Source organism: Nicotiana tomentosiformis, chromosome 10 (assembly GCF_000390325.3).
Source record: "Nicotiana tomentosiformis chromosome 10, ASM39032v3, whole genome shotgun sequence".
Lineage (NCBI taxonomy): Eukaryota > Viridiplantae > Streptophyta > Magnoliopsida > Solanales > Solanaceae > Nicotiana > Nicotiana tomentosiformis.
Window position 1 is genome coordinate 21,345,979 of NC_090821.1, and position 72,089 is coordinate 21,418,067.

Genomic DNA, 72,089 nt, shown 5'->3' on the forward strand with positions numbered 1-72,089 from the left:
AAAGGCGATGATAAAAATATTTCAGTCCATCCTCCACTCATCAATTTCTTATATTGATGCTATTTTACTATTCTGTGATACTTAGGAGGAGCACATCAATTTGCTCAATCATTTTGCATCTTTAATGCGAAAAACTGGCATCATGCTTTCAGCTAAAAAATGGATTTTGCAAAAAAAAAAAGAAATTGATTTTTTGGGCATGCATTTTCCCCATGGAGAATACACCCCATGTCCACAAATTTCTCAGGAACTTCTCGAGTTCCCCAATATTGGGTTCATAACGAAGAAAATCCAACGGTTTTTGGAATAATAAATTATGTGAGAAATTTTATTGCTAATATTTCCACATATATTTCAACTCTCACAAATATTTTGAAGAAAAATACCCAGTCATGGGGCAAGGAACAAAATAAGGCAGTGAAAAAAATAAAAGAGATGTACAAAAGTGTCATATCCTTGCACATTGCCTCCAATGGAAAGAAAATATTGCAGACAGATGCTAGTAATGAATATTAGAGTACAATTTTGTTTGAAGAAGAAAATGGTCAGAAAAAAATATGTGGTTACACTAGTGGAAGATTCAAAGATGCTGAATAATACTATCATTCCACTTTCGAGGAGATTCTTGCTCAAACTATTGAAGAACCCGAATTTGACATTGCAAAGTTAGTTTGGGAAAGAAAAGATGCACTTGTAGCCAGAGACACCTGAAAAAGAAGAGAGAGGTAGGAGAAAGAGCAAACAATGCTAACTATAAGAACCTCATGATATCTACCCTCCAAACCCCAAGCCTCTATGTTGACCAACCCAAGAGTGATTCAGGGGAGGAAATATCTCAAGGGTCTGATACTCATCAAACAGAGGAGCTTACTGATGATTCAATCCAAGAATTTCCACAGAGGACAGTTCTGAGGTTAGTACTGATTCCTCCCAAGATTCTTCAAAGGGAAGAATTTCCTCTCATTTTCATGAATCACCCCAGGGAGCCAAAGGTCTCTGAAGTTAACGATAATCGAGATGGGATGACTGATGAGCCCATTCCGGAAAGGAGATATGATTCTGCCACATCTAAACAGGTAGGTATTGGTTTCCATACCTCTACCTTAGATGATATAAAAGTCTCAAGATGGCCTCAAAGAATCCAAGATCTCTTCACTTGGATGGTGACCAAGAATTTGGCAGAGCGAGAAAAGTACATAATTCTATCAGAACTCACTTCTCGCCTCTTAGGTATTCTTTGAGACTGGTGGAATTCACTTGGGTTGCAGGACAAGAATGTTTTCCTTAATTTCCAAGATTTTGCTTTTAACACCAGAATCTTGGATGAAGTTTTTTGTGGAAATGCTGGCCAAAGGCATGAAAATAGAAAAAATCTTTTTTGAGCTAGGTGGGGATATTAATCTAAAACAAGAATTTGTTTCATCCCTTCCAAAGATGTTGGCTGGTCAAACCATGACCATCATAGAAGATAAATAATAGTTAATAACTACTGTGAATATTGGTTACATTAGGCAAGCCTTATGCTCTTGATGATATCTGGGCAAAAAGATCTGCTCTGAAACTGATAATGAAGAATGGTCCATCACTTGAAAGAGCTTGTCGCAGGTCAGACTTAATCACATGAAAGAAAGATTGCTCATGCTAGGTGCCAAGGAAGAGGTTCAAAATCTTCAGGTTGCCAAATTTCTCATGCGATAGGTCCAGGTATAGAAGAAAAACAAAATACTTCAGAATGAGAAGGCCGCGAGATGCAAGGAGAAATAGAGCCTATTTATTTATAATTAAATAGGACATTTGGCGATGAAATGCCCACAGTCCAATGCGTCTATTAGACTTCTCTCTGAAATTACATATTTTCTGAAATTGCCGATCGTTTGGAGTATTGCAATCCCGCTTCCCCCTTTATTGCTCAAATTGTACTTTACAGTTGTTGTATGAATTTCCGGGGTAAATGGTTCGGGTCCGGTGAGGTTTTGGAATGAATTGGAACACTTAGTTTCAAGGTTTAAAGCTTAAGTTAAAATAGAGACCGGATGTCGACTTATGCATAAACGACCTCGGCATAGAGTTTTAATGATTCCAATATCTCAGTATCGTGATTTTTGACTTAGGAGCGTGTCCGAAAAATTATTTGGAGTTCCGTAGGGGAATTAGGCTTGAAATGCCGAAAGTTGAATTTTTGGTAGTTTGACCGGGGGGTTGACTTTTTGATATCAAGGTCGGAATCCAATTCTAGAAATTGGAATATGTCCATAATGTGAAATGTGACTTGTGTGCAAAATTTGAAGTCATTCCGCATTGATTTGATGTGTTTCGGCACAAGATGTAGAATTTGAAAGTACAAAGTTCATTGATCTTGAATTGAGGTGTAATTCGTCATTTTGATGTTGTTAGGTATGATTTGAGGTCTCAAGTAGGTCCGTGTTATGTTATGGGACTTGTTGGTATATTCGGATGGGGTCCCGAGGGGCTCGGGCGAGTTTCGGATGGCTAATGGATCAATTCGGACTTAGGAGAAAAAGCTGAAGTTTCTGTCATCTAATACAATCGCACTAGCAGAAATTCCATCGCAGGTGCGAGCTCGCAGAAGCGAGCCTGGCAAGCACAGATGCGGGCAGGGGTGTGAGGCATTGGTCGCATGTACGAGGGAAATTCCACACCTGCGTGAGCACAGATGCGGAAGATTGCGCGCAGAAGAGAGATTGCTGGAAGCTGAGGATTTTTGCATCTGCGATGTCTTTCCCGCAGATGCGGCCTCGGAAATACGATGGTTTCCTCATAGATGCGCAAACTGGGCAGGCAAGTGAAGTCCGTACATGCAACATTTTGCTCGCACAAGCGGAGGCGCAGGTGTGCAAATCTTGTCCGCAGGTGCGGATCGACTGGGCAGAATCCTTAATGTTCGAGGGTTCGACATTTTCACCCTTTTTCGGATTTTGGAGCACGGTTGAGGCAATTTTGGAGAGAAATTTTTCCACACAACTTGGGGTAAGTGTTCTTGACTTCCTTGTGATTATATTTTATGAATTAATCTTCATTTTTGGTGTAAGATTATTGAATCTTCAAGAGAAATAGAAGGGAATTTCTATAATGTCACAAAATGAATTTTTCGAGTTTGAATACCGATTCGAAGTCGGAATATAGTGAAATTAGTATGGTTGAACTTGTAATTGGATGGGTTATCGTATTTTGTGAGTTTCGTCAGATTTCAAGACGTGAGCCCCACGGGTAATTTTTGGGGCGTAATTTCGGATGTTTTTGGAAAATATTAGTATTTTGATATGGTATAAATTCCTATAATTTTTGGGGGTTGAATCAAATTAATTGTGACTAGATTCGAGCCGTTTAGAAGTTGATACATGCAGAATGGGATTTCTGGAGCATTGTTTAGCTTGCTCGGCATTGAATTTGGCTTGTTCGAGGTAAGTAACTCTTCTAATCTTGGAGCTGAGGGTATGAACCCTGAATATATGTATTATGTGAATTGTTGGGAAGTGAAGCACGTGCTAGGTGACGGGCGTGTGGGCGTGCACTATAGAAATTGTGACATAATTGTTTCTATGAAATTTTGTAGTTAAATAATCTTGGCATTCTCCATGTGGTTTTATGTGTCAAAGGAATTGAGCTGAAAAGCATATTAAAAATTATGTTGAGGCTATGTGCCAATATTTTAGGACCCACATAGGTCATATTGCTGTGAATTATTTGTTTTAAATTGAAAATTCATACTCTGTCATATTCATTTCTTTATATATCATATCTCAGTCTCTGTTGTTATTCATTGATACATCATATCATCATTTTTGGGCTATTCTCATGATATTGTGAGCCCACGAGAGAGAGAGAGACTGGAGAGATTGATGACTGAGAGAGGTCGAGGGCCTGATTGTGAGGATATTTTTGGCATCGGACTGCACGCCGCCGCAGGACATGTTGGCTTTATATATATTATTACTATTATATGGATCGGGGTTGCCCGCTTGCAGCAGGCCTTATTGGCTTATTATGGCACGTGAGATGTCTGTGCGGATTCTGATATGATATTATAGCACGTGAGTTATCCATGCAGCACGTGAGTTGTCCGTACAGATTATAGCGCTTGGGATGTAGGAGCCCCTCCTGAGTCTGTACACATCCCAGTGAGTGCAGGTACCTACTGAGTATGAGTGCCGAGTGATGAGTGCTGAGTGACTGGGAGGCATGAGTGATTGTGAGGTATGCCCAAGGGGCTATTTACGAGTGATTGTGAGGTATGCCTGAGGGGCTGTTTACGAGTGATTGTGAGGTATGCCCGAGGGGCTGTTCACGAGTGATTGTGAAGTAAGCCCAAGGGGCTGTATACGAGTGATTGTGAGGTCTGCCCGAGGGCTGTTTATGATTTTATCACTGAGTTGCATCGCATTGGCATGCAGACATGACATATAGGCATAGATATATATTTTTCTCGTGTTGTACATCATCACATCATTCATGATTTCCCACACATTTTGACAGATGGGCATAGTGATGCATTTGTTTTTACACGGGTTATCTGGATGGAAATGAAATATCTCAATTATTATTAAAAGAATTTTTGGAAAACATTATTATTTTCAAACTTATTCATATTTTCGGCAACTTCGGTAAACGATTTGGGTTTTTCACTGATGTACTTGAAAGGAAGAAGTATTTTTGAATTCATGATTTAGCTGAGCACTTTATCTCTGAGTTACTTCTGGTATTATTTGCTTTATGTTGTTATGGGCTGTTGTGGACTATTGGTTTTAGACCCGACCTTGGTAGAAGCTCATCACTACTTTCAACCTAAGGCTAGGTTTGTTACTTACTCAGTACATGGGGTCGGTTGTACTGATACTACACTTTTGCACATTGCGTGTAGATATTGGTTGTTGTTATTGTTGTGCTCGATGGTTGTGGGATTTGAAGATGTACCTACGTTCCTATTGTAGCTGCCTCTTGTTCATGGTAGCCTTAGATTTATAAAAGCTCTGTTTATGTACTATTCAAATAGACTATGTATTTATTTCATTTCCGCTTTGTAAACTCTATTCTTTGAAGCTCATGATTTGTACTACCAGTTCTTGGGGATTGTATAAGATTAAGACCTTTATTCACTTAAATGGCTTTAATAATTATTATTGGAATTGGATAGTTGGTAATTGGCTTACCTAACGGGTCAGGTTAGGTGCCATCACGACTAGTTGGATTTTGGGTCGTGACAGTTCATTTCAGTGAGGATGACGATCTTGAATCAATTTTCTCTCTTGAAGATGAGCCCACATGAGAGACTCTTTTCCCTAGATGTTTATGAGGAATATGGTGATGATCATTACCGTATTTCAGAACCAAATCCAAAGGTGAAGAAGATATCCACAGTATCACGGTGATCCCGCAAGCAGAAATCAAAGTCTATGCATCCAAGTGGGACTAAACCAATACATGTAATAGCTTTCTTTGATATGGGAGCATCCTTCCCACTCATTAATCCTGTGGTCTTTCTAGATGAGTATTAGGTGACATACTTTAAGAATTTCAACACTGCCTCAAATGGAATTATGACCACATCTGTCATTACCAAGCACCCGATACCCATTGAGTTCTTCCCATGACTGAATTATAGGACCAAATTGATTGGGTCGGATGTCCCACGTAAGGATTTAGTAATTGATTTTTACATTTGCAAGATTTTGCAGGACAAACTCCATATCAAAGCCAATGGGATAGCATTCAAGCCATATTGTGTAGTCCCGAGATTGTTCCAGCTCACAGAAGAAGATAAAGTCAGGGAAATTAAAGCAAAAATTACACAACACTCCTGTGCAGAATCTCACACTGAATTCTTAACTAAATGTGACAATTATTTATGGAGAAATGAAGAGTTCTTCATTAAGTTGCCTTTCAAGAAAAAGGAGAATATCAATCCTACAAAGGCAAGTCACTCTGGTATGAATCCCGACCACCTTGAGCTTGCAAAAAATGAGTGTCATGAGCTAGTGGATTTTAATCTCATTGAGCCATCAATTTCACAATGGGCGTGTAAAGCATTTTATGTCAACAAAAGAGCCGAGCAAATAAGAGGTAAATTGAGATTGGTAATTAATTACCAACCACTCAATCATTTTCTTTTGGATGACAAGTTTTTCATCTCAAATAAGCTCACCCTTTCCTCCTAACTTGCCAAAGCAAAATATTTTTCTGAGTTTGATCTCAAATCAAACTTTTGGCAATTAGTAATCTACTCGGATGATGGGAAAAAACTAGTTTTTGCATTCCCGGTCGTCATTTTCAGTGAAAAGTCATGCCTTTCAGTTCAAAAACTGCTCCATCATTGTTTCAAAAGGCCATGATAAAAATATACCAGCCTGTCCTCCACACATCACTTGTTTACATTGATGATATTTTATTGTTCAGTGATACTTGGGATGAATACATAAATTTGCTCAATCATTTTGCATCTTTAGTGCGAAAAAATGGTATAATGCTTTTAGCCCAAAGAAATAATTTTTGCAGAACAAGAAATTAATTTTTTGGGCATGCATTTTTCCCGTGGAGGTTTTGGGAATAATAATGGGTTCCCTGATACTGGGTTCACAATGAAGCAAATCCAGCAGGTTTTGGGAATAATAAATTATGTGAGAGATTTTATTCCTAATATTTCTACATATATTTCTCCTATCACAAAACTGTTGAAGAAAAATGCTCATCCATAGGGCAAGGAACAAAATAATTCAGTTAGAAAAATAAAAGAGGTGTCCCAAAGTGTCAAATCTTTGCATATTCCCTCCAATGGAAAGAAAATATTACAGACAGATGCCAACAATGAATATTGGAGCGTAGTTGTCTTTGAAGAAGAAAAAGGTCAGAGAAAAATGTGTGGTTATGCCAGTGGAAGATTCAAGGATGCTGAACAACACTATTATTCCATTTTCAAAGAGATTTTTGCAGTGAAAAATGTGATTAAAAGTTTAATTTATTCCTAACTTACTCAGATTTTCTTATTGAGATGGATATGAAGGTATTTCCGAGGATGATCCAGTTGAATACAAAGGTCATTTCGAATCCGCAAATTCTCATATAAGCTCAATGGCTCTCTCCATACAAGTTTCAAGTCAAGCACTTGAAAGGGAAAGATAATGTTCTTGCTGATTTCCTTTCAAGGCCAGGTGAATTTTTTCAAAGGTTTATGCAACAAAAAGCACAGGAAGAAGAATAAATTTGCGGTTCAAATGTTCATGTTCTCACATGTGCCACGGCCAGGTTCTTCATCATTACGTCACTCGCGCGAGTTGTTTCATTTTTTGGATCCTCTTGATTCGTTCATCTTCTTAGGGTGGAGGGTTTTGTATGAATTCCAGGTTTTTTGAAACTACGGAGGTTCTATACTAGCACCTTTTTGTATTAATATGGAATATCCATTTTCCAGGTGTTCATAGCGCAAGCCAAGAAATTTCTACAGGAGCACTTATGGTTCTTATGTTATCTCTGCCATCAATACCATATTCACATGGAATTCAAGTGCCGTGATTTACGAGATTCACAAGACCCATATGAAATTAATCCAACGGTAATTGTTAAGATTATTTTAAATAGGGAAAATAACACTTCGTCGCAGAGGTAAAAGAGCAAGAGTTATGGAAGAAGATCATCTGCACATAGAGAGATATTTCACAAGAGCTGAAAAGAGAAGGCTAGAAGGGTTAAAGACAAGCATAACGTGTAATCATGAGGTAGGAAATAATTTGGATAAATTTTTTAAACCTTTTTTGCCAACTTCCCTTCCATAATTCCCCTTTTTCCTAAACTAAAAAACTGCACAAGTTTTTCAAACCATTTTAATCTCTCAACCCCCTAGGTAAGTACCTATTTGAAGAAATAAAAGTATGCACACCTTCTTTGTCCATTTTACCACTCTACCCCATAAAAAATCTGCATAAGGTTTTCACCTTTTAGTCATTTTAACCACCTAAAGTTACCATAAAAACCCAAAAATATATCAATAAAGTTAACTAACCATGTCTTGCCATAAAGCTCCTAAAGTTCTATGCCATGCAAGTACTATTCAAGGGTCCCTCATGTCATCAAAGAAAAGTCATACATGTCAAGCCAAAAATTTACCCAAACCCACTGCCATGCAAATACTATTCATGGGTCCCTTTTTCCATCAGCCATATCTTGTCCAAACCATAACCAAAACCCCAAGGCCTTGCAATTCTTTTTCTAGGTCATGATTATGCTTTTATGCTTTGTATGTTAGCCAAATAAGTATCTTACATTGTAAGACTTTTATGTTTGTCGTACTTGATTTATGCCACTTGTACTAAGTAATTAAATAAGGGTAGTATATATACTAGCTTTCCATCTCCTATAAATAGGAGCTTTTGTTGTAGTTGGATGACATCTTAATTCCAAACTAGTTCTATTGTAAAAACTCTTTTGTAATAAAAACTTTTCTTCTAGCTAAGTGTCTTATAATTTCTTCCTCTAAAATATGGGGATATGGCTGGTTTATATTTGAGTGTAGAGTCTCAAAATACTTTAGTAGTTGAAGAAGATTTCTCTAGTAGTTGAGGAAGATTACACTAGTAGTTGGGAAAGATTGCTTTAGTAGTTGAGAAAGATTGCTTTAGTAGTTGTTGCATTAGGAGTGCAAAAGTTTTCCGAGTTCGCTATTGACGGCCTAGTTGCGGCAGGGAACGCCTTTTGTGAGCCTCCGGCACCCCACTTGTAGGAAGACTTATGTGTGAGTAATTCAACCACTGCTAAGGTGATTCAATCTCTACTAAGGTTATCCAATCTCTACGAAGGTAATCCAATTTCTATTCTATTAATTCAATCTTTACTCTAGTATTTTTTTGACTTCTACGATTCTCGTTACTAAACTCACACTCTGCGGTATCAAAAAATTTCATCTACCTATTTGCCACTCATAAATCCTTATTCCTCTTTTGCTAAAAAAAACAATTGTCTCTATGGTCTCAAATCCGCTCTTTGATCCAACAAAGGCCCAAAAGTGTTAGAGAATATGTTGCTGCTTCTAATCTTGACCAGCATCCCATTTATGCAACACAAGGAGAGCAATTCATATCTTTGCAGATTCCTGAAGAGTTTCTAAAGCAATGGAAGAGTCACGGTTTCACTCACATATACTATGGAGCAGTCCGGATAACATTAACTTATCATGGACGAAAAAGGCAACTAGTTGTTGCGAGGATTTTTCTCCTTGATACCAGGTATATTGAATACTGACAGGCTAATCTTGGCACAACTGAAGTCACTCTGAATGCAGGAATAGTCTTTGTAACAGTGTTCTCGAATTTCAATATGTCTCTATATGATTCATATCTCACAGAGGCATTGAATATTCAAGTTCAGATCTTAGGAGCCCTGCTTGACAAGGATGTCATTCAAGCAACTCTTCACTATCAAATTGCATGGAGAGTTTAGAATCATGCCATGGATCTCTCTCTCTCTCTCTATGTGTCTCTCTCTCTCTCTCCCCCTCTCCGGTGACGGTGATGCTTTGCAATCAATGTTGATGCCACAAAAGGTACTACCCAATGCACCTAGATCCCCAGACAGATTTCGAAAGAAAAACTTGTAAAACTTCTTCTAGATTCATGGGTGAAAAATTAGAAAAAATTACGAGAGCCCTCATAACCCCTCACATCCAATGAATCAACCACTGTGAGAAAAAATGATCAAAGTGTCTTGATAAGTTTTGACCACTCTCACCTTAAAAAGCCAAACAATGCCACTTTTTCTTTCCATATGATACAGCCCATGTAGCACTCTCTCTTTGGATATGATCTAGACTATTTCTCTGAACTGATAGATAGAATCATGTCTGGCTAAGACTAGACTGTGCACTTTGACATAGAAGGTAGAACTGTGTGGTGGTTCAAAGATCCTTTCACAGGTCCCTGCCCATGGGATATTGAATATTCATGCCAAGAATTCCTTGAGGATCCAGCAAAATACTACCGGGTGGCCATAAAGAAAAATAAGAAGGACAGGAAGAAAAAGTTCAAATCATCTACAGGATGCCTTTGAGAAAGTTATGAAAATGGCGACCCATTAGTTCGCTCGCTCAGCCACCCAGGTAAATATGAATACCTTGTCAGCTATAACCCTCATGAATGGCAAAAATTTCCAGAGATAAATGCCAGGCCAATCACCCTTGGGAAGTTTACGAGGCAACAACTTTTCCCAACAATCCTGAAATACTAATGTATAGACCTGTTAGCGCTAGCTATACCCATAATTTTTCACCTATCAAACATTTCAGTAAAGATGATGCAGATCATGCCCGCACGATCCCCAAAAAGAATATTGTTCTTACCTCATGAGAAAAGCCACCATCTAGTGACATTGAAGCAACAATCAATTGGCAGTCCGAAAATTTTATTTCTCAAAATAGTTCTTGAACAACATTGATATCGCTGTTAAAAATATTGCACACACTTAGAATAAATGCTTAGCAGTATGGAAAATATTGAGAAGAAGGTGGAACAGGTTGTAGAGAAGTCTTTTCAGCATGCACTACTCATCAAAGCCTTGGAGCATAGGTTAGCAAGCTTGTAGTACATTCTCATTTCCATTTCGTCCAGCAGTAGTAGAAAGAGATGGTGTCTCTAAGAGAACAAATACACCTCTCAAAAAGTGATAACTGTATGCCCCAGAAACCCAGAAGTCCTCAAGTCACTTCTCTTCCTCCCACAAGTACATTCTCATCCCAAAGATATTCCCCTCCTCAGCTAGATTATCATTTTTCTAGCTTTTCCTCTCCCCAAAGATAAAGCCATATAATTGCTAACCCATTTACTCAAACTATTGAAGAGCCCTGATTTGACATTGCAAAGTTAGTTTTTGAAAGAAAAGATGCACTTGCAGCCCAGAGACACCCGAAAAAGAAGAGAGAGAGGTAGGAGAAAGCTCAAAAATACCAACTATGAGAGCTTCATGATCTATACCCTCCAAACCCCAAGCCTATGTTTCCCAACCACATAGTGATTTAGAGAAGGTAACATCTCAAGGATCCAATACCCAGCAAACAGAGGAGCTTACTGATCATTTTATCCAAGAAGTTCCAACAGAGGATAGTTACGATACCCAGCAAACAGGGCCTGTTTTTTTTATAATAAAATAGGATATTTTGCACAGAACTGCCCATAATTCAAGTATTCTATTAGACTTCTCTATGAAATTACAGATTACACAGGCGTTCATTTTAGTGAGGATGATGATCTTGAATCCGTTTTCTCACTTGAAGATGAGCCCACATGAGAGACACTTTTCCCTTGATATTTATGAGGAATATGGTAATGATTATTACCGAATTTCATAACCAAGCCAAAGGTGAAAGAAGAGATCAACATCATCACGGTGATCCCGCAAGAAGAAATCAAAGTCTATGCATCCAAGTGGGACAAACCAACACATGTAATACTTTCTATGACACGAGAGCAGCCTCCTCAGTCATTAATCATGTCGTCTTTCTAGATGAATATTGGGTGTGGTACTTCAAAAATTTCAACATCGCCTCAAATGGAATTCGGACCACAACTATCATCACAAAGCACCCAATCACCATTGAATTCTTCCCTGGAATGAAGTATAAGACCAAATTGATTGGGTCAGATATCCCAGGTAAAGATTTGATAATAATACTTATGACATTTATAAGGTTTTGCAGGATGAACTCCAGATCAAAGCCCATGGGATAGCATTCAAAAAGCAATTCAAGTCATATTGTACAGTCCCGAGATTGTTCCAACTCACAAAAGAAGATCAAGTCAGGGAAATTGAAGCACAAATCACACAACACTCTTGTACAGAATCTCACACTGAATTCTTAACCAAATGTAACAAGCCTTTATTGAAAAATGAAGAGTTCTTCATCAAGTTGCCCAAGAAAAATAAGAATATTAACCCAACAAAGACAAGTCACTCTAGTATGAATCTCAACCACCTTCAGCTTGCAAAATATGAGTATCAGGAGCTAGTGGATTTTGATCTCATTGAGCTATCAAATTCGCAATGGGCATGCGAAGCATTTTATGCCAATAAAAGAGCCGAGAAAACAAGAGGTAAATTAAGATTGAAAACTAATTACCAAGCACTCAATCATTTTCTTTTGGATGACAAATTTTCCATCCTAAATAAGCTCACCCTTTTCTCCCAAATTGCCAAAACAAAATATTTTTCTAAGTTTGATCTCAAATCAGACTTTTGGCAATTAGGAATCCACCCAGATGATAGAGAAAAAATTAGTTTTTGCATTCCCGAAATCACCATTTTCAGTGGGAAGTCATGCCTTTCGGTTTAAAAACTACTCCATCTTTATTTCAAAGGCCATGATAAAAATATTTCAGCCCATCCTCCACACATCAATTGTGTATATTGATAATATTTTACTATTTTGTTATACTTAGGAGGAGCACATAAATTTGCTCAATCATTTTGCATCTTTAATGCGAAAAAATGGCATCATGCTTTCAGCCAAAAAATGGATTTTGCAAAAAAAAAAATTAATTTTTTGGGCATGCATTTTTCCCATGGAGAATACACCACATGTCTTCATATTTCTCAGGAACTTCTCAAGTTCCCCGATATCGGGTTCATAACGAAGCAAATCCAGCAGTTTTTGGAATAATATATTATGTGAGAGATTTTATTCCTAATATTTTTACATATATTTCTCCTCTCACAAAAAATATGAAGAAAAATACCCTGCCATGGGGCAAGGAACAAAATGATGCAGTGAAAAAAATAAAAAAAATATCCCAAAGTATCAAATCATTGCACATTGCCTCCAATGGAAAGAAAATATTACAGACATATGCCAGTAATGAATATTGGAGTGCAATTTTGTTTGAGGAAGAAATTGGTTAGAAACAAATATGTGGTTACACTAGTGGAAGATTCAAGGATGCTGAACAATACTATCATTCTACTTTAAAGGAGATTCTTGTAGTGGAAAATGGGATTAAAATGTTAAATCTTATCTTAATTTACTCAGGGTTTCTTATTGAGATAGATATGAAGGCTTTTCCGAGGATGATCCAGCTGAATCCAAAGCTCATTCAGAATCTGCAAATTCTTAGATGGGCTCAGTGGTTCTCTCCCTATAAGTTTCAGGTCAAGCACTTGAAAGGAAAATATAATTTCCTTGCTGATTTCCTTTCAAGGCCATGTGAATTTTTCAAAAGGTTTCAAAAAGGTTCCACCCCTTGTAGTATCATGCATAGGAAGAATAGGCCAACATGTCAAATGTTCATGCTGTCGGAGGCCCCATGGCTAAGTTCCTCATCAATGTCATCACATCACCCGTCGGAGCTATTAGAATTTTAGGATCCGTTCATCTTGCTAGGAAGCATAAATTTTTATGAACTCTAAGTTTTCAGGGCAGGCATTATCCATGGGGTATCCATATTACTAGATTTTCATAGCACATGCTAGGAATTTTCAACACGAGCTCTTATGGTTCTTTTATCTATGTCATCAGTATTACATTCTTATGGAATTTAAACGTGGTAATTTTCGAGATTTGAAAAATCATGAACCCTACCTAAAAATCAAACCTCAAAAATATTGGGTTCATCTTTTTAATTCTAGTGCAGTCAAAATATTTTTGTTCCGCAGGCCATTTGACATTGTCCAGAGCACCATTCATGTGATCCCTACAGTTTCTCTTTGCTATCATTATCCAGTCACAATTCAAGCTAGGGAAGAAAAGTCCGCTAAAGCTCAGGAGATAATTTTCCAACAGAACAGACACATTCCAAAGGGGATATGGCTAGGAGAAGAAAGAACTACAATTATTCTTCCACCTATCCTCTTTAGGAAGATGTTAAAGCAGAGCTCAAAGAATACATGGCATTGCTTGACGACTCACAAGACCCATATGAAATTAATTCAGCAAAAATTGCTAAGATTAATTTAAATGGGGAAAACAACATTTCATTGCAGAAGAGGACAGGTAAAAGAACAAGAGTTATGGAAGAAAATCATCTGCACATAAAGGGATATTTCACAAGAGATGAAAAGAGAAGGCTAGAAGGGTTACAGACAAGCAAAATGCATAATCATGAGCAAGAAAATAATTTGCATAGGTCTTCTAAACCGTTTTAGCCAACTTTCCTTCCATAATTCCCCTTTTTCCTAAACAAACAAAAATTGCACAAGTGTCTTAAATCATTTTCACCTCTTAATACTTGAAAAAATAAAAGTATGCACACCTTCTATAACATTTTCACCACCCTTCCCCACAACAAATTACAATGGAAAAATAAAGAAATCTGCACATTTTTCACCTTTTAGCCACTTTAACCCACAAACGTTACCATAAAATCCAAAATTATACTAATATTGCCTACCCATGTCTTGATATACAATTTCCAAAGTTCTATGCCATACAAATACTATTCAAGGGTCTCTCATGTTATCAAAGAAAAGCCATTCATGTCAAACCATACATTTTTTTAAGTTCTATGACATGCAAATACTATTCAAGGGACCCTCATGTCATTAAAGAAAAGTCATCCATGTCAACCCATAAATTTACCCAAACTCAATGCCATGCAAACACTATTCATAGGTCCATTTGCCATCATCTATGTCTTGTCCAATCCAATACCAAAATTATAACACCCCGGAAAATTTTGAAGAACTTAAGTATAAAGCCCGATAAAATTTACAAAGAAAATAATATTTCATGGTGTTGGACTAGGATTACGTGTTTGAGGATTGTAAAAATTCTTCGCAGCGAGCTTGCGAGCCGCGGCTCGGACCTTTTGGGTTGAACAATGTACGGAAAAGTAAAGGAAAATATTTGGCGAAAAAGTGCATTTCTGCGGTCCATTATACGACCGCAGTATCACTCTACGGACCGCATAATGGCCGCAGAGTGAGGCAGCTAATTGGGTTAGTCGGAAGCAATTATGTGATCGACTATGCGACCGCATAATCGTTATATTGTGTACTATGCGACCGCAGAACAGTTATGTAGACCACATAGTGACCGCAGACTCAGGCAGATTTCTGGCCATTTTGGACACCAATTATGCGATCGATATGCGGTCCTCATAACCATTATGCGGTCGCATATGCGACCGCAGAACCTGTTCCGGAGCTTCATTTTTAGGTTTTTAAAACCCGACTCTATTTCGTTAAATACACTCTTTGGGTCATTTTTGAGGTATAATCTGATATTTTAGAGTGAGAGAGAGTGCCCTAGAGTGAGAAGATGTTCCTCAATAATTGATTCTTCAATTCTTGCTCAAGTTTTGGAAGATTAAGGAGGGAAACTCACTAGATCTTCATCCTAGTGGTATGATTCTACACCCTAACCCTCAATTTCGAATTTTTGTCTAGAAATGGGTAATAAGCAAGATAATTTCTGGGCAAGAGGGTTGTTTATTTTACATGCATGTGTTATCAAAGGGTGTAAAAAGATTGTTGAGCTAAAAATGGTAAAGATTGGGTTGTGGGATGATGGAATCCTCCATAAAAGGACCTTAAACCTTAATCCACGCTTAGTGTTTGATAAAATGCTCAAATGAGCTGAGACCATGAATATCTTCCTAATTATCGTTCAATTTTGTTATGTCTCAAATAGATTGGGATTGCTAGAATTTTTGGAACATTGTAGTAATTTAAGAAAAGCTCAATTGAGGTATGTTGGCTAAACTTTCTCTCTTGGAATTGAATTCCATAATGTTTCAGTGAGTTTCAAAGTATGGGTTGCGTATTAAAATGTGGTGGCTTGAATCGTATTTCAAATGAAAGCTAGTATGCCAAATTGTGTGAGAAAATCTCAATATTCTTAAGACTCTTAATTGCTCATATGTGTACCTAAAGTTTTGATTGGGAATGTCTTATTATTGATAACCTATAAAGATGATTGGAAGTGAAATCAGTAAATTGGGAATATAAAGTGTGGCCGACGTGCCAATAGTGAAAGTTATACTTGTGACCAATGGTGCCAATGAAATGAAATAATGTGAGAAAGATTATGAAATGAGCTTTCACTCAACTATTCCAAAATTGACTTCGACAATATAATCGGCTAAAAGTTTATGAACTCAAGTGATGCCCATATGTAGCTGTTTTAGCTAATGCTATGCTTTGTAAGTAATTTTCAATGTGTTTTGCGTTCTTACATATTCGTGAGTGGAAATTGTGTAAGATTTTAACTTGTACTTCGATTGCCAATCATTTTACTCCATTTATTGAAAAGAAATCGATTGTGTTTAAAGCCTTCATTACTAATGAATTTAAAGTTGTGATTTCTGGAATATTCTACTTATTGATAATTATGATGATGATCTATGTAAGGGAAGAAATGAAAGTGTGAAACATGAAATACGGTCATGGCGCCATGAATAAAGAATCATATGTATGGCCAAGAGAGCCAATGAAATAATAATGTTGTAAGTGGTTAAAAGTACGGATTAGGTGATATGTGGTGTGAAAGGTTATGAGATGTACGTATTTGTACTTTTGTTTTCAATGTGTTATGAAACCCAATGGACAGTCTATGAAACGCATAGGTATATTGTGTTATGAAACCCTATGGACGGTTTATGAAATGCATAGGTATATTGTGTTATGAAATCCTGTGGATGGTCTATGAAATGCATAGGTACATTGTGTTATGAAGTACATTGTGTTATGAAATCCTGTGGACAGTCTATGAAACGCATAGGTACATTGTGTTATGAAATCCTGTGGACGGTCTATGAACGCATATGTATATTGTGTTATGAAATCTTGTGGAAGGTCTATGAACGCATAGGTACATTGGGATATGAAATCCTGTGGACGGTCTATGAAACGCATAGGTACATTGGGTTATGAAATCCTATGGACGGTCTATGAACGCATAGTACATTGTGTTATGAAATCCTGTGGACGGTCTATGAATGCATAGGTACATTGCGATATGAAATCCTGTGGACGGTCTATGAACGCATAGGTACATTGTGTTATAAAATCCATTTGTGATATGAAATCCTGTGGATGGTCTATGAAATGCATAGGTGCATTATGTATAAGAGGTATAGATGTACGGTATGAATAAACACTATGGACGGTCTATGAAACGTATAAGTGTATAATATGATATGTGAACACTAAGGACGATCTAATGAGACACATTATTAATGCAGACAATAGGTGCCCCTTTTGTTGTCCTAGTTTGTACAGGTTGTTTCAATTGCATTATATTATGTGTTCCACGTATAGATCATATGGGCATTCTATTTTGAAAGAGAATTTCTAGCTATACATATTAGTGCTATTCGACAGTACTAACGTCCCTTTTGCCGGAGGCGCTGCATCTTTAATGGATGTAGGTGGTTCTACAGCAGGTGGCATTGATCAGTGATAGCAGTACACTCCTTTCAGCCGATTTGGTTAGCCCCACTTCATTTCGGGGTCATGTATCTTTTGTTTCTCATGTACTTTGTGGTTGAGGTATAGCCGGGGCCTTGTTGCCGGCATTTCTATGTTACTCTTCACTTGTACTTAGAGGCTCTGTAGACAGGTTGTGGGTGGTATTTGATGTTGGGAATTGGATTAGAATTGTTGGTATTTGGCAACATGTTTTTCATTAAATCTATAAACTCGTACTATCTTGGAATGAAATGGAAGCGGTTAATGAAATCTCTTCAGTATTTGATTAACGGAGTACATCTCCTCTTTATTCACAAATGAATTTTGGTAGAATGAAATCTAACAGACTTGCTCAGTCGGGTTCACTCGGTTGAGCGTCGGTCGCGCTCCTCGATTTTGGGGCGTGACAAAAATCCAAGGCCATAGTTCATGATCATGTTTTTATTTTTTGTCTAATAGCCAAATAAGTGTCGGCAAAGGGCTAAATATACCCCTGTACTTTCGAAAATGGTCTAAGAATACCCTTTGTTATACTATTGGGCTATATATATCCCTCCTGTCATACTTTGGAACAAATATACCCTTATTTTGGATGGAGTGCCACGTGTCAGCACCAGATGAAAATGACTCATTTTATTTTTTTACCCGATCCGTTTTTAAAAATCCACCACCCGACCCGTTTTAAAATTCAGTTTTTTTAAAGCATATATTTTTGTAAAAACTGAAATTTGTTTTGTAAAAACTGGAAAAAAAAAAGGAATTTGCAAAATATATATTTTTCAGTTTTTTAAAGTATTTTTTTGTAAAAATTTAAAAAAATGATTTTGCTAAATATTTTCATTTTTTAAAAAGTAATACATATGTAGTCCACTGCTTTAGGAGTCTTTTTTTTAGTTTTTAAAAAAAATATATTTTTTTTTCAGTTTTTACAAAAACAATACTTTAAAAACACTGAAAAGACTTAAAAATATATATTTTGCAAATTTCTTTTTTTCCAATTTTTACAGAATATATATGTTTTAGTTTTTAAAGTATTTTTAAAAAAAAAAATCAGTTTTTTCAAAAACAATACTATAATAAAACTAAAAAGACTTAAAAATATATATTTTGCAAATTTCTTTTTTTTTTTGTTTTTAAGTTTTTTCAAAAACAAATCAGTTTTTTTAAAGCATATATTTTTGTAAAAACTGGAAAAAAAAAAAGAAATTTGCAAAATATATATTTTTAAGTATTTTCTGTTTTTTTTAAGTATTGTTTTTTAAAAACTGAAAAAAAAATATTTTTTTTAAAAATGCTTTAAAAACTGAAAAATATATATTCTGTAAAAACTGGAAAAAAATAATAAAGGAATTTGCAAAATATATATTTTTCCGTTTTTTAAAGTATTGTTTTTGTAAAAATTTAAAAAAAATAATTTTGCAAAATATATATTTTTTTTAAAAGTAATGCATATGTAGTCGACTGCTTTAGGAGAGTCTTTTTTTTCAGTTTTTAAAAAAAATATTATTTTTTCAGTTTTTACAAAAAAAAATACTTTAAAAAAACTGAAAAGACTTAAAAATATATTTTGCAAATTCCTTTTTTTCCAGTTTTTACAGAATATATATGTTTTAGTTTTTAAAGCATTTGTTTTTAAAAAAAATCAGTTTTTACAACAAAAAAAAAATACTTTAATAAAACTAAAAAGACTTAAACATATATATTTTGCAAATTTCTTTTTTTTTCTTTTTTTTTCAGTTTTTACAAAAAACAATTCGAGTTTTTACAAAATATATACTTTAAAAAAACTAAATTTTAAAACGGGTCGGGTGGTGGGTTTTTTAAAATGGATCGGGTAAAAAAATGAAATGGGTCGTTTTCATCTGGTGCTGACACGTGGTACTCCATCAAAAATAAGGTATATTTGTTCCAAAGAATGACGGGAAGGGTATATATAGCCCAATAGTATAACGAGGGGTATTTTTAGACTATTTTCGAAAGTACAGGGGTATATTTGGCCCTTTGCCGAATAAGTGTCTTACATTGTAAGACTTTTATGTTTGTTGTACTTTTTTTATGCCACTTGTATTATGTAATTAAATAAGGATAGTACATGTACTAGCTTTTCATCTCATATAAATAGGAGTGTTTGTAATAGTTGGAGATCATTTTATTTCCAACCTTGTTCTCTTGTAAAAATTCTTGTATAATAAAATGTCTTCTCTAGCTAAGTCTCTTATAGTTTCTTCCTCCAAAATATGGGGATATGACTGGTTTATATTTGAATGTAGAGTCTCAAAATACTTTAGTAGTTGAAGAAGAATGTTCTAGTAGTTAAGAAAGATTATTCTAGAAGGTTAAAAGAATATTTTATTAGTTGAGAAAGATTGCTTTAGTAGTTGTTGCATTAGGAGTGCAAAAGTTTTCCGAGTTCACTGATGACGGCCTACTTGGAGCGAAGGACGCCTTTTGTGAACTTCCAGCACCCCTCTTGTAGGAAGACTTTTGTGTGAATAATTCAACCACTGCAAAGGTGATTCAATCTCTACTAAGATAATCCAATCTTGACGAAGGTAATCCAATCCCTATTCTAGTAATTCAATCTCTACTCTAGTATTTTATTAATCTCAACGATTCCCGGTACCAAACTTATTTATAATGCCTTATGGATATTTGATAGAACCCATTTGTCTTGGAAGACAAATAATTGCCCAAAATATGTAATGACCTGACCGATCGTTTTGAGTTTTGGCATTCTATTTGGTGGTTTGAGATCAAGAATAGCTTTATATTATGTATTACGACTTTTGTGAATGGTTGGTTTTGATTTTCAAGAAGTTCGGGATTGATTCAGAAGAGTAATTCTCAATTTGGAAGCTTTAAGTTGGAAGAGTTGACCAAGGTTTGACTTTATAGTAAATGACCTTGGATTTGTGTTTTGATGGTTCAAATAGGTTTGTACGGTCACTTTGACTTAGATGTATGTCTAGATTCCGATTTTGAGGTTCCAAGGACGATTTTGCTCTTATTGTCGAAAATTTGCAATTTGGATCTTTAAAAATTTAACAACTTTGACCACGAGTTGACTTTGAAGTTATCAGATTCGAACTGTTATTCCGAGACTTGGAATAGGTACGGTTTGTTATTTGTGACTTGTGTGCAAATTTTGGTTTCATTCCAATTTGATTTAGTATGAATCAGACGCTTGGTTGTGAATATTTAAAGTTCCTTAATTTGAAGATTGCATGATGAGTTTGATATTTTATTCTAGGTGTTATTGATGATGTTTTGAGTCTTTGGATAAGTTTAGATAATGTATTTGGACTTGTTGATATATTTAGACGGGTCCCGTGGGGCTTGGGTATATTTTGGATTATTGGTTGAGAGACTAGTTAAGTTAAGGATTTAGAGTTTAACCATGATCAACATCGGGTCAAGACAACTTATTTCAGTGTTCTGAGGGCGCGAGCAGGTTCATAGCGTGTTTTATGATTGAAATGCATATATGGTTTATGTTCGGGAGGTTCCGAATGAGGTGATTTCGGATCTTTTTGGTGGAGTTTTGGATTTCTGGTGCTGATACTTCGCAATTGCGAACTTTTTGTTGCATTTGCGAACTTTGCATTTGTGAACTTCTTGTCACAATTGTGAATATGTGGTCGCAATTGCGAACGTCCGCAATTGCGAATATTTTATCGTAAATGTGACATTTGCAGCTGGGTTAAGAGTTGGAATTTCGGGATTTTAGCTCATTCTTTCATATTTTGAACCCTAGACTTGGTGAGGAGCAATTGTTCATGGGGATATTATACAAGGCAAGAGGGTAAGTGATTTCTAGCTGTTTGTGATTATGCTTCAAGAATCTACATGGATTTCTACACCAAAAACGTAAAATTTTAATGTTAAATTTGGGGTTTTTGACTACAATTTAAGAAAGTGTATTTTGAGGATTTGAGTACCTATTTGGAATCGATTTTTGGATCTAATCATATATTTGGAATCAATAAGTTATGGGTCATTAGATTTTGATGTTGGTTATGAGTTTCGGGCACGCGGGCATGGAGTTGACTTTTTATGACTTTTGAAAAATTCTTTATGATTGGGATTACTTCCTATGGCATTGGTTGACTTCCTTGATGGGTGATTGGCAAGATTCGAACCGGTTAAAGGTGATATCGAAGAAACGCGGTGGGGTAAGTATCTTTCCTAGCTTTATTGAGTGAACTTTTCCTAATAGATGATATTATTTGCTACATGCGTGGTTGATGCATATGCTAGGTGACGAGCGCATATGCATGTTCTAGGGTTATCCACGCTCGAGGTATATTATATGTTTTCTTATGCCTTATTGAACTTTGTGATTTTCTTGACTTATGTCTTACTTGATTTCTATGATAACATGAGTACAAATATCCATGCTAGAGACCATGTTTTTTTTGCTTATTACAACTTAATTGAAAAATATGGACTATTTTTGAGATTGTTGATGTACTAAATTCGGTCGTAGGAATACATATACCATAAACACATATCCATATTCGTTATTCTTGAGATACTTGGATTTCATATTTATGCTACAGATCATGTTTAAGTTTTGTTGAGATACTTGAATACTGTGATTCTTGAAATATTGGCTCGCCTATTGGTGCAAAAGTTATGTTTATCTCTTGCATGGAGTATTATGCTTAATCACTCTTCTTGATATTATTTATGCTTCCTACCTTGCTTGGTACTGTTATATATATATATATATATATATATATATATATATATATATATATATATATATATATATATATATATATATATATATATATATATGCTTGGTAAGGAAGAGTGTATTGCACGAAGAGTATTTCCGTGCTTGTGAGGAAGAGCAATTTATACACGAAGGGTGTTTCCGTGCTTCTTGATATTATTATTATTTTTGCACGAAGGGTTTTTCCGTACTTGGTTAAGAAGAGCAACATGATATTGGCACTAAGGGTATTTCCGTGCAAGTGAGGATGAGAGTTCATGGCATAAAGGGTATTTTTGTGCAAGTGAGGACGAGAGACATGCATTATATTGTGCTATCGTTCCCTCACGTATACATTTATGCTTTTTTTCAGGTGTTGTTATTGTTGCACCTATGCTTTTATCTTTGTTTGTTGTTGTTACGTCTATGTCTTCTACCACATTTGCTATTACTCCATCTATGCCTTCTATTTTGTGTTGTCATATATACGCTTTCTTCCTTGGCTCATTGTTGTTACCTTCTCTCTTACTTGTTATTTTCATCTACATGCCTCTACCTTGTTTGTTACTATTATCCACATGCATTCTATCTTGCATGTTATTATTATGTTAGCGTCTACTGCCTTGTTTGTTGTTGTTATATCTATGCCTTCTAGCTTATTATTACTGTTAGCTATATGTCTTCTACATGCTTTAGTGTTGTTATATATGTTACTGGTGAGAAGAGAGATAAATGCACTAAGGTTGTTGTCGTGCCATTTGATTTGACATACATACATATGCTGGGTAAGGATGAGATAAATGCACGAAAGGTGTTGTCGTACCATTTGATTTGATGTCTTGCACATACCCTTTTTATTATACGGGTTGCAGTTATTGCTCATATTGGTTCATATATTGTTCCTTCCTCGCATACTTGATTTAGTGGAGAGGTTAGGTTGTTATGTTTGTGGAACATTCTCAGTATTTATTTTATTCAATCATTCATTATTAATTGTCTTCCTCCTTGTTATTTTCTTGCTTATGAATTGCACATGTTATATTAAGTGGGTATATTTGACTTAAAAATATCGCCACTACTTCACTGAGGTTAGTCAAGATACTTATTGATTACATGGGGTCGTTTGTATTCATACTATACTTCTGCACCTTGCGTGCAAATTCAGGAGCTGGGTAGCTGAGGAAGACGAAGCCCTGCATTGGAGACGTACCGGCATTCCTGGTTCAAGCTACCTCTTGTTCATGGTAGTTTAGGACTTCATTTTGTTTATGTATAATTCAAATATATGTTGTATATATTCTTCATACCAGCCTTATAAATTTATATCATAATGGCTCGCGACTTGTACTTCCATTCGTTGGGATAGTTTTGTTTAAAAAATTTCTTACAGTCTTTATTATTAAAGTTATTGACTTCTCATTATAGCTGTAACTTGTATTGTTGGCTTACCTAGCGGGTTGGATTAAGTGCAATCACGACTTGGTGGGAATTTGGGTCGTGAAAAAAATAATAGGTCCCTCCCTTACTTTTTCTCCTTTTATCCAACCCCTTTATGAACAAAAAATTAATAAAATTACTACTCCCTTTTCCTCCTTTTAACTAGAAGATAACGACTCTAGCTAATTGTTTTGATAAAGTTGATAGGACACGGAGGATTTGACTAGATTTAGGTCCACGTTTAAAGAATAAATTCGTCCAGCTTCCATGTGCTTAATAAACTGTGTTATAAATTAAAAGATAATAATTTAACTAGAACTTATGGCTTGTAGTGTTTATTTCAAAATGCCAATGACTACAACAATATTGTAGTAATTTTTATTTTATGTTTAAAGGACAATAAATTGATCGAAAATTTTAATATTTGAAAATAGGATAATTATCAATAAATTATTGTGAAATTTAATAAAATGCACCAAAAATGATGTATTATCTAATTTCAATATTCATATATTTTATAAAAACATGGATAATTATCAATAAATTACATTAATGTTAAAAATGTGAAAAAATGCTATATTTTATCATTAATGTCTAGGAAGCCTGCATGAGTTAATTTTTAAATACGGAAGGTCAAAATTGAATGTCAACATGGGTCGCATTGACACTGCTTCTGCGGTACCACGCTGGCATATACGAGCCTCGCTAAAGTTACCAACCTTCCGCATTTGCGGCCTATGCGTCGCTTTTGCGACTCCAGAGGTGTGGCCAATCCCGCAGGTGTGCACCTCTTCCAGGCCTACCAAACGTCATAGGTGCGCCTGTGGCCCCCCTCTCTGTAGAAGCGGAAAACCTACCAGAAGGCCTCAACTTTGCAGATGTGACTGACCAGTCGCACCTGCAACCTCACACATGCACCCATACTTCTGCAGGTGCGTTGCACCATAACTAGAACTGCCTAAACCATTCCCAATGGTCAAAAACCAATTTGAAACACACTAGATCCTTCACGACCCCATCTAACAATACTAATAAGTCAAAAAACATATTCCAAACTTATCCAAAGACCTGAACCATAACGAATAACATCAAATCTACGAATCGAAGACTAAAATCCATCTATTAACTTCCAAACCTTCCAACTTCGCCAAACACTTCTGAATCATGCCTAAACATTCCATATTCTAACCAAACATCGCACTCAAGTTCCAAACCAATATACAAACCTATTCCAAGTCCCGAACAATAATCAATATCATCAAAGTCATCCTTTAGTCAGACCTATAAACTCTCCAAACCTTCTGTCATGACCTCATCCCACCATAAGGGTCGTGATGGTACCTAATCTCTAAGACTAGGTAAACCAATTTCTAACATTGTTAAATCAACAAAAAATGATATAATAAGACAGAATTTAAAATAACAGCTGAAGTAATGATAACATAAGTCCAGGAATAGCCAAAACACAGTACAACTTCCCAAAACTAGGTAGTATAGAGTCATGAGCTCTAACTAAATACATAAGGATGTCTAAAAATATAATATTCTCGGATATGAAAATGATAGTATATGTAAGGACGGGACTCCAAGAGACTCTGACAGTCTTGAACCCCTACCTTGAATCCTCGCGGTTAATGTAAGCTCTCACTACCTAGGTTCGCTGCCTCCAACGCCTGCATTTGCACAAAAATATGTAGAAGTGTAGTTTGAGTACACCACAATCGATCCCTGTCACGACCCAAAATCCTGCCTTAGGCGTCGTGTGGCACCTAGTCTCTAAGACTAGGCAAGCCGATTACTTATAACAATTAGTTGTACTGGCATGGTTTGGTTATGATTTGTGATTTAGTTGTACTGGTATGGGAAGTTTGTTACGTGCTGTGCTTTCTTTTCGCGGAATTGAGTTAGTGGAAGGTTTTGGTTGGTATGATGTATATTCTACTTGTGATTCAGAGCTGAGGATGGGATCCTCGCATTTTCGTGTGGTTTGATATGTTTGAACCGGGCTACGTGCCGCGATAAAGTTATATTAGGATGAGATCCTTGTGATTAGTTCATATGTTTTGATTCTCCCTTATGGAATGGAATCGTGATATGGTACTGATAGGGAGTTGTCCCTGTCGGACTTGTTTGATAGTTCTCTCATGTGTTTCTCTTTGCATATTCAGTCATATTCGCGTTCTGCTTATCAGGTTTAGCTTGCGAGGTATATGCCCAGGTGTAGTTGGGTGTGACTTGTTGATTTGGGTGAGTGGTGATGAGATCTTCATGTTTCTTGCATCGTTGTCAACATTTTGAAGGTTTGGAACAAGGTTCTAGCTGATATGAGGCTATTTACCGGTACCGGGTTTTATAATGGAAATTTATAGCTGTCAGAGCTATTGTTACGAGTATATAGGCGACGTATTACGTCGGGTGGTCATACCTTGTGGGTGTATGCATGAGCTGTGAAAGCTAATTGAGGTTGATACAATGTGTTTATGGGGGAATCAGGTCTTTGGGAAATGATCGGATGGTGAAAAATTTGGTTCTAAGGCTTATAGGTGTGGATGGAAGGAATAATCTTCAGTTGAGAGGGTGTTGTCGGGCTTATATGGATTGGGGTGTCGTGGGATCACCCTCGAGTGTATGTATGGCGAGTTCATTCAGTGATTTCATGGCTACGGACCGGTTCTTGGCACGTTCAAGGACACGTTTGTCTAAGAGGCGGAGAATGTAACGACCCAACCGGTCATTTTGAGAATTAGCATCCCGTTCGGTGGCTTAAGGTCTAGAGTAGCTTTGTATTATGTATTATGACTTGCGTTTGTGGTCGGGTTCGGTTTTCGGATGATTCGAGATTGACTTGGAAGGATGATTCTTGTTTTAGAAGCTTAAGCGGTAAGAGTTGACCGGAGTTTGAATTTTATGTAGACGACTCCGAAATGGTGCTTTGATGATTCCAATAGCTTAATATGGTTATTTTGAACTTAGGTGTATGTCTGGATTTTGATTTGGAAGTTCATAGGTTGATTCGATGCATTTTGGCGAAAGTTGAAAATTTGAAGGTTGGAATGTTCATAAGTTTGACTAGGAGTTGGCTTCGAGGTTATCGGGTTCGGATGTTTATTCTGAGAGTTGGAATAGGTTTGATATGTCATTTGGAACTTGTATGCAAAATTTGGATTCATTCCGGATTGGTTAGGCTTGAATTGGACGCTTGGTTTGAAGTTTGAAGTTTAGATACTTAAGATATTGATCTTGATCGACGATTCATGATTTTGATGTTATTATGTGTGATTTGAGGCCTCGAGTACGTCCGTAATATGTTTTGGGACATGTTGATATGTTCGGTCGGGGTTCCAAGGGGTTCGGGTGAGTTTCAGAGTGGTTTTGGACCATTTCTAGGCCATTTTTAGTTGCTAGTTTTTTGCCATAGGGGTGTGCAACGTGATCGTGGACTTTGTGTCGCGTTCGCGAAGAGCAAATTGTTGTTTGGGCATTGTGAATCAGAAGTCACATCAAAACCTACCATAATGAGTAATAGAAAATTCATTCTAGTCTCATGACTCTCAATGGTGAACAGAACAAAACGATAGACACGGGCTACCACTATAGAATCTTCCAACAGGGATAAACACATAAGCAAAGTACAAGAATCACTAAACTCACCCATATATGAAGCAAGATAGGAGGACTCACTCCGATAAGCAAAATCGAATAAAAATAAGAGTTATGCTCCAGTATGACAAACTGAAACTATACCAGTAGTGACACCATCTAGTACAGCGGCCTCAGCCCTACCATGGAAAGCATATCAACGGGTCGGGCCTCCCCCTCTAGGGTGTCCTCTACCAGCTTGTCCTCCACACCCAGCTGGTTGTGCAGGTGGAGTAGCAACCGGAATAGGGACCATAGCCTGAGTGCTCTGATGGAATCCACCTCTCCCGGGTCTGGGACAATCTCTCATTATGTGTGTAGTATTGCCATACTCACAACAACCCTTCTACGGGCGTGGCTGTTGGGATTGAGTCTATGCCGGGTAACTGGAATAACCGTAGTAGGAACACCGTGTAGGTGGTGCACTAAAATATGACTGGCTCATATGATTGCCTTGAGGTCCCTGACTAACTAGAGCACCACGAGTAGTCTGAAGAGCATACTGGACTAGCCGACTTCCTGAGCCTCCACCGTGATGGGTCATAGCTGAAGAGTAGAATCCACTGAATCCTCCAGAACCTCGAGACCTCTTGGCCTCCTTATCCTCCCTCTCCTCACCCCGAATACGCTTTAACCTTTTGGCAATCTCCACAACTTGTTGAAATGGATTATTAGTTTCTAACTCCCAAGCCATGCTGAATCTAAGATCATAACTGAGCCCCTCGATAAATTTGCGGACTCACTCTCTGATTGTAGGAACCAAAGTAGGTGCATGACGGGATAACTCACTGAACCTGATGTCATACTTTGAACAAACTCCCTCAAAAACATCTCTAAAAACTGAGTCCAAGTAAGTGGTGTTGCATCAGTTGGCCTACCCTCCTTATAAACCTGTCACCACTGCTACGCTGCTCCCAACAGCTGAAATATAGTAAAACCAACTCCGCTCACCTCCACAATACCCATGGTGCAGAGAATACGGTGACACATCTCTAGAAAACCATGTGCATCGTCGGTAGCTGTGCCACTGAAAGTAGGTGGACCATACCTCTTGAACCTCTCAAGCCTCTTCTGCTCCTCCTCTGATGCTCATGGCCTGACCTCAGGCCGAATCGGAATAACAGGCTATACCGGCACCACGCCCAGAGTATGACCAACATGAGCCTGCTACTCTGAAGTATGGGCAGTGGGAGTCTGAACTCCTCCCCAATCTATGAAGTAGCTGGTGCAACAGAGATCAATCCCGCTTGAGCCAATGTACCAAAAATGCTGAGGAACTGCGATAATATCTCCTGAAGTCCGCGGGTAAAAACAAGCACCTCCGGTGCTTGTCCCCCAACCAGAGCTACTGGCAGCTCCTCAATTGCTGCTCTGGCAGGTCCTCTAGTTGCGGCATGTGCCTCTCCTCTTCCTCTATCTCGGCCCCCGACTCTCGTGGCTCTAGCAGGGGAGAGAGTATCTGCTCAGCTGATCCGGTAGTGCGTGTCCTCACCATTTGTGAGAGAATAGAGATATAAAGGCTCAAACTTTGAAATCAACAAATCCGCATGACAGGAATGAAAGAAGTGGAATTTTCTTAATAGTTTTGTAGCCTCTCGAAGATAAGTACAGACGTCTCCGTACCAATCCGCAAGACTCTACTAATATTGCTCGTTACTCATAGAACCTATGAATCTAGAGCTCTGATACCAAGTTGTCACGACCTTAAATCTGACCTTAGGCGTCGTAATGGCACCTAGTCTTTAAGACTAAGTAATCCGATTACTTACAGCAATTAAGCCAATTTAACCATGATATTTTAAATTAGAGATTTATATAAATACTGACATAAATGTGAAATAAGCCTACGGAGAAATAATCACTACAACCTCCAAAGACTAGGTAATACAGAGTCACGAACTCTAGCTGAATACATGGAAAGATCTCAAAAATTGAAATACAATACTATTCGGATATCAAGCTAACAGTACAATAAAAGGTAAGGACTCCAAGGGACTGCGACGACCAAGCAGCTCTGCGTTGAATCCTCGGGACCGATAAGCTAACTCCACCTGAGTCCGATATCACCAATACATGAATCTGCACACAAAAATGTGCAGAAGTGTAGTATGAGTACACCACAGTTGGTACCCAGTAAGTATGAAGACTAACCTCGGTGGAGTACTGGCGAGGTACAAGTCAGGACACCTACTAGTCAAAATAACTTGTGCAGTATAAAAGTATAAAGCTAATAATGAAAGAAGTAATTAGTAAATGGAAACAAGAATCAACATATGATATAAATAGTAAAGTAATAAGAATGTCGTTAAAGTACCAGCGAGAACATATAAGGGAACAAATGGCAATCAACTAATCAAGCCGTTTTAACACAAGTCTCACAACAAATTACTCTGAGATACCTTATCTCATAATCACAAGTCATGAGTCTCAAACCATAATCATATGCTCACGGCACCTTGTGCCCACATTTCTAATCACCACTGCACGGATAACTCACGTGCCAATATCTCAATCCGCCCGGCATGATCACAAGCTCACAATCAGCATCATGAAAGTAGATAATACAAGAATACATGGGCATGATCAATAAATGTCAAGTTTCATACTCCTAAACCAGTAAAAGATGTATGCTACGGTGTATGCTTGTGCGAGTATACTATTATAGTCCACGTCAATAAGTAATGTCAAAGACATCGAGTATCTCATTGAAGCAACACAACAAGTCACGTAAGGTGTATAACATACACAAGGAAAATCATACCATCACACGAATATCATCAACGTAATGCCCCAGGCCTTCACACATCATCCCTAACATTGCCACCCTTATCTCTCTGATAGCCACCCATATCACTCTGCCCTAGAAATATCATTAGCCACTCGTATTACTCTGATATACACCCGTATCACTCTGCATAATAGCCACCCTTATCGCTCCGATCGGACAATAATACAATAGCCACCCATATCACTCCGCACAATCAACAACACTGAGATGCCACGCTTATGCTCTGTATAACAACAACCAATCCATATCACAAGAACATGATATATCAACTCGTACCACAAGTACCCATAGGCCACAACCTTTCCAAAATAACGATACAAATATCACCATATCACATAGCCTACGGCTCAAACACAATGTGTATAGAATCTCAATATCAACAAAATCAACGAGAAAGTAACACAACAATGATCTACACTCCCTTTAAACACAACTTCAATTAAAATAGATTAATGACTTTTTATAACTTCAACTCCAATTAATTGCTTAAGAAGAAACTCAATAATGAAGGTATTTCCATGAAATGGCAAACTTCCAAATTCTAGTGTGTGAAATAAGCTAACAAAAGAGTTGGCATGAACTAGGAACTACGTCTAAATGCTGAGAATAACTCAACAACGAAAGGAATCATGTAACAGCAATTTCAATTAAGAGTAACTCAAAAATAAAGGAGGTCACATTAAAATAAAAGAGGTAACAACTCCAAATAAGGCATAAAAGAGTAAACTTGACAAGTAAAGGATATGACATGTAACAACAACTTCAAATCAAGCATGTGAGAGTAAACATGACAAATAAAAGATATAACATGTGCTAACAATTTCAAATAAATACATGAAAGAAGCCCAAGAGTCTAAACCGGTCAATTTCCACATATAAGCCCGAGTACGCACTCGTCACCTCGCATACACGACTTTCATATAGCACAAATAGCACAAACACTCAAATCCTAATGGGTAATTCCCTAACACAAAGTTAGGTACGATACTTACCTTAAAGAAGCTAAATTAATACTCTAAAATGACCCTATCGTGTGAAATAACCTGCGGACGGCTCGAATCTAGCAAATATAACTCAAAAACATGAAATAATGCCTAAGGAAACAATTCCAAATGATAAAGGTCGAGTCTTTACGCATTTACTCAAAGTCAACCAAAAGTTAAAACCTGGGCCCGCAACTTGAAACCCGACAAAGCTCACAATATCTTATAACCCATTCAATTACGAGTCCAACCGTATTAATTTCACTCAAATTCGACTCCCATTCGATGTTCAAAACTCAACTATTCACTTTAGAAAAATTTAGAAAAAAACCCCTAATTTTTCTCTTCAAATCCTTAATTTAGGTGTAATAATCCATGAAAAAACAAAATATATAATAAAAACAAAGATAAAATTACTTACCCTCAAGATTTGGGTGTTTATCTCCTCCAAAAACGCCTTACTTGCACTCCAAGAACTCAAAAATTGAAGAAAATGAACTCAAAAAGTTGGTTTGCCAGGGACAGGAGCATATGTATCTTTGTGTTGTTGCATATATGAACCTTGTATAGCTTGCCTTCCCTTTGAGTGTGCTCTTATCTAATGTTCAAATCTTTAACAGTATGCTTGTGATGTTTCTGCTCCTCTCCTGTGTGTGTTCTAAAGTCAGGCCTTTAAATTCACTTGATATGTATTCTTTTATTTGGTATCAAAGGTTGTCTGTGTCCTCTTATGTTATTCTATTAGGAGGGAAAGTATATTGTTCTGGTGAGTAATGCTATAGCATTTAGTTTATATTTAAAGGGCCTCATTTGCATTTAAACCTATAAGGAAAATATGTTGTTAGTGGTTAAGTTATTTGGGAGTGGAGTTTAACTCTAGGTTGGGCTGCCCACCTCGGCATAAGCATTGCCATGGGCCTTGAGTCCCTTGGGAACTTTGAAGTGTCGGGGGATTCAAAGGGGACATCGACCTTGAGTTAAACTCCTTAATTCATTTACACATTTGATTCTTTAGGGGTTTACATTTTAATGACAATAAAAGGTTTTCAATGTAAATTATTTGTCGTGTATAACTACCGCATTAGTATAATTTCCCATAGTATTTTGAATATTGATAATTTCTTGTTCCAATCATTCTGTTTATATACATTTCATACATGTTTGAATATGTTTAGCATATGGAGTGTGTGTCTAATGACTTTTCTCTATTTTTGGGCATGTACATCATTTGGGCCTGCTGAGTTCCTAAGGAACTTACGCCCAAGTCCCAGCCTTGTCGCATTTTGCTAGAGAGTCCAGTCAGTTGTAGCCGTATTTCTCTATTGCTGGGCCTACCTTTTTGGGGCTCAACCACCAGAGTCCAGTCCTTTTTCCCTCATTTCCTTTGTTATTATTTATTGCTTCCTCACTCTAGTTTACTGCTTCATTACTTTCACCTACCGCCTTGTTGTTTTATCGTATTTTGTTACCATGCATTTAACACTCATATATTAGATCACGTATTTTATCTTAATGCTTTAATATCACATGAAACATAGGCACGCTTTAGATAATATAGGACTTAAAAGGAATTAGTCAGTAATTAATCCTCATTTCGCTAATTCTAATCTGCCCGCATCATTATAATCTCATTACTCACTTGCCTTTTCTTAGAGACTTTTGAAGCCCAGAATTTCGTCAACAACAGCAGCCCCGTTTTCAGCAAGAAAAATAAGAAAAGAATCACCGGTTTTACTAACAAGAGGTAAAATCAAATTTTCATAAAAAAGGTGAAATACTAATGCCCAAATGGATTTTCAAAGACCGTTCCTCTTCAGATTTTAGAATCAAGGTATATTTAGGTTCACTTTCTTACAAATATCTTTTAGAGTTATATCAACATCTATTCCCTAAGTTAACTGTTTTCATAACTTAACCTCTTTTTACTAGCCTTATAAAATATGGACTACTTTCAGAACTCTTTTAACCTATCTATAGACTCTTTTTTATAATTTCACATCCCTCTTAAGTCTTGCATCCCTTTTATATACCCTCCCTTATATATATATATATATATATATATATATATATATATATATATATATATATATAGCAAGTCGTTATTTTAATGGTAATGAAGCATAGTATAAATAATTGATCCCTTAAAATTAGCCTAAGTCCTATGGAGCTACCTCAGGTAGATTTTAAGGGGTGCCTAACACCTTCCCCTTAGAAGAATAAGAACCCTTATCCATAATCTCACCGGTTAGCAGACCAGTAAAAAATGTAACTTAGTAATCAAATAGGTACCCTAGTATACCTTTAAATATTAGATGGCGACTCTCTTTCATCAACAACAGAGAAACCACAACTTGAATCTTATTTTGACTAGTGTAAAATAAGGTGCAACAGTGACGGGGTTCAAGCTATGTGAGAATCACTAGTCAAATAACATGTACCATATATCAATAATTAACAATGGAATATATATCGGAAAACAATATCAACAATCTCTTCACAACATGTGATAACAACTCGACGTAAGTAAAGGTTCGATTTTGATAGCAAGTCATCAAAATAGAAACACAACCACATAACACCCTGTATCCACATCTTTGTCACTTTAGCAATATCCACCTGTATCGCTACGCACCTGACACAATAGAAATATCCACCCTTATCGCTCCACCCTGATACAATAACAATATCCACCTGTATCGCTCTGTACCTGACACATTAGAAATAACCACCCTTATCACTCTGTCCTGACATAATAACAATATCCACCTGCATTGCTCCGTCCTAACACAATAACAATATCAACCACAATTGCACGGCAAAAAACTTATGCCAATACCCAAACACTCCGCCAAACATATCCACATGTGCCATAATCACCACAACACAATAAGTCAAATAATTATCAAAGACATACTCTCATAATTTTGACAAGAAAGTGCACAAGGACATGGAAATAAATAAATGTGGATGAGCGGTCAACATATAAAGCGTGACAACGGCTAGATCAAATTGTAATAATCAAGTTCATGTATCACGGAGTGATTAAGCATATATCATATAAAACATTTCATCCTATCAAGGCATATTAATAGCCTAAGGTCTAACACGGTCATAATCACACATAACACATGTGTACACGCTCGTTATCTCATGTACACGTCGCTTTTCATATAACACGAATAAATATTTAAGGCCAAATCCTAAAGGGTAATCCCTCACACTAGATTAGGCAAGATGCTTACCTCAAACAAGCCAAATCAATACTCAAAAAAGCCATTGCCTCTCGAATTGGCCTACAAACGGGTCAAATCTAGCCAAAAACAACTCAATAACATCAAACACGGCTATAGAAATTAATTCTAATAATAAAGCTCCAATCTTTATCATATATCAAAAAGTCAAACCCGGGCTTGCCTCTCGGAACCCAACATAATTCACAAATCTTGATCACCCATTCGAACATGAGTCCAAATATACAAGTTTCATCCTAATCCAGCTCTGAATCCGGGTTCAAATCTCTATTTTTCATTTTAGAAACTTTTTGCCAAAATCCCCAAATTTTCTCATTTAGATTCAGTAATCAAATGCCAAATTCAAGGATGGAATCATGAAAAATAATCAAATTCGAGTAACGAACACTTACCCAATCCCAGTGGGTGAAAACACACCTCAAATATTTCCCAAATCCGAGCTCCCAATCTCAAAATATGATAAAAAGAGCTCGAAGTCCCAAGATTTACAACTTAAAGGTCCGCCGCGAACGCGGCCCAAGCCCCGCGTTCGCGAAGCACAACCCGTCACTGGCAAAAAATTACACTTTGTGAATGCAGTCTGGCACCAGCGAACATGATGCACAACATTCACTGGCCTATGCAAACGCGGTCTCCCACCCGCAAATACGAAGGCCAAATGCCCGACGACACCATCTGGCATTCCTTCTACGCGAATGCGATGACCAAGTAGTAAATGCGAAGGACACTACCCACCAAGCTCTGCGAACGCAACACTCCCATCACGAATGCAAAGAGAAAAATGAAGCTGCCTCAAAATAGTCTTCGCGGTCAGGAGACCTACTCTGCGATTGCGAAGAAAACCAGACATCGGCAATTTCACCAGTTCCTAACTTCACCAAAATTATCCGAAATCCATTCAAAACACTCCATAGCCTCTCCGGACCCCGTCAAATCATACCAACCAGTCCCAAAACATAACACGGATCTACTAGAGGTCTCAAATCACACAAAGTAATATCAAAACTACAAATCGCACCTCCATTCAAGCTTAATAAGCTAATTAACGTTTAACTTTCAAAACTCATGTCGAACCACGTCTAATCAACTCTAAGTAACCCCAAATTTTGCACACAAGTCCCAAATGAGATAACGAACCTATTCTAACTTATGAAACAACAATCCCAACCCAATAACCTCAATTATCAACTCCTGGTCAAACCTATAGACTTTAAACCTTCAAATTTCCAACTTTCGCCAAAAAGAACCAAATCAACCTATGAACCTCCAAATCCAAATCCGGACATATTTCCAAGTCCAAAATCACCATATGAACCTATTGGAACAATCAAAATACCATTCCAGAGTCGTTTACATAAAAGTCAAACCTCGGTCAACTCTTACAACTTAAGCTTCCAACCTTGGAACTAAGTGTTCCAATTCACTCCAAAACCTTCTCAAAGCCAACCCACCTATCCCCGAAAGTCATATAACAACAAATACACATATAGGGAGCATCAAATGGGGAAATGGGGCTCAAATACATAAAATGACTGTTTAGGTTGTTATATTCTTCCCATCTTAAACAAACGTTCGTCCTCGAAAGAGTTTAGAATCATACCTGGGATATCAAAAAGATGAGGATATTTTCTCTGAATATCATGATCGGTATCCCAGGTCACCTCCTTGACAAGTTGACCTCTCCACTAAACCTTCACCGATGCAATATCCTTCGACCTCAGTTTCTAAACCTACATATCCAAAATGTCCACCGGTTCCTCAACATAAGTCAAATACTTATCCAACTGCACCGATCTGAAATCCAACACATGTGATAGATCCTTATAGTACTTCGGAATCATGGAAACATGGAACACCAGATGGACTCCCAAAAATCTAGGTGGCAGAGCAAGTCTGTACACCACCTCACCAACTCTCTCCAAGACCTCGATTGGACAATTATATTGAGGGCTCAACTTGCCCTTCTTTCCAAACCCCATCACACCCTTCTCAGGCAAAACTTTGAGAAGGACCCTCTCACCCTCCATAAAAGCTACATCGCGAACCTTTTTGTCAGCATAGCTCTTCTTCACGGACTGCATTGTACAAAGTCGTGCCTGAATCAATTTCACATTCTCTAAAGCATCACGAATTGGATTAGTGCCCAATAACCTAGCCTCCCCAGGCTCAAAGAGACCAATCGGAGAACAATATCGCCTCCCATATAGTGTCTTATATGGATCCAACCGGATACTCAATTGGTATATGTTGTTGTAGGCGAACTCTGCTACCAGTAGAAACTGATTCTACTAGCCTCCAAAATCAATGATGTAGGCTCTCAACATATCCTCTAAGATCTGAATAGTTCGCTCGGACTGTCTGTTCGTCTGTGGGTGAAATGTAGTACTCAGCTCAACCTACGTGCCCAACTCACGCTGCATGGCTCTCCTAAAATATGATGTAAACTGAGTGCCTCGATCCGAGATAATGGACACATGCACACCATGCAAGCGGACAATCTCCCTGATGTATCTCTTAACCAACTGCTCCAAAGTGTAGGAAGTCATGACTGGAATGAAATGCGTAGACTTGGTCAGTCTATCCACAATGACCCAAACAGCGTCAAATATCTTCAATGTCTGTGGAAAACCTACAACAAAGTCCATAGTGATGTGCTCCCACTTTCACTCTGGTATATCTATCCTCTGAAGCAAGCCACCCGATCTTTGGTGCTCATACTTAACCTGCTCACAGTTCAAACACCATGCAACATGCTCCACGGTGTCCTTCTTCATCCTCACCCACCAATAATGTTGCTTCAAATTACGGTACATCTTTGCAGCACTCGGATGAAAAGAATACCACGAACTATAAGCCCCCTCAAGGATCAACTCTCTCAACCCATCCACGTGAGGAAAACAAATCCGGCCCTAAAACCGCAATACACTATCATCTCCAATAGACACCTCCTTGGCACTACCTCGTTGTACCGTGTCCTTAAGCACAAGCAAATGGGGTCTTCATATTATGAGCCTTGATCCGCTCAAACAAAGACGACTGTGATACTACACAAGCAAGGACTCTGCTAGGCTTCGAGATATCCAACTTCATGAACCTGTTGGCCAAAGCCTGAACATCCATAGCTAATGGCCTCTCCCCAGCTGCATTGAAAGAAATACTTCCCATACTCTGTACCTTGCTACTCAAGGCGACGGCCACTAGATTGGCCTTCTCTAGATGATAAAGAATTATGATATCATAGTCCTTAAATATCTCCAACCACCTTTGCTGCCTCAAGTTCAAATCATTTTTCTTGAATAGATGTTGAAGACTATGGTGAACTGTATACACTTCACAAGACATGCCATATAAGTAGTGCCTACGAATATTAAGTGTATGGACAATAGCCTTCATGTCCAAATCATGCACTGGATAGTTCTTTTCATGAGGCTTCAACGGGCGCTACGCGTAGGCAATCACCCTACCATCCTGCATCAACACACACCTAATTCCAACATACGAAGCATCACAATAAACCGTATATGAACGAACCTGAAGGCAAAATAAATACTGGAGTTGTAGTACGGGTTGCCTTGAGCTTCTGAAAGTTCTCCTCATACTCATCAGACCATCTGAACGAAGCACCCTTTTATGTCAATCTAGTCAATGGGGCCGCTATAGATAAAACCCCTCCATAAAGTGACAATAATACCCAGCCAGCCCTAGGAAAATCCGTATCTCTATAGCGTTAGAAGGTTTCGGCCAACTCTGAACTGCCTCAATCTTCTTTGGATCCATCTTAAACCCTCACTTGACACCACGTGGCCCAAGAATGCCACTGAATCTAACTAAAATTCGCACTTGGAAAGCTTAGCATATAGCTTCTTCAACCTCAAAGTATGGAACACAATCCTCAAGTGCTGCCCATGCTCCTTCCTACTACGGGAATACACCAATATGTCATCAATGAATACAATAATGAAGGAATCTAGATAAGGCTGAAATATATTGTTCATCAAATGCATGAAAGTTTCTGGGGCATTGGTCAGCCCAAAAGACATCACCAAGAACTCATAATGCCCATAACGGGTCCTGAAGCCCATCTTAAGAATGTCTGAAACCCTGATCTTTAACTGATGGTACCCCAATCTCAAGTCAACCTTCGAGAATACCCTAATACCCTGAAGATGATCAAATAAATCATCAATACGTGGCAGTGGATACTTGTTCTTGATTGTAACCTTGTTCAATTGCATGTAGTCAATGCACATTCTCATGGAACCGTCTTTCTTCTTCATAAATAGAATCGGAGCATCCAAGGTGACATACTCGGCCTGATGAAACCTTTATCTAGCAATTCCTACAATTGGTCCTTCAATTCCTTCAACTTTTCTATAGTCATGCTATATGGTGGAATAGATATGGGTTGAGTTCCCGGTGCCAAATCGATACCAAAATCAATGTCCCTATCGGGTGGCATGCCCGGTAGGTTCGTAAGGAAAATATCTAAAAAGTCCCTCACCACAGGGACTGAATCAACTGTGGGAGTATCACCACTCACATCTCTAACAAAGGCTAAGTACGCCAAGCACTTCTTCTCAACCATCCATTGATCCTTCAGAAAAGACACCCTAGTAGGAATATGACTCGAGGAACCTCTCAAGTCCAACCCCGGCATGGCCAACTTCATGGTCTTAGCGTTATATTCAAGAATAGCGTGGCATGGAGATAACCAATCCATACCAAAAATCACATAAAAATCCACCATATTAAGCAAAAGAGGATCAACTCTAGTCTCGTATCCCCCAATAGAGACCAAATAAGAACAATAGACACGGTCTACCACAATAGAATCCCCAACGAGTGTAGACACATAAATAGGAATATCTAGAGAATCACGAGACGTAAACAAATATAAAGCAAAGTAGGATGACACATACGAACACATAGTACTCGGATCAAATAAAACTGATGCATCTCTATGACAGACTGGGAAAATACCTATAATGCAACAACCTCAGTCCTACAAGGGAAATGTCATGCCCCAAACCATGGACTGGGCATAACATGGCACTCGGTGCCTGACTGCATGTTACCAAGCGAACCAACTGTATGGCTGGATCAACATGTGGTATAACTATAGGCTAGATATAAATATATAACATGATGATCTACTAAAGAGTCTGATTGAAATATCATAGATGCGGAAATTACTGAAAAGTCTGCAAGTGTAAATGAGTAGCTGACAAGTCTAACATATAAAAGTCTGCTAACATTTGACTGACTGAACTATAGTCTACGAAGCCTCTAACAATACTGAAATGCTAACTGTTTACCGGGACAAGGTCCCTGACATACCTTACTAACTGAAATACTATAAAGACTGAAGACTGAAAAAAAGAAGGGATAATGCCCCAAAAGACTGGGATCACCAATAGCTAATACGAGATGTCCTAGCAAGCAAATTCGTCAACCTGTAAATCATTACCTGCATTGCGAGATGCAGCTCCCGGGCGAAAAAAGACGTCAGTATATTTGAATTGTACTGGTATGTAAAATAACTGAAAGAAAGAACTGTAAATACTGAAACTGAAACTGAACTAATAACTGATAACTGAGAACTAAACAGATAACTAAGAATTGATAACTAATAAACTGATAACTAAACTAGGAAGTAAGGAAATGAATACTCCCTCTTCTGAATGATGAACAACATGTTTATCTGATAAACTACGGCCTCGGGCCCAATATATATGTGCACAAGCTACGGCCTCGGGCCCAAGTATACGTATACATAACTACAGCCTCAGGCCCAAATATGCATAAAGCATGAACTACGCCCTCAGGCATAAATATGCATAAAGCATGAACTACGGCCTCAAGCCCAAATACATGTGTTCAACATTCAGGATTTAAAATAAGGAACTAAGAATCACACTGCAATATATGATACTGAAATGTTGAACCCCACTGGGTTACATGATACTGAAATGTTGAACCCCACTGGGTTACATGATACTGAAATGTTGAATAGGACTCGACTGGAATATGTATTCATAATAAAATGATCTGTCATAACTGAGACTCGTGGGATATTGAATGAAGTATGAAACCATTTCATCTAGAGAATAGAAGTTCTACAACTATTCATGGAACTGAGGCATAATTACTTTCTGAGGAATCTTGTAATAGTCATAAGAATGAGACGTAGGGAGAATCATAAACATTCCCAAACGTAGAGAGTTAGCCTCACATACCTTAGCTCTGGCCCTTTCTTAAGAGTATCACGATATTCGTCGCCTCGCTCAACCATAATCTACGTCAATATATATATCAAGAGGAACCAATATTAGCACTAATTCTCCTATTTTAGTAACTTAGGAATTTTATCAAACACCTTGTGGGTGGAAAGCCTCATATCCCTAAGTAATTGGTCTTTTCTTCACCAAGTTCTCATTCTACTACTTCTAGGTGATTCTACAATCACAAATAGATGTAATTAACACCATTTCTCATCACCCAAATTTTTACAACAATCATAATTCAACAATCCAAAACCCTAGCATAGTTCGTATGGTTCTCTTTATCAAACCCATTTACTATTCTCCCAACAAAACTCATCAATTCATAGTTATAAATGATTATGGAGCAGAAGCATTACCTTTTCGAAGTTCACTCATCTTGAATTCGAGTTCTAGGGTTTCCTTTCTCAACAATGGTATCTCGGTCGAATATCTAATGAGTGGAAGGATTTACCCATGTTAATAAGGTGTTGGAGAATTGAAATTAACTTAAAATCATCGTTAGAACTTACCTTGGATGATGGAGGGACCTTGGGAAAGTTAGGTTCTTGAGAGCTTCCCTTTCTAGAGTAGGTTTTCGAGTTTTGGGTGTGGGGGAATGAGGTAAGGGTTTTAAATAAGTGAACACATCCCAAAATTGAGGAGGAAAATAAAAATAGCTCGGGTAAACCTCGCCGGCATAAGGAATCGTCAGGGGCACCAAAATAACTGTGCAAGACGCCATCAGAGGCGCCAAAACGACAGTGCCTTGCACTGTCTGGGGCGTTGTGGTTGATGCCCTGGGTGCGCTGAGGTTGATACACTGGACAGTGCCTTACACTGTCTGGGGCACTGAGTTTTTATGGCCTTGCACTATCTATGGCCGTGAGTTTTCATGGCCTTGCACTGACTAAGGCTATAAGACGTACCTCCCATAAACTTAGTCGATTCTATCGAATTTTATGCACCTCACTATCGGTCTTGATTCCAAAACAACGGTTTTCACCCATACTCATTCCGATATGACTTCACATTAATTCTCATTTAATGCATTTACAACTAATTCAGATTTACGGAGTGTTACATTATCTCCCCCTTGGGATCATTCGTCCTCGAATGATTGTCATGGCTGTAACTATGACTAACTCTGGACCTTAAACGGGTCTGACGGAGACATGCAAATACTGAACTGAGTGACTACTGAATTGATTGAATACTGAGCTGACTAAATACTGAAAGACATGGAGATTATAATATAAGTTCTAAATAGAAAGGGTTAATTACCTTCTACATTTTTTTGTTTGTTCTTCAAAGAGATGGGGATATCTGGACTTCATGTCCTCTTCGGCTTCCCACGTAGCCTCTTCAACCTTTTGATTCCTCCAAAGCACTTTCACTGAAGCAATTTCCTTAGTTCTGAGCTTACGGACTTGGCGATCAAGAATAGCCACTGGAATTTCTTCGTAAGTCAGGCTATCTTTAACCCCTATAATCTTCGTAGGAACCACAAGAGAAGGGTCTCCCATGAATTTCTTCAACATAGACACATGAAACACAAGGTGTACAACAACTAATTCTTGTGGCAATTCTAACTCATAAGCCACATGCCCGATCCTTCGCAGGATTCTATATGGCCCAATATAGCGGGGACTGATCTTCCCCTTCTTCCCAAATCACATAACGCCTTTCAGAGGTGAAACTTTCAGAAACACCCAATCATCAACTTGGAACTCTAAGTCTCTATGTCTTACATCTGAATAGGACTTTTGGCAACTCTGAGCTGTCTTCAAATGCTCTTGTATCATGTTAACTTTATTCATAGCCTGATAGACCAAATTGGGTCCTAACAACTCTGATTTGCCAACTTTGAACCAACCAATTGGTGATCTACACCTTTGCCCATACAGAGCTTCATACGGTGCCATATTGATACTAGAGTGGTAGTTGTTATAATAAGCAAACTCAATTAGGGGCAGATGATCATCCCAATTACCTTTAAAAAGCATAACACACGCCCTCAACATATCCTCAAGAGTCTGAATAGTGCACTCTTCTTGGCCATTTGTCTGAGGATGAAAAGTTGTGCTGAGGTTCACCCTTGTGCCCAATCCTTTCTGAAAGGATTTCCAAAAGTTCGTTGTGAACTAAGCACCACGATCTGAGATGATGGACAAAGGAGTCCCATGCAATCGGATAATTTCCTGGATATACAACTTGGCATAATCCTCTAATGAATCAGTAGACTTCACTGGCAAGAAGTGAGCTGACTTGGTAAGTCGTTCTACAATCACCCAAATCGAATCATGCTTCCGGAACGAGCAAGGTAAGCCTGTTATGAAGTCCATGTTTATCATCTCCCATTTCCAAATGGGGATTTCTATACTCTGAGCCAAACCACCAGGCTTCTGGTGTTCGTCTTTCACCTGTTGACAATTTGGACACTTAGCCACAAAATCTGCTACGTTCTGTTTCATATCGTTCCACCAATAGATCTCCTTAAGATCATGATACATCTTTGTGGAACCTGGGTGAATAGAATACCTGGAATTGTGGGCTTCTGACACAATCCGCTCTTTAAGCCCATCTATTTCTGGAACGCATAGTCTGCCTCTGTATCTCAAAGTACCATCATCTCCCCCTTATTCAAAAGTTGTAGTCTTGTGTTTGTGAATCCCCTCCTTCAGCTGCAATAAGTAGGGATCATTGAACTATTTTTCCTTTACTTCGGCTACTAAGGAGGATTCAGCCCTGTTCTGAAGAACAACGCCACCATCTTCGGAGTCCAAAAGTCGAACTCCTAGACTTGCTAATTGGTGGACTTCCTTCGTCATAGTTCTCTTTTCTGCATCAACATGAGCTAAGCTTCCCATAGAATGCCAACTAAGAGCATCATCTACAACATTTGCTTTCCCCGGATGATAGAGGATATCAATATCATAATCCTTGAGTAATTTGATCCACCTTCTCTGACGAAGATTTAATTCTCTTTGCTTGAAGATGTACTGCAGACTCTTGTGATCTGTGAAAATATCAGCATGCACTCCATACAAATAATGGCACCTAATCATAAGCGCAAATACCACAGCTGCTAACTCAAGATCATGAGTAGGATAATTTTTCTCGTGAGCCTTGTGCTGTCTCGATGCGTATGCTATGACTTTACCATGCTACATTAACACACTCAAGACTAACCCTTAAAGCATCACAATAAACAACAAACCTTTCGGTTCCTTCCGATAGTGTCAAGACTGGAGCTGAAGTTAACCTCTTCTTTAACTCATCAAAACTTTTCTCGCAAGCATCCGACCACTGAAACTTGACCTTCTTCTGAGTCAATCTAGTCAAAGGGGACGAGATAGATGAAAATCCCTCTACGAAACGCCTGTAATAGCCTGCTAGACCCAACAAAATTCTTATATCAGACACTAAGGTGGGTCTAGGCCAATTCTTCACTGCCTCTATTTTCTGAATGTCCACCTTCACGCCTTCGCCTGAGATGACATGGCCCAAAAATGCTATTGATTTCAACCAAAATTCACACTTAGAAAATTTCTCATATATCTTGTGATCCTGTAGTGTCTGCAACACAATTCTGTGATGTTCTACATGGTCCATCTCGCTACGGGAATAAATCAAGTTGTCGTCAATAAACACAATAACGAACAAATCAAGATAAGGCTTGAAGACCCTATTCATAAGGTCCATGAAAACCACTGGTGCATTCGTTAAACCAAACGACATTACCAAAAAATCAAAAATCCCATAACGAGTCCTGAAAGTTGTTTTAGGAACATCACCTTCCTTAACCTTCAACTGATGGTACCCCAATCTGAGGTCAATCTTGGAATAAAACTGGGCACCCTGAAGTTGATCGAATAAATCATCTATTCAAGGAAGAGGGTACTTATTCTTGATGGTAACTTTATTCAACTGACGATCAATGCACATGCGCAAAGACCCATCCTTCTTCCAGACAAACAGGACCGGAGTGCCCCAAGGTGAGACACTTGGCCTTATAAATCCCTTACCTAGAAGATCTTTCAATTGGACTTTTAGCTCTTTCAACTCTGCTGGAGCCATCCTATAAGGTGGAATAGATATCGGCTTAGTGCCGGGGAGTAGATCAATTCTAAAGTCAATCTCTCTATCGGGAGGGACTCCGGGAAGGTCTTCGGGAAACACTTCTGGGAACTCATTTACAATTGGTACTGATTGGAGAGTGGGAATTTGAGCATCTACATCCCTTAATCGAACTAGATGATAGATATACCCTTTGGAAATCATCTTTCTGTCTTTAAGGTAGGAAATAAACCTACCCCTAGGTGCTACTGCATCACCCTTCCATTCTAAGACTGGTTCATCAGGAAATTCGAAACTTACTATTTTGGTTCTACAACCCACTGTGGCGTAACAGGACTCTAACCAATCCATGCCCATGATTACGTCCAAATCTACCATCTCCAACTCTACTAAGTCTGCTACAGTAAGGGGATGATACACTTTGACTGGACACCCCCTATAGATACGTCTAGCTATAACTGATTCTCCAACTGGAGTGGACACTTCAAAAGGTTCACACAACTTTTCTAGTTCTATCCCAAATTTCTTAGCAATATATGGGGTTACATAAGATAAGGTGGATCCTGGATCCATAAGAGCATAAACATCAAAAGTGAAGACTGTTAGCATACCAGTGACAATATCTCCATGAGCCTCTGTATCCTGACGGCTTGTTAGTGCATACAAGCGGTTTCGACCACCACCTGCATTACCAGACTTTGCTGCACCATGCCTTTGTTGGGCCTGATAGTTCTGAGGGGCTGCTCAGTTAGTGGACTGAGCTACATTGCCTCTATTATTATGTCCTGCTGATGGATAATACCTCAAGAAGTGGCCCTGCTGACTGCACCCAAAGCAACCATTTGTGCCTAAATGACACACCCCTAGATGCTTCTTACCACACGTGTTGCAAGTAGGGTACTCAAGGCCTCTTTATCCCATACTAGTCTGTGACTGTGAGCCTACTGCTCTGAAATTCTAGTTTTTCTTGTTAAACTTGGACCTCTGAACTGGTGCACTAGCTAAAGATGGAGTAGGTCCTGATTTTGGTTTCCTAAAGAACTGACGATTACCACCTCCTTGAGATCCCCCTTGGCTGAAATTTCCTGCAGACTTAGCTCTCTTGCTAAATTCCCTATCCCTCTCTCTCTGTAGCCGCACTTCTTCCTTCAACCTGTTGTCGTTTCGTTGAACAAAGGCTACCATTTTAGTAATGGTTATGTCATTGTTTTGAGCAGCTATATTAGCATCAGCAAACAAGTCATCGGAATGCCCCAACACAAACGGCCTAACTCTGGCCCTCATATCACGTACCATTTCTGGAGCATACTTGTCCAGAGAGACATACTTGAGGTAGTACTCATTCACACTCATATCATTCTATTTGAGTCTCTCAAACTCTAAAGCCTTAGCTTCAAAGATCTCAATGGGTAGAAAATGCTCAAGAAACGCATTTGCAAACTCCTTCCAAGTTGCAGGAGTCGTACCCTCCCCTCGGGACTATTCCCATGTTTCATACCAAGTGTTAGCAACATCCTTCAGCTGGTACACAGCAAGCTTTGATGCCTCAGTGTCTATAGCATGCATCACTCGAAATCTTTTGAACATCATCAATGAAGTTTTGCGAATCCTCATCCTTTTTGGACCCTGTGAAGACTGGAGGTTTCATGTTGAGGAATTCCCTGGACCTGGAACTACCCGTTTCATCAACAACACTTGTCCCCTGCCTTTGAGCCTGAGTAGCAACAATTTGGGTGAGCAACTGGATAGCTCCCCTGACATCCATGTCTGAAGCATTGGGCACTGAGCCCGTTGCAACTCCCTGGGCCGGAGTGACCTCCTCCTGAGCAACATTAGTCGTAGCCCCCTGGCTAGTAGTCTCGTGGTGTACTTTTTTTTTTGCAAGCATTTTCTGAAATAAAATGAGATTGGTACACGTAAACTTCAGGATATAATTTTTTAAAACGTCCTGAAAGTTTGAAGTATGAATCTAATATTAAGAACATAAATTTCTAAAATGTCCTTAACTTCTGGAAATCTCAGTTTAGTGTCTAGATTTCTAGAAGTTCAGGATATTTCAGAAAAATATGTCCTGAATATTATTTTCATCCTTCAACAAATCAGGACATTTATGAACATTATGTCCTGAAGTTCTAGAACAATCAATGTGTGTTACTTTGTCTATTCTACCTTGTAAACATATAGGAATATTTTGCAATAGCTTTACAGATTTGCAAGACTGTGTAAATCAACAATAACTGGACGGAATCTGAAAAACTTTTGGAAAATTTAATCAAACATTGCAGTTTAAAACTGTGCAAAAATGGACAGACCAGTAGTTAAGAGAAAGAACCAAATTGGACTAATGAAATTGTCAATTATGAAGCTGCAGATTTCATTAAAATTGGGCAGAACTTCTGAACTGGGACAATTGAGTAGGCAGTAGCTACTCAACTGGGACACATTGACCAGTTTCAGCAATTAAAAATTCAAAAACTTATGCTATACAAACAAAATAAAGTGGCTTATGAACAATTTACAGGACATTTCAGAAATATACTACTAGCAATTCCACTACAGCTGACTTTCTATACTACTACACTACAGCTCCTTCGGGCAAGAAGTTTCATTTTTACTATCATAGTCGTCGCCGAATTTTTCTGGTGGTATTTCATAACCAAAATTTTTTTTCCACTCTCCATGTGCCCAAAGATTTGCTGCAAGTTCTTTTCTGAAGTTTGATATGTCCTCAAGTTGGAATTTCTCCACATCCTTTTCCATCATCAACAACTCGACATACTTAATTAGGAATGCACCACAATCAGTACTAAAAAGAACGTTAGCATAGGGAGTCAATTAAATAATATCTTTAATAAATAAATCTAAAGTACATATAAATTATATAGTAAATGACAACACTTACGATCCAGTTTGTTTCGGTGATCTTTGCCACTGAATGTCAAATTTATTGAATGCATTTCCAAAAGACTTAAGATTTTTCTCAAACTGTGAGAACTTTAGCAAGTGGGGGATCATGCGCGCATACATTTCAATGTGTTTCAATACACCCTCATATGGTTCACTATATATGGAATCGTACACATCAATCTTTTTTTCATTCAAGTCCAATACCCCCAAAAGAAAATGCGTCACATCATCATTATCTGCTGAAGGTAGCCGACATGGAAAAAAGATTTTATCAACCTCTGTCCAAGCAATTCCACATCTACGATTGTCACCCCACACATATGATGTGAGAACCAATTGATTATCACCACACCAAACCTCATCTGAAGCATCTTCATTGAAATCCTCATACCTTTGTAGAATATAGTTATCAAAAACTATATTTGTAGTTGTGCAACGAAATGAATGGGCGCAAGGGTGATAGCATTCCTTCTTTCTCAAATAATACAAGTCAATGTCAATATGCTTCGTAAAAAGGTAAAAAAAAGAAAAACAAATCCACCAGTCATAAATAATTAAAAAATAATAAATTAAGAAGAAAGAAAAGAAATGCCTTGTAAATTATCAAACCTTATCATCAAGTACATAGCTACTATCTGAAAGCTCAAGGAAGAACATTTTGCTACTGATTTTTTGATTGTACAATTTATATGGATTCTTTCTCATACCATTATCCTCAGCATATATATCAATTTGTCCCCTAAAAATTTGAAATAATATCAAAGTTAGAAAGCTTAGAAGTTAGTTCTCAATTAAGGACACTTAGTCCTGAAGTTAGAGTTAGAAGTTCAAAAATTAAGGACAGGTAGTCCTTAACTTAGACTTACAAGCTCATAAATTAAGGGCAGTTAGTCTTGAACTTAGAGTAACAAGCTCATTAGTTAAGGACACTTGGTCCTGAACATAGAGTGGAAATTCAAAAATTAAGGACACTTGGTCTTGAAGTTAGAGTTGGAAGTTCAAAAACTAAGGACAGGTAGTCCTGGACTTAGAGTCGGAAGCTCATAAATTAACGACAGTTAGTCCTGAACTTAGAGTAACAAGCTCATAAGTTAAGGACACTTGGTCCTAAACTTAGAGTGGAAGTTTAAAAATTAAGGACACTTGGTCCTGAAGTTAGAGTTGGAAGTTCATAAAGTTAAGGACACTTAGTCCTGAACTTTGAGTTGGAAGCTCAAAAATTTAGGACACTTAGTCTTGAATTTAAAATTAGAAGTTCAAGACACAAATATAAGCAATTAAGAAATAATGAATACATTTAGAGACTTACACTTTTTTGCGACCTTTCCTTTTCTCCTTGCCCAACCACCCAATGAATTTCTTCAATAACTTTTCATCATCTTTGGCATAATGAAAAATACATGTACGAGTATATTTTGATTTTATCCAGCCTGTATACTCGGTAGTATTTTCATTGTGCGACATCGATGTTCCTCTTTTGTTTATCTGTTCAAAAGGAGATTTCAATTGCCAACTAAGCTTCTTATTCCTTTTCCCTGGACCAAGCTCTTCTTCAATATTTCTTTCAACATCTATAGACAAACCCTCATCAATGCTCATTTGTGTAGTCGGAGGAGTAGGAGTAAGAATAGCAAATGATGAACCATCAAAACCAATACTATCTCTCTTTCTTTTCCTAGTATATTGGTTAATGACTGCATTTTTATTTTGCTCTGCAAGTAACACTACATATACATTAGTTTGCTGCAAGTCCTCAATTCTAGGGCAAATTGTCAAATGAAGAAACAAAAAATTAGGACATAATTTTTGAAATGTCCTGACAATTTGAAGTATGAATCTAATATTAAGGACACAATTCTCCAAAATGTCCTTAACTTTTGGAATTTTACCTGAAGAAATAAACTTAATACTTGTGTTAGCTACCCTGTCTTCTTGTATTTCTTTAACAGATAATGGAGTTAAGATATTGCTTATGCTTGTTCCACCCATTACATTTTCTTTATCTTGCAACTGTTCTCCATGTTTTTTGCTTGCAAGTTCCCAAGATTCTGCAAATATTTACAAGAGCTAACACAATTAGTACTTGTTACTAATCTTTGACTAAAACTAACATGTATAAGATGAAAAAAACTCTGTCTAACCTTTTGTGTAACGACCCAACTGGTCGTTTTGAGCATTTGCACTTTGATTGATAGTTTACGGGCATGAGTAGCTCCGTATGATGCATTATGACTTATATGAATCGTTAATTTTGATTTTCAGGTTATTCGCAATCGAATAGGAAGAATGGATTTCATTGTTGAAGCTTTAAATTGGGGGAGTTGATCAAGTTTGACTTTTTGTGAATTTGAACCCGGAAAGGAGTTTTGATGATTCTGTTAGCTCCGTTGGGTGATTTTGGACTTAGAAGCGCGTCCGGATTGTGATTCAGAGGTTCGTAGTGGAATTTGGCTTGAAATGGCGAAAGTTGGAATTTTTGAAAGTTTGAGCGGGAGTGGACTTTTTAATATCGGGGTCGGATTTCGATTCCGGAAGTTGGAGCAGGTTTGTAATGTCAAATGTGACTTGTGTGCAAAATTTGAGGTCTATCGGACGTGATTTGATAGGTTTCGGCATCGGTTGTGGAAGTTGAAGTTTCAAAGTTCAATTATTTTGAATTGAGGTGTGATTCATCATTTTGATGTTGCTATATGTGTTTTGAGGCCTCGAGTAGGTCCATGTTAGGTTATAGGACTTGTTGGTACATTTGGACGGGGTCCTGAGTGCCTCGGGTGAGTTTTGGACGAGGTTTAGATCATTTTCATTCCATGTTGCATTGTTGAAGATTTTTTGGTTATAGTATGACCGCACCTGCGGAGTGTATAGCGCAGGTGTGGAGCCGCAAAAGTGGCAGTGCCATCAAAGAAGCGAGAAAGGGAGCTGGGCATGAGGATAGCAAGTGCGGGTGCTTGGACGCACCTGCGCAACCGCAGATGCGATTCAAGTGCGCTAAAGCGCAATCGCAGAAGCGGCTTAAGGACCGCAGGTGCGTGGTTTTGCTGAGTGAGGCTGTTTCGCAGAAGCGAGGAATTACAGCAGAAGCGGTGGTCGCAAATGCGATAATTTGATCGCAAATGCGGAATAGTTGGGCAGAGTTATAAAAATCGAGGTTTTGGTTCTTTTTTCATATTTTGAGATGTGGGACTCCGATTGAGGCAATTTTTGAACCAAATTTCCTCACAAGGATTGGGGTAAGTGTTCTCTACTCATTTTTGATCTTATATCACGAATCTACCTTCGTTTTTGGTAATTGGATTGTGAATTTTTAGAGGAAATTGAGGGTTTTGGCCTAAAGTTTCATAATATTATTTTTTGAGTTTTGAACATCGAAATAGAGTCGAATTTGAGTGAAACTAGTATGGTTGGACTCGTAATTGAATGAGTTGTTAGAATTTTGTAAATTTTGTCAGGTTTCGATGGGCGGGCTCGGGTTGGGCTTTTGGCCGGTTTTGTGCTTTTGATTCAAGATTTGATTTTTTCGATCGGGATTGATTCCTTTAGCATTGTTTGATTTACTTGAGTTATTTTTGGTTAGTTTCGAGCCGTTCGAAGGTCGAAACGTGCGGGATGGCATTTTGGAGCATCGCTTGGCTTGCTCGATGTTGGAATTGGCTTGTTCGAGGTAAGTAACTCTTCTAAACTTAGTGTTGAGGGTATGAAACCCCGTAATACGTGTTATGTGATTGGTATTGAGGTGACGCACATGCTAGGTGACGGGCGTGTGGGCGTGCACCATGTGTATTGGGACTCCATTATTTCCATGGCACTGTATAGTGGCCCTAGTTTTGTTGATATCCGTGTTTTCACCCTGTGATAAAGTAATTGAGCTGTCAATCATGCTAGATATCATGTTTAGACTTTATGCCGATACTGTTGGGACCCATAGTGGTCGTTTCTTGATGTCATCTCACTGATTTCATTGATATTTCGTACTCAGTCATATTCATGCATTCATATCATATCTTAGTATGAGTTGTTATTTATTGATACATCATATTATTGTTGTCGGGCTAGTTTCATGACATTGCAAACCTGTGAGTGAGACTGGAGAGATTGATGACTGAGTGAAGCCGAGAGCCTGATTATGAGTGACCGTTATTGGATCGGGCTGCACGCCGCAGCATGCTATATTGATTTATGCCTGGATCTGGCTTATGATAGCGTTTGGGCTGTAGGAGCCCCTCCGGAGTCTGTACACACCCCCAGTGAGCGCGGATGATATTATTGAGGGATGGATTTCCCTGGACATGGATTTGTCTGAAGTACTTGATACCTGGAGATGGATTTCTCCACAGGGTTGGATTGCCCTTTTTCCTCGGTACTGGGTGACTTATAGTCAATGTTGTATATGTTCTGGGATGGATTTCCCTGGGCTGTATGGGCCATATACCGTACCAAGTGGTTGAGCATGATGAGTGGAAAGTGTGAGACAGTGAGATTGAGTACTCTGAGAGTGTGAGTATATGATTCATCTCTGAGATACATGGCATTGGCATGCACACATGACATACAGGTATAAAGATGCATTTTTTCTCATGTTGTACGGTATCACGTCATTCATGAATTTTTACACACATTGATATGTGGGCATAGAGAGGTATTTCATACTTGCTATCTGGAAAGAAAACGAAACATCTAATTTATGTAGAAAGGATTTTTTTTGGAAAAATTTATGGTTTTCAAATTATCTCATATTTTACGATGATTGCGGTAAAGGATTTAAGTTTTCACTGATATTCTTGAAAAGTGGAACTATTTTCGGAAAACTGTGAAGAAGCTGAGCATTTTTATCGCTGAGTTACTTTCTTATTTATGTGCCCTACGTTGTTATGAACTGCTATTGGTTATTGGTGTTGGACCCGACCTATGATCCAGCTCGTCGCTGCTTTCAACCTAAGGTTAGATTTGTTATTTACTCAGTACATAGGGTCGGTTGTACTAATACTACACTTCTGCACATTGCGTGCAAATATTGGCTGTTGTTGTTGTTGTGCTCGATGGTTGCCAGATTTGAAGATGTACCTGCGTTACTATTGTAGCTGCCTCTTGTTCATGGTAGCCTTAGATTTATAAAAACTCTGTTTATGTACTTTTCAAACAGAAGATGTATTTACTTCATATCAACTTTGTAAATTCTATTCTTAGAAGCTCATGATTTGTACTACCAGTTTTTGGGGAAATGTATTAGTTTCATATAATTTCTTTTGAATAATTGTCTTATTAACATTATTGGAATTGGATAGTTGTTAATTGGCTTACCTAGCGGGTTGAGTTAGGTGCCATCACGACTAGTTGGATTTTGGGTCGTGACATTTTGCAACTGTCAAGATCATGCCAGTTAAATCATTATCTTGACTAGCATTATTTTGACTTCCAAAATTGTCTCTAAGAGAGAGAGGTGTAGAGATATCACATGTTCCTTCTACATATCTGCAAACAATCTCACTTATGCTTGTTCCTTGGGTATTTTCTATGTCTTGAGATTGTCCTCCACTTCTCTCTTTTGAAATTTCATCATCTTGATGTTCCACTACATCTTCCTTTCTTTTAATTTGCTATGCAACCAAAACTACAATAATTAAGAAGGGGAAAATTAGCAAATCATGCCAGAATGCGGCCTTATTGAGAGTAAACTGGGTACAAATTTACAATCAAAACAATCAGATATTCCTGGCAGAATTGGGGTAGAATTTCTGACTCTCAAATCCACACACAAAAATCTCAGTAGCAAGACAGCAATGGAAAACCAGTTATCGAGCTTCACTAGTTAGAATTCAGTTGTCGATCAAGGTTTCTAAAGACTACAAATCAACTTCGGCATATCAATTTGAATACCAAATTTTTAGCTTCAATACATACAGAGAAATCAACTTAACTCAACAGACCTTAAACCAAAAATCTCAGCCAGTTGAAACAAGGAAGAAATTCACCAGTCAACAACATCAAGCACAGAAATTAAGGACAGGTAGTCCTCAACTTAGAGTTACAAGTTCAAAAAATAAAGACATGTAGTCCTGAACTTAGAGTTACAAGTTCAAAAATTAAGGACATGTAGTCCTAAACTTAGAGTTACAAGCTCAAAAAATAAGGAGAGGCAGTCCTAACCTTAGAGTTACAACTTCAAAAATTAAGGACTCTTAGTCCTTAACTTAGAGTTACAAGCACAGAAATTAAGGACATGTAGTCCTCAACTTAGAGTTTCAAGTTCAAAAAATAAGGACATGTAGTCCTGAACTTAGAGTTACAAGTTCAAAAATTAAGAACATGTAGTCCTAAACTTAGAGGTACAAGCTCAAAATTTAAGGACAGGCAGTCCTAACCTTAGAGTTACAACTTCAAAAATTAAGGACACTTAGTACTTAACTTAGAGTTACAAGCACAGAAATTAAGGACAGGTAGTCCTGAACTCAGACTTACAAGTTCAAAAAATAAGGACATGTAGTCCTGAACTTAGATTTACAAGTTCAAAAGTTAAGGACAGGTTGTCCTGAACTTAGAGTTACATGCTCAAAAATTAAGGACAAGTAGTCCTAACCTTAGAATTATAAGTTCAAAAATTAAGGATACTTAATCCTGAACTTAGAGTTACAAGCACAGAAATTAAGGACATCTAGTCCTGAATTTAAATTTAGAAGCTCAAAAATTAAACACGTGTTACCTTGATGTCATTTTGAATCCTTTTTTCTGATAAAGTTATTTTTTGATGTATTCTAACACTTTATGCCTGCAAATCCTTTTTGAACTTCTCCGATAATCTCTGAATCAATAACCATAAAAATAAAAAAGTCTCTTAAGCAAATAAAAAACTAATGGTATTCAAAGACAGAAAACTTACATTAACAATTTCTTTAAGCAAGCCTTCATCAAATTGTGTTGAAGGCATTGAACTTTGATCTTGAGATAATTGCACATGCACACTAACGGGCTCCGCATCTTCTTCAGAAAAAACAAATGGTACCATCTCGAGCAACTGAAACACCTATTATATAAGGGGAAAAAGTAAGTATTTAGAACCAAAACACATAAACAAAAAGATAGATAGTAATCCTATTAACTTACTTTTTCATTATGGAAGTAATTTTTACGTAGGCTGTCATAATGCGGAGATTTCACATCTGAATAAAATAGCATCCGAGGGAACCCACATTCTCTGAAGTTCACAAACGATTTTTCCTGAAAAACTGGGAATACTTTCATAATCCAAACACAGAAGGCGAAAGGGAAGCCAAGTATAGTATAACTGTCCTTCTCTTTATCTTTCTCTTTCTCTCTCTCATTCTCATTCTCATTGTCTGAAGTATTTTGTTTGGGCTTCAAGAAACTCTTCAATGATTTGAGTAACTTTTTATAATAAAGAGAGCCCCAATTGAAAGAAGAGCAGAGTTTATCGTCATCAATAATTTTCATTACTCGCTTAGACATATTCCGAGTCTTGCGCTTCCCCATCAAAAGAGATTCAACAAAATAAATTATTGCAAACTTCACCGCATCGTCGTCGCCACCTACAAATGATGCAGTTGTACCAGATGGTTGACTAGTAATAAAATGCCACAAATCGCCTAACTCAATTCTATCCTTTCCAGGGAAGTAGACTTTAGAAAGCTTATTATCTCTTTCACTCAAAATTTTGAAGTCCACTGAAGAAGAACATTTTAACCCAGTAATTATCTGGAAGGCTTCACGTGTAAACTTCACTTGATGATCAAAAACCTTGAATGTCATTGAATTCGTGTCATTGCTTATAATTTCAGAAAGCAACACACAATGAATAAGTTTGCCACAGAATTTCACACCTTCCAATTGGAAAAAGTTTCCTAAAACACCATTTCTCAACTTCTTCCATTGCGTGTTCGACAAGAAAATTTTTATTGTTTCCTTATACTGAAAATCTCTTTTTCAATAGCTCATCAAATTACGCCAATCATCAAACTCGAAAACACGATCTCCTTCCATTAGCACACTACAAAGAAGGAAATAGAATGTAAACATTAGGACTATTTTTCTGAAATGTCCTTAATATTTAAACTAAAAAATAAAAATTCAGGACCTAATTAGATGCATCTTTAATAGAAGCACAGTTAAGAATACAAGTATTTAGCAAAATTCCTAAACACAGTTAGCATACAAATTTATCTTTAGCCAAAATTCTGGATGACTGAACTACACTAATTGTATATTACATAATCAATATATTGATTGAACCACAAACACAATTCAATGCCAAAAGGTTCTCAATAACTTTCTCAGAAAATCCACTTCTTATTCCTCAACGAATCAAGCTATAATCATTATTTTGGACATTTTTACTTTTACTGCTAAGACGCACATACTTGATCACAAACACAGCATTATGACCTAATGTTATCGCTGAATTAGAGATATACAAAAAGAAAAATGCATAAAAGCAAAATAGAAAACACACAATTCAATTCACGAAAAATGTCGACAAGTTCGCTACAGAGAAGATGACAAAGTAGTACAGATGAAGTTGGACAAAGGATGTGAGCTCAGGACTAAACCCAGTGCTGACACAGCTGCAATCTTCGGGACTAAAATTTCTCCTGTGATATGGCTTATCTTCCCTCCAAGAATGAAATTTAATATATTCGATGCAGAGAAGATGAGAAAGACTTACTACATGTAGGTAGAGAAGTAACGAGATGAAGTTCTGGAGAGAGAAACGTGGGTTTTGAAATTTTGATAAAGGGTTTGGGAAACAAAAGAGATAGAAGAAAGGGTAAAAATATCTTTTAATATTAATTTTAATAGAGGAGTGGCTATTTTTGCTCAACATTAGAATTGTTGGATAAAAAATAAATACCACCTTAAATAGTGGCTACCCCACGCCATTTTTAATAAAATTTTAGTATATAGTCTTATATATTTGATTGTCTAGAAAAAATAATTACGCGAGATGCTAAGTATCACTACATGGTCCTCCTGCAGTTAATTTCTCCTTTGCCCAACTCTTATTCCTGATTGAAAAAGATGTATCACCACATGGTGAGTAAATGAAAAAAGGTAACTAGTTATAATTTGAATTATCCTTGTTCCACGAGCATGGTGGCCATTAAAACACGTGTGTACACGTTACAAACTCAAAAGCAAGCTGCAATCTAAACTTCTTCTAGCTGAAACATTTTAACAAGTAAGAAAATGAAGGTAACTTCGCCTACTATGAGTATTTGAATCCTGCTTAATTTAAAGGCACACAAAGGTAAGAAAATTGTTGCACAAAAAAGCACTTAAGGATCCTTGAAACGTAAATTATTATTCCATGGCCAAGGAGAGGTTCCACTAGCAGATCAGTTATATTCCAGGCAAACAAATTCACCATGCAATGAATTAAGCTTGTCTATATAGCATTCTAAGAGATCATTAAAAGGGTTAGGTGCTTTACTTGGTCTGATTAAAGCCATTTTGCGGCCACTTTTTCTTACAACATATATTTGTTAAAAAAAAGGGCCAAATTCCTACAACACATCAACCGGCTTAAGGTGCTATGCAACTCAAGTGAATCTCTCTTTTCTTCTACTGAAAAAGTGGCAGGAGTCAATTAGAAACTACCAAGCAAGTTCAGTAAAACCAACAACAAAAAATTGAAGATAGAATTGTTCTTTCCTAAAGTACCTACAAAATAAAAATATAGGACATGCTAGTTAGTTCCAATTCAATACGAAAAATGATTACTAAGCTATACTAACTTGTGAATTTCATGTTAATTCACTGAGTAACAAAGCTAAAGGGACGTTGTTGTAACAACCCGGCTGGTCGTTTCGAGAGTTATAACCCCGTTTCTCCCATTTCTATTTCCTTTTATGCTTTTCAGCTATATTATGATATACCAGGTTAGTTGGTTCGGGTCCGGAATGGTTTCAGAGTGGATTGAGATACTTAGTCTCTATTATGATATTATACGTAAACGACCTCGGATTTGAATTATGATGGTTCCATTAGCTTCGTTAGGTGATTTTGGACTTAGGAGCGTGTCCGGAATGTGATTTGGAGGTCCGTAGTGGAATTAGGCTTGAATTGGCGAAAGTTAGAAATTTGGCGATTTCGGTCGGCAGTGAAAAATTAGATATCGGGTTCGGAATGGATTTTCGAAAGTTGGAGTAGGTTTGTGGTGTTATTTATGAAGTGTGTAAAATTTGAGGTCATTCGGACGTGGTTTGGTTGGTTTCGGCGTCGGTTATCGAATTTGGAAGTTTAGAAGTTCTTAGGCTTGAATCCGAGGGTAATTTGGTGTTTTGATGTTGTTTTGAGTGATTCAAAAGCTCGACTAAGTTTGTATGTTGATATATGACTTGTTGGTATGGTTGGTTGAGGTCCCGAGGGGCTCAGGGTGATTCCGGGTGGTTAATGGGTTGTTTGAAGTTGGAAAAATGCAGCTGAAGACGCTGCTACTAGTATTTTCGCACCTGTGGAGGGGGAGCCACAGGTGCGAGGTCACAGGCGCGCTGTCACGACCCAAACCAATGGGCCGCAACGAGCACCCGGTACCTTACTTAACTGAGTACCAACGTAACGTATATTTCGTATCATACTATCATAGGTAATTGATCCAGAGAGGCTGTCGTGAGATAAGTAGAATAAAACATGAGGAAATACTCAATATAGGGTGACCCAACTTGATATACTGACTTATACATATGACGCACTGGCCTATAAGGCCATACCAGTATCCGTATACATGACATATGTCTACAAGCCTCTAAGAGTACATAAATATCATAAAGGTTAGGACTGAGCCCCGCCATACCAAACAATACATATTCAAATCATACTAACAAAATAGGCAACTCCAGAGCAAGTGGAGTGCACAAACACCTTCTGCTGAGCTGATAGCCTACTAGGAGAACTCTCAACCTGTCTATCGGGACCTGCGGGCATGAAACGCAGTGTCCCCAGGCAAAAGGGACGTCAGTACAAATAAAGTACCGAGTATGTAAGGCATGACAGTAGTATATAAAAGACATAAAGAAACATGGAGTAAAGAACTCAACCTGAAATTCTGAATAGCTCTGTGAATCATGAAAATTTATAATGTCATGCATGTGTGTATAAATTTCATACCATGCATAGGTACATGCGTTCATAACATCATCAAGCCTCTGAGGGCATCCCATCATATCATCTCGGCCACTGTGGGCAAAATCATCAACGTATACCAGTTGATCAAGTGGTGGTGCGTATATAACGCCATAACCTTTTCCCATATCCCATATACATATAATATACGCGTATATAACACTTTCTGGTCATGGGTCAATGTACATGTATAAATGCATGAAATGCATAAGAAATACGTTAATAAGATTTCTCGAATATCATAAAATCAATATGCCTTTCGGACAAACTTTATAAAATACGTATTTTTCTGAGACCCATGAACAGAGGATATAATAATAATTCATATGGGGAATCAAGAATATAGACACCCCTAGTATTTCTATGAATAGAGTTATTTATGAAAGTTGCGTATTTTGCTCATTTCATTTGTATCATTTGGATCATGCCAAAAGGAAAGAAGAGATAGCCTTAGCATACTTTAACTCTGTTGAGTCCTTAATACCTTCCAAGAAATTCTTCAAACAACTCAATTCAATCTACCACATCATAAGCAGATTCAAAATCAGTGTTGAGTAAAGGCTAAGTTCTCAACTTAAATTAGTAGCTCGTTTACGTAAATTTGGGCAGCATCTCCCCTATAACTAGGCCCTTCTCCAATATCATATACCAACAACAACAAGAAAAAAAATATAACAAAATGTAATCATTATTTTTCAACCTTATCTCCATCACAATATACCACAAAACAGCCCACACACCCTAATCACTTCATACATAAAACGACAACCAAAGTAGTGTCAAACAACTTAAAAATTATAAAGACAAACGACCAGCCCACCATTCCATCATTATGTGGTGTTTCTCTACACAATTTATCCTCCAAAACTCCATTAAATAGTATAAAAATATACAGCCCAAAGGCAACACGAAACAGCCCACAAAACAATCCACTACAAGTCAAATAACTCGAACTCACGGCTTTCGATCACCGTTCCGTGAGTTCTAACTATTAGGAAACGAATTTATCAATATTCCTTAATATTTAAACACTTAAATACAGAAAGAACACATTTTATTAACTATGAATTACCTTCCAAAACTCAAACTACAAAGAAAAAGAGGGGCAATATAGCGATACTTACGTCATAGGGATCGTTTTAATGTTATCGCTTCTTGATTCTGTGCCCGGGATGATAATATTGTTTGAAGCTCTTGTAGAGAGCTTAAGAGTAAAGTTAGGGGTGTTATTTGGACTAGCTCTCTGGAAAGATGGAGAAAGAGATGAGATGGGATGTAAATATCTCTTTTTTTAAAACTCAAAAAGGTGCTACTTGGCACCCTATGATTGGCCCTTCTTCCAACGCTTATAACTTTTTATCCGGGTATCGTATAAACAAACAGTTAAGTTCATTGGAAACTACATTCCAAGACCTTCAATTTTGTATATAATATGTCCCAAAAAAACCTCATATAGCACACGAAATATATTTTTCAAAAAGTTCTATTACATGGCAAATCCATAGTCGGTGTTTCCGCAACTTTAATCCGATTTTTCCCAAACTTCATATTTTCTATCCAGACATCATATATAGCCATATTATGACTTTAAAATAATTTAAATAATGATTAAAAATTTTCATATTCATTACGTCACCTTGGGACGCACAGGGTGTAACAATCTTTCCCCCTAGAAACATTCGTCCTCGAATGTTAAACTCCCAGAAATCTATAGAAATTTTGGCAGAGTCTCCTCTGTAACGGTAATACTACCAACTTGTCACATATAAAACCCAACAATACAAAGCCACACAGGGCCACAATCATCAATAACACCAATGGCCTCACACGACCAATAACAATATCTAATATAAGAATCAAGTACCATATACGTACCTAAAGGCTGTGATGTCTCAGTCTGATCCTTCTCCGGAAGTGGAAACAAGTGAGGATACCTAATCTTCATTTCTTCTTCATCTTCCCAAGTCATCTCCTCCATATTATTGTTAATCCAAAGTATTTTAACTGAAGCTACGTCCTTAGTTCTCAATCTCCAAACTTGTCTATCTAGTATAGTAATGGGAGCTTCCTCATATGATAGCTGCTCTGTGACCTGAACATCATTAACTAGACCGACTCTATAAAGATCTCCAATATACTTGCGGAGCATAGGCACATGAAAAACTGGATGTACGGACTCTAAGTTGGAAAGCAAGTCTAACTCATATGCTACTTGGCCTACTCTGCGTATAATCTTATAAGGTCTAGTGTACCGAGGGCTAAACTTTCCTTTCTTACCGAATCTCATAATGCCTTTCATCGGCGATACCTTTAGGAATACCCAGTCGTCTACCCAAAACTCCAAGTCTCGTCGTCGATTATCTGCATAGGACTTCTGACGACTCTAAGCTGCTAATAGCCTTTCCCTTATAAGCTTAATCTTCTCAACTGCATCAACTCTTGTCCTACTAACTTAGTGTCCCTAATCTCAAACCATCCGATAGGTGACCTACACTTCAGTCTGTAAAGAGCTTCGTATGGAGCCATCTGAATGCTAGAATGATAGCTATTATTATACGTGAACTCAATAAGTGGAAGACGATCATCCCAGCTACCCCTGAAGTCTATCACACAATCCCTTAGCATATCCTCTAGTGTCCGAATAGTACGCTCAGCCTGACCATCTGTCTGGGGATGAAATGTTGTACTAAGACTTTCTTGAGTCCCCAATCCTTTTTGGAAGGACCTCCAGAAACTAGTTGTAAACTGAGCACCTCTATCTGAGATAATAGATATAGGGACACCATGAAGTCGTATTATCTCCCTAATGTAAAGCCTTGCATAATCCTCTGCTGAGTAGGTAGTCCTGACAGATAGAAAAAAGGCTGGTTTTGTAATTCTATCGACAATAACCCATATAGCATCGAACTTACGTTGGGTACGAGGTAAGCCTATGATGAAATTCATATTAATCACTTCCCATTTCCAAGTCGGAATCTCTATAGCCTGTAATAATCCACAGGGTTTCTGATGCTCAATCTTAACCTACTGACAATTAGGGCACTGAGCAACAAACTCTGCTATATCCTTCTTCATTTCATCCCACCAGTATATTCCCCTGATATCATGATACATCTTCGTCGCCCCTGGATAAATAGAATAACGAGAATAGTGAGCTTCTCCCATGACCTGCTGGCGCAACCCTGCCACATTAGGAACACATAATCGACCTCGATATCTGAGGACTCCATCTCCTGTAATATCAAATGGTGTATTCTTCTTTTGAGGGGATGTATCTCTGTAATGATCTAGTACAAGATCCTCATATGGCGTTCCTTCACTTCAGTTACTAAAGAGGATGTTGCCGTGTCCTGAATAGTAACTCTGGTATCACCTGAGTCCAGTAATCGAACTCCAAGACTAGCTAGCTGATGAATCTCATGGGCTATCCCACTTTTCTCTGGCTATAAATATGACATGCTACCCATAGATCTACGGCTGAGAGCATCGGCTACTACATTCGCATTCCCCGGAGGGGGAGCCGCAGGTGCGAGGTCACAGGCGCGCATGGGAGTTTGTAGGTGCGGACAATATTGAGGTAGGCCGAGTCCATAGGTGTATAGGAGAGGTCGCATCTGCAAGTCTGCAGATACAGATAGGTGCCTGCAGAAGAAGAAGTGAGAAGGTCAGGCAGTGGCCGCATGTGCGAGGTCTTTTTCGCACCTGCGTAGTCGCATATGCGAATATGGAGCACAGGTGTGAAGTTGGGGGTTTTAATGATTTTCCACAGGTGCGAAGGTTCTTGCGTAGATGCGGCACCGCAGGTGCGCATATTTAGCCGCAGGTGCGAAGGACCTGGGCAGAAACTATAAATGAAACACTTCGCGAATTTTGGTTCATTTACACCATTTTCAAGTCGGTGTTTGGAGCTTTTGGAGTGATTTTGAAGGGAGATTCAAGGGTTTTCAGTGAGGTAAGTTGCTTAGGCTCTACTACTCCTATTTATGGTGTTTTTCCATTGTATTATCATCTAATTAGTGGAATTTAGGGGTGAAAATTGGAGGTTAGGTCTTGGGATTTTAGAGAGAGTAATTTGGGGATTTGAGGGACCAAATGAGGTCGAATTTTGATGAATTTAGTATGGGTAGACTTGGGAGTTAATGGGCTTTCAAGTTTCGTGACTTTTGTCAGATTTCGAGACGTGGACCCGGGGGCCGAGTTTGAGTGAATTTCGAGATTTGGCCTATAAATTGATTTTCCTTGTGGGATTTATTCCTTTAGCTCATATTGATCATATTTTATTTCTCGTTGCTAGATTCGGGTCATTTGGAGGCTGGTTTGAGAGGAAAGAGCATTCCGGAGTAGGAGTTCTACACTGTTGAGGTAAGTAACAGTTTTAAATCTGGTCTTGAGGGTATGAAACCCGGAGTTTGGTATAATGTGACTGTTGAGGTGGCACCCATGCTAGGTGACAGACGTGTGGGTGTACGCCGTGAGGGATTAAGACTTGGTCCGTCCCGGGAGACTGTGAAGTCTAATAGCCTTTATTTGCGTTTATATGCATTCATGTCTACTAGAACTTGACTGCCTTTCATGTTAGAAATTATGCTTAGACTATATTCCTGCTCCTGGTAGTTATATTCAGTCATAGTGATTCTTGTACATGTTTACCTCAGTCTCTGCTATTTTCCCTGATGATATACTGTAACACTTTGATTTAGGTTATTTGTCCTTTCTTTATTGAGAGCTACGAGACTAGAGAGGTTCATGGCCGAGTAAGTCCGAGGGCCTGGTTGTGAGGTATTGTTATATGGCACGTCAGTTGTCCGTACGGATCCTTATGTTTATACTATGGCACGTGAGATGTCCGTGCAGCACGTGAGTTATCCGTGCGGATCCAGATATGATATTATAGCACGTGAGTTATCCGTCCGATTATAACGCTTGGGCTATAGGAGTCCCTCATGAGTCTGAACACCCCCAGTGAGCACAGGTACCTATTGAGCGTGTGCATTGAGGCCTGAGAGTTGAGTGTTGAGTTATTGAGGATTTGAGTGACAGTGTCTGTGAGGTTTCATCTATTTCACTTTGTTGCTGCATTTAGCTGATAGTTGTCTGGCTGGAATTGGTAATTATGCAACTGATCTTTTACTCATGTTTACTCTTAACTGTGAAAATTATCAACTGAATTGTTCTGTATAGCTCGTCACTACTTCTCAATTCCTTATTTATTTCTGTTACTTGCTGAGTTGGTTGTACTCATGCTACACCCTGCACTTCATGTACAGATCCAGGTGTGTCTGAGCACGGAGATTATTGAGTCCAGGCCTGTTTTAGTTTCGAAGACTGTAAGGTAGCTGCCTACGTCCGCATGACCTTGTTACTCCTTCCATATTTCTTTCTGTCTTGTACTGATATTTAGACATTGACTGTAATAGTTTTAAATACTTAGACGCTCATGACTAGTGACACCTCGATGTTTGGGGCTGGTTTCCGCATTTTGATTCTATATTGAGTTCAACTTTGATTTTATGAAAAAAATTCCTGATATGGAAATCTTTACTTTAATTTTATATTTAGTCTGGAAGTATTTTTGGGAAGGTCGGCTTGCCTAGTACCACCGATAGGCGCTATCACGACGGGTTAGGTTTTGGGTCGTGACAAGTTGGTATCAGAGCTCTAGGTTACATAGGTCTCACGAGTCATGAGTGAGTTAGTAGAGTCTTGCGGATCAGTACGGAGATGTCTGTACTTATCTTCGAGAGGTTGCAGAACCCTTAGGAAAATTTCACATTCTTGGATTCTTGTCATGTGAATCTGCTTATTCTGGCAATTAAACACATGTTGTTTCATTCTCTCACAGATGGTGAGGACTCGCGCTACCGGCCAGGAGGGCCAGCCACCAGTACCACCAGCCAGGGCCGCGAGAGGCCGAGGCCACGGTAGAGGCCATAGTAGGGGCAGAGGTGCATCCCGTATAGCAACTGGGGAAATACTTGCAGATCCACCAGTTCTCCAAGATCAGGACCAGATTCTAGTTGTTGATGCACCAGCTCAAGCACCACCTGTGCCTATTGTGATTCCAGGCCTCCAGGAGGCCCTAGCTCAGATTCTGACAGCGTGTACTGGCCTTGCTCAGACGGTCTCTATCTCGACGATTGTAGCCACTTCTCAGGCTGGGGGAGGCACTCAGACTCCCACCGCTCATACACCCGAGCAGGTTGTTCTGGGACTCCAGACACCGGTGGCACCACCAGCCCAGCCGGTTGTAGCTGCTCGGGATTATGTGGTTCCTGTTACGCCTGAGGATGATCAGCGTAGGTTGGAGAGGTTTGGAAGACTCCAGCCTCCACCTTTCAGTAGCACAGAGAGAGAGAATGCCCAGGACTTCTTGGATAGGAGTCAGAGGATACTCCGTACAGCTGGTATTCTGGAGACTTGTGAGGTCTCATTCACTACTTTTCAGTTTTCTGTGGCTGCATTCAGATGGTGGGAGACTTATGAAAGGCATAGGCCTGTGGGAACAGCACCCCTTACTTGGCATCAGTTCTCTGTGGTCTTTTTGGAGAAGTTCGTGCCTCAGTCCCGCAGAGAGGAGCTGCGCAGACAGTTTGAGCAGCTTCGCCAGGGTGATATATCTGTGGCGCAGTATGAGATGCGATTCTCGGAGTTGGCTCGTCATGCTATCTGGTTGGTTCCCACAGACAGGGAGAGGATCATAAGGTTTATAGATGGTCTCACTTTTTAGTTGCGGTTGCTTATGACTAGAGAGAGGGTGTATGGTGCTACCTTTGATGAGGTTGTCGACATTGCTCGGCAGATTGAGATGGTTCATGGTCAGGAGAGGGTTGAGAGGGAGGCCAAGAGGCCTCATGGTCAGGGTGGATTCAGCGGTGCTCCTTTTGGGGGTCAGTTCCAGCACGGTAGAGGTCGTCATTTCAGACAGGCTCAGTCAGCTCGGCCATTTCACCGTGGTGCATCATCTGGCCATGGTTCTCACAGTCATCAGCATGGCCAGTCATCATTCAGTGCACTACTAGCGCAGAGTTCTCATCATGCCTCGCCCGCTCAGGTATCCTTGGGTAGTCCTTTTGGGCATCAGGAGTAGTAGTTTCGTCAGAGGAGGGGTTGTTTCGAGTGCAGAGATTTTAGTCACATTATGAGAGATTGCCCTAGGTTATTGGGTGGGACTCCACAGCGGAGTACTCGTCTGATGGCACCAGCACCAGTTCCTCCACCACCCGCCCAGCCAGCTAGGGTTGGAGCTCAGCCAGCTAGGGCGAAGCCTAGTCAGCTAGGGGTCGCCCGAGAGGGGGAGGCAGATCAGGGGGTGGTCAGGCCCATTTCTATGCCCTCCCTACCAGACTAGATGATATTGCTTCAGATGTTATGATTATAGGTATTGTCTCAATTTGTCACAGAGATGCCTCTGTAAAATTTGACCCTAGTTCCACGTATTCATATGTTTCCTCGTATTTCGCCCATTTTCTAGATATGCCCCGTGAGTCTTTAATTTCATCTGTTCATGTATCTACTCCTGTAGGAGATACTATTGTTGTGGACCGTGCATATCGGTCATGTGTGGTGACTATTGGGGGTCTGGAGACCCGAGTGGACCTTATGCTACTCAATATGGTTGACTTTGATGTGATATTGGGTATGGATTGGTTATCTCCATGTCAAGTTGTTCTAGATTGTCACGCTAAGGCCGTGACGTTGGCATTGTCGGGATTTCCAAGGGTTGAGTGGAGCAGTTCTATAGATTATGTACCTAGTAGGGTGATTTCATATTTGAAAGCTCAGCGTATGGTTGAGAAGGGTTGCCTATCTTATTTGGCATTTGTGAGGGATGTTAGTGCAGAGACTCCTGCCATTGATTTTGTTCCGGTGGTACGTGATTTTTCGGATGTGTTTCCTGCAGACCTGTCAGGAATGCCGCCTGATAGGGATATTGACTTCGGCATTGATTTGGTGTCGGGCACTCAGCCCATTTCTATTTTACTGTATCGTATGGCACCGGCGGAGTTGAAGGAACAACTTTAAGTACTCCTTGATAAGGGGTTTATTCGGCCTGGTGTGTCACCTTAGGGTGCACCGGTTTTATTTGTAAAGAAGAAGGATGGTTCCAAGAGGATGTGTATTGATTACAGGCAGTTGAACAAGGTCACAGTCAAGAACAAGTTTCCTTTGCCTCGTATTGATGATTTATTTGATCAGCTTCAGGGAGCGAGGGTGTTCTCCAAGATTGATTTGAGGTCCGGTTATCACCAGCTGAAGATTCGAGATTCGAATATTCTTAAGACAACTTTCAGGACCCGTTATGGCTATTATGAGTTCTTGGTGATGTCTTTTGGGCTGAACAATGCCCCAGCAGCGTTCATGCATTTGATGAACAGTGTATTCCATCCCTATTTGGACTCATTCATTATTGTATTCATTGATTACATCCTGGTGTACTCTCGTAGCCAGGAGGAGCATGCCTAGCACTTGAGGATTGTATTACAGAGATTGAGGGAGGAGAAGCTTTATGCAAAGTTCTTCAAGTATGAGTTCTGGCTCAGTTCCGTAGCATTCTCGGGGAACGTGGTGTCCAGTGAGGGTATTTAGGTGGATTCGAAGAAGATAGAGGCGATTCAGAGTTGGCCCAGACCGTCCTCAGCTACAGAGATTCGGAGCTTTCTTGGTTTGGCTGGATATTATCGTCGGTTCATTCAGGGTTTCTCGTCTATTGCATTGACCTTGACCAAATTGACCCAAAATGGTTCTCCATTCAGGCGATCGGATGAGTGTGAGGAGAGCTTTCAGAGGCTCAAGACTGCTTTGACCACAGCTCTAGTGTTAGTTCTGCCATCAACTTCAGGCTCTTACATCGTGTATTGTGATACCTCGAGGGTAGGTATTGGATGTGTTCTGATACATGAGGGTAGGGTGATTTCCTATGCCTAGCGCCAGTTGAAGACTCATGAGAAGAACTATCCTGTCCATGATCTTGAGTTAGCAGCCATTGTTTATGCCTTGAAGATTTGGCGTCATTATTTGTATGGGGTTCATTGTGAGATCTATACTGATCACTGGAGTTTGCAGTATCTGTTGAAGCAGAAGGATCTTAACTTGCATCAGCGGAGATGGTTGGAGCTTCTTAAGTACTATGATATCACTATTATGTACCATCCGAGGAAGGCTAATGTGGTGGCCGATGCTTTGAGTCGCCGAGCAGAGAGTTTGGGGAGTTTAGCATATCTCTCAGCAGCAGAGAGACCCTTGGCATTGGACGTTCAGGCCATAGCAGGCCAGCTTGTCAAATTGGATATTTCGGAGCCGAGTCGGGTTTTGGCTTGTGTGGTCTCCGGGTCTTCTCTTTATGACCGTGTCAGGGAGCGTCAGTATGATGACCCCCACTTGCTCGTTCTTCAGGATAGGGTTCAGCGAGGTGATGCCTGAGATGTGACTATTGGTAATGATGGCGTGTTGAGGGATATGTGTGCCCAACATAGATGGGCTTCGGGAGTTGATTTTTGAGGAGGCCCACAGCTCGCGGTACTCCATCCATCTGGGTGCCGCGAAGATGTACCAGGATTTAAGATAGCATTATTGGTGGAGACGGATGAAGAAGGATATAGTTGGGTTTATGGCTCGGTGTCTCAGCTACTATCAGGTTAAGTATGAACATCAGAGACCGAGTGGCTTGCTTCAGAGGTTAGAGATCCTAGAGTAGAAGTGGGAGCGAATCACCATGGACTTCGTAGTTGGGCTCCCACGGACTTCGAGGAAGTTCGATGCTATTTGGGTGATTGTGGATCGGCTGACCAAGTCCGCTCACTTTATTCCAGTTGGTACTACTTACACTTTAGAGCAGTTGGCTGAGATTTATATCCGAGTGGTTGTTCGCCTGCATGGTGTTCTAGTTTCCATCATTTCAGATAGAGGTACTCAGTTCAGATCACAGTTTTGGAGGGCCGTGTAGCGAGAGTTGGGTATTCAGGTTGAGTTGAGCATAGCTTTTCACCCTCATACGGACAGACGGTCCGACACTATTCAGATATTAGAGGACATGTTGCACGCTTGTGTCATTGACTTTGGGGGTTCATGGGATCAGTTTCTATCGCTAGCAGAGTTTGTATAACAATAGTTACCAGTCAAGTATTCAGATGGCTTCGTACGAGGCTTTATATGAGAGGAGGTGTAGATCTCCGGTATGATGGTTTGAGCCGGGTGAGGCTAGGCTCTTAGGTACAGACTTGGTCCAGGATGCATTAGATAAGGCAAAATTGATTCAGGAGCGGCTTCGCATAGCGTAGTCTAGGAAGAAGAGCTATGCGGACAGGAAGGTCCGTGATGTGTCTTTTATGGTTGGGGAGAAGGTTTTGCTGAAGGTATCACCCATGAAGGGTGTTATGAGGTTTGGGAAGAGGGTCAAGTTGAGCCCCTGGTTCATTGGGCCTTTTGAGGTGCTTCAGAGGATAGGGGAGGTGGCTTATAAGCTTGCATTGCCACCCAGCTTGTCGTGTGTGCATCCAGAGTTTCATGTTTCCATGCTCCGGAAGTATATTGGAGATCCATCCCATGTTTTGGATATCAGCACGGTTCAGTTGGAGAGTGATATGACTTATGATGTGGAGTCGGTGGCCTTTTTGGATTGGCAGGTTCGGAAGTTGAGGTCAAAGGACATAGCTTCAGTGAAGGTGCAGTGGAGAGGTCAACCTGTGGAGGAGGCCACCTGGGAGACCGATCGGGAGATGCGGAGCAGATATCCATGCCTATACGAGACTCCAGGTATGTTTCTAGATCCGTTCGAGGATGAACGGTTGTTTAAGAGGGGGAGGATGTAATGACCCGGCCGGTCGTTTTGAGGGTTATAGCCCCGTTTCCCCTATTTCTGCTTCCTTTTGTGCTTTTCAGCTATATTATGATATACCGAGTTAGTTGGTTCGGGTCCGGAGTGGTTTCGGAGTGGATTGAAACACTTAATCTCTAAAGTAGAAGCTTAAGTTGGAAAAGTCAACCAAATGTTGACTTATGGGTAAACGATATCGGATTTGAAACCTGATAGTTCCATTAGCTTTGTTAGATGATTTTGCACTTATGAGCGCGTCCGGAATGTGATTTGGAGGTCCGTAGTGGAATTAGGCTTGAATTGGCGAAAGTTAAAAATTTGGCGATTTCGGTCGGCAGTGGAAAATTTGATATCGGGGTCAGAATGGATTTCCGAAAGTTAGAGTAGGTTCGTGGTGTCATTTTTGACGTGTGTGTAAAATTTGAGGTCATTCGGACATGTTTTGGTTGGTTTCAGCATCGGTTGTCGAATTTGGAAGTTTAGAAGTTCTTAGGCTTGAATCCGAGGGTAATTTGGTGTTTTGATGTTGTTTTGAGTGATTCGAAGGCTCGACTAAGTTTGTATGTTGATATATGACTTGTTGGTATGGTTGGTTGAGGTCCCGAGAGGCTCGGGGTGATTCCGGGTGGTTAACGGATTATTTGAAGTTGGAAAATATAGCTAAAGTTGTTGCTACTGGTATTTCCGAACCTACGGAGAGGGAGCCGCAGGTGCGAGGTCATAGGCGTGCGTGGAAGTTTGTAGTTGCGAATAGTGTTGAGGTAGGCTAGATTCACAGGTGCGTAGGAGAGGTCGCATCTGCGAGTCCGCAGATGCGGATAGGTGCCCACAGAAGCGGAAGTGAGAAGGTCAGGCAGTGGCCGCAGATGCGAGGTCTTTTTCACACCTGCATGGTCGCAGATGCAAATATGGAGCGCATGTGCGAAGTTGGGCGTTTTAATGATTTTTCACAGTTGCGGAGTTCTTGCGCAGATGCGGCACCGCAGGTGCGCATATTTAGCCGCAGGTGCGAAGGACCTGGGTAGAAACTATAAATGGAACAATTCGCGAATTTTGGTTCATTTCCACCATTTTCAAGTCGGTTTTTGGAGCTTTTGGAGTGATTTTGAAGGGAGATTCAAGGGTTTTCAGTGAGGTAAGTTGCTTGGGCTCTAATACTCCTATCTATGGTGTTTTCTCATTGTATTATCTAATTAGTGGAATTTAGGGGTGAAAATTAGGGATTAGGGCTTGGGATTTTAGAGAGAGTAATTTGGGGATTTGAGGTACCAAATGAGGTCGTATTTTGATGAATTTAGTATGGGTAGACTTGGGAGTTAATGGGCTTTCAAGTTTCGTGACTTTTGTCGGATTTCGAGACGTGGGCCCGGGGGCCGAGTTTGAGTGAATTTCGAGATTTGGCCTATAAATTGATTTTCCTTGTGGGATTTATTCCTTTAGCTCATATTGATCATATTTTATTTCTCGTTGCTAGATTTGGGTCATTTGGAGGCCAGTTCGAGAGGAAAGAGCATTCTGGAGTAGGAGTTCTACAATGTTGAGGTAAGTAACAGTTTTAAATCTGGTCTTTAGGGTATGAAACCCGGAGTTTGGTATAATGTGACTGTTGAGGTGGCACCCATGCTAGGTGAGGAGCGTGTGGGTGTACGCCATGAGGGATTGAGACTTGTTCCATCCCGGGAGACTGTGAAGTCTAATAGCCTCTATTTGTGTTTATATGCAATCCTATCTACTAGAACTTGACTGCCTTTCATGTTAGAAATTATGCTTAGGCTATATTCCTGCTCCTGGTAGTTATATTCAGTCATAGTGATTCTTGTAAATGTTTACCTCAGTCTCTGCTATTTTCCCTGATGATATACTGTAACACTTTGATTTGGGTTGTTTGTCCTTTCTTTATTGAGAGCTACGAGACTAGAGAGGTTCATGGCTGAGTAAGGCCGAGGGCCTGGTTGTAAGGTATTGTTATATGGCACGTGAGTTGTCCGTACGGATCCTTATGTTTATACTATGGCACGTGAGATGTCCATGCAGCACGTGAGTTATCCGTGCAACACGTGAGTTGTCCGTGCGGATTCAGATATGATATTATAGCACGTGAGTTGTCCGTGCAGCATATGAGTTATCCGTGCGGATTATAGCGGTTGGGCTGTAGGAGCCCTTCATGAGTCTGAACACCCCCAGTGAGCGCAGGTACCTATTGAGCGTGTGCATTGAGGCCTGAGAGTTGAGTGTCGAGTTATTGAGGGTTTGAGTCATAGTGTTTGTGAGGTTTCATCTATTTCACTTTGTTGCTGCATTTAGCTGATAGTTGTCTGGCTGGAATATGTAATTATGCAACTGATCTTTTACTCATGTTTACTCTTAACTGTGAAAATTATCAACTGAATTGTTCTGTATAGCTCGTCACTACTTCTCAATTCCTTATTTATTTCTGTTACTTGCTGAGTTGGTTGTACTCATGCTACACCCTGCACTTCATGTACAGATCCAGGTGTGTCTGAGCACGGAGATTATTGAGTCCAGGCCTGTTTTAGTTTTGAAGACTGTAAGGTAGCTGCCTACGTCCGCATGACCTTGTTACTCCTTCCATATTTCTTTCTGTCTTGTACTGATATTTAGACATTGACTGTAATAGTTTTAAATACTTAGACGCTCATGACTAGTGACACCTCGATGTTTGGGGCTGG

General features: G+C 38.9%; 2 protein-coding genes across 2 annotated transcripts; both read right to left on the minus strand.

The window, feature by feature from the left end:
* Window positions 1–35,939: 35,939 nt before the first annotated feature.
* LOC138899857 (uncharacterized) lies at window positions 35,940–37,022 on the minus strand. The gene is made up of 3 exons (XM_070186554.1): window positions 36,941–37,022; window positions 36,692–36,838; window positions 35,940–36,472 (listed from the first exon to the last, which is right to left on the minus strand). Exons 1-3 carry the CDS (start codon window positions 37,020–37,022, stop codon window positions 35,940–35,942), a joined length of 762 nt encoding a protein of 253 aa, XP_070042655.1.
* Window positions 37,023–44,357: 7,335 nt separating this feature from the next.
* On the minus strand, window positions 44,358–45,391 carry LOC138899858 (uncharacterized). The gene is made up of 2 exons (XM_070186555.1): window positions 45,374–45,391; window positions 44,358–45,272 (listed from the first exon to the last, which is right to left on the minus strand). The coding sequence occupies exons 1-2, from the start codon at window positions 45,389–45,391 to the stop codon at window positions 44,358–44,360; spliced, it is 933 nt and encodes a 310-aa protein (XP_070042656.1).
* Window positions 45,392–72,089: the final 26,698 nt, after the last annotated feature.

Excerpts from the sequence above, each read along its gene's own strand:
- LOC138899857 (XM_070186554.1), bottom strand. The coding sequence starts at position 37,022 with ATGTACCGTAATTTGAAGCAACATTATTGGTGGGTGAGGATGAAGAAG. Across the intron at positions 36,839-36,940 it reads TGTTGCATGGTGTTTGAACT|GTTTTCCACAGACATTGAAG; the intron begins GTGAGCAGGTTA and ends ACTTTGTTGTAG. Across the intron at positions 36,473-36,691 it reads GGAGATTGTCCGCTTGCATG|AGTTCGCCTACAACAACATA; the intron begins GTGTGCATGTGT and ends TACTGGTAGCAG.